The following is a 60,948-nucleotide window of genomic DNA, read 5'->3' on the forward strand; positions in this document are numbered from 1 at the left end:
ATCTACACTTATGATCTCTACATCATCTACCCCAAATATGTATTTGAATTCAAGATCACACAATTGAGCCACGGGTAGCAAATTAAAGTTCAATCTCTCTGCTAGCAACACATTGGATATGCTCTTGTCATTGGAAATTGCAATCTTACCAAGCCCCTTACCTTGCCTTTGCCATTGTCACCAAATGTGATACTATCATAACAATCATTGTCATTGGTACTGATTGAGTTGAAGATTCTTGCATCACCGATCATGTGTTTAGTGCACCTACTATCAAGAACCCAATGCATTCCTCTGGCTTTATAATTGACCTACAAAAGAAGATCAATTCTTTTTAGATATCCAAACTTGCTTGGGTCCTTAAAGGTTAGTGACCAAGCTCTTTAGCACCCAAATGGCTTTCTTCTTTGAGCCCATCCATGGTGTACCAATAAACTTAGCTTTCACACCATTTGTACCCTTAGTAAGCACATAGAAAAAAAAAATCTTAATTAAGGATACATTAGCATTCTTCCTCTTGTTCTTGCACTCATGCTCTTTATGACTAACTTGCTTGCAACTAGTGCAAAACCAACAATTGTTCTTCACAAAACTAATCTTGTGAGGAGCAAAGGCTGCCTTGCCTTTCTTGGGGGTATAGCACAACCCCTCTTTGTAGAGAGAAGCTCTTTGGCTACCCAAGCACATAAACAAGCAGTCTTCACCACCATACGTCTTAGCCAAGGTGTGAGTGAGCTCATCGACCTCCTTCTTGAGAGTTTCATTCTCAACCATTAGTGAGGCATCACAAGTGAAACCATCACTACTAGATGAGGTGGAAGTAGAAGTGCTACAAGAAGGGTTAGTAGGAGCAACAATGATAGGCTTACATAATGATTCAACAATTAAGTCACAAGTTAAGCCTACATTATATGTCTCAACATGCTTCTTATTTTGCTCATCAAGCAAAGAGAAATGAGCTTTTTCAAGCTTCTTGTGAACCTTGTCAAGCTTCTCATGGGCTTCCTCTAGCCTCTCATGAGATACATGGAGCTCATCAAAGGCTTGCTTAAGGACTTTTAGTTCCTTACGCAAGCTTTTGCATTCCCTTCTCTTAATGTCAAAGTGTTCTTTAGCATCATCTAGCATGTCAAGTAGTTCATCCTTAGTTGGTTCATCATCATCACTATCACTTTCATTTTTATTTTCATTATCATGTTCCTCATTACTTCCATCATCACAAGTTTGTACCTTAGTGGCCTTAGCCATGAAGCATGATGGAGTGTCGAAGAGAGAAGGCTTTTCATTGATAGCAATGCTTGCAAGAGCCTTCTTCTTGGTGGTCTTGTCATCATCACTATCAACATCATCACTTGAGGAAGCATTACTATCCCAAGTGACCATATATGAACCACCCTTCTTCTTCTGGATGGTTATCTTGTCCTTCTTCTCTTTCTTTTTCTTCTTGTCCTTCTTTTTGCTCTTCTTGTTGTCATCATCATTATCGCTATTGTATGGGCATTGAGCAACAAGATGATCCTTACTTTCACAATTGAAGCACTTTCTTGACTCTTCCTTGTTCTTGGATGAAGATTTCTTTATTCTAGCATGGTAGCCCTTCTTCATCATGAACTTGCCAAATCTTTTGACAAAGAGAGCCATCTTCTCATCATCTATCTCATCAAAGTTTAAATCTTCATCTTCAATTGATGATTCTTGCTTTGTTTTGCCCTTGGATGATGTGGCCTTGAATGCCACACTCTTCTTCTCATCTTTCTTCTCCTTCTTTTCTTCCTTCTCATCATCATCTCTATATGTATCATCGGTCATTATATCTCCCAACACTTGGTTTGGTGTCATGGTGTCCAAATCACTCCTCACTAGAATAGTAACCGATGTGCCAAATCTTGAAGGTAGGCATCTTAAGAACTTATGAGAGAAGTCCTTGTCCTTCACCTCTTCTCAAAGTGCTTTGAGATCATTTACAAGAACTTAAAGCCTATGGAACATCTTCGGCACACTCACGTCCTCCTTCATCTTGAAGCTTGCAAACTTCTCCTTGAGAATGCATGTCTTTGCACCCTTCATGGCTTGAGTGCCCTCAAATGATACCTCCAACTTCTTCCATGCTTCATGAGCCATCTCAATGTTCTTAATTTGCTCAAATGTGCTCTCATCAATAGCATCATGAATGGCACTAAGAGCAATGCCATTGTTTTGGAGAAGTACTTCGGTGGCAGTGGGATTCTCTGAATCTTCTATCTCAATCTTGGTCTCCACCACTCTCCAAACCTTACTATTGATTGACTTGATATATGTTGTCATCTTAGCCTTCCAATAGGAATAGTTAGAGCCATCAAATTGGGGTGGCTTCTTGGTGTTGTTGATTTAAGCCATTTTTACACCAAAGGTTGTTAAGCCTCAAATCATGGTGACCACGGCTCTGATACCACTTGAAAGGTCCTAATAGCTAGAGGGGATTGAATAGCCTATTAAAAATTTCTACAACAACACTTAGCAAACTGGTTAGAAAAATATGAGGCGAAGCGAGTGTTGCGCTAGCCTACTAAAAGTGCAAGCCATCTACCACAATTTTAGTTTCTATCTATCCACACGATGGCTATGCCAAGACACTAAGTGTGCTCTCAAAGGCTAACTAAAGAGCCACACTAACTAAACTAACAAGCTCTAACGACTAGCTACACTAAAGAGCTTGACAACTAGTTTGTGGTAATATAAAGAGAGAGAGCAAGATGGTTATACCGCTGAGTCGTGGAATGAACCAATCAATCACAAGAATGAATACCAATGAAGACCAATCACCTTGAAATCAAATGATGACGTAATGATTTTTTACCGAGGTTCACTTGCTTGCCGGCAAGCTAGTCCTCGTTGTGGCGATACATATACTTAGAGGTTCACGCGCTAATTGGCATCACATGCCAAACCCTCAATAGGGTGCCACACAACCAACACAAGATGAGGATCACGCAAGCCACGAGCAATTTACTAGACTACCTTTTGGCTCTCCGTCGAGGAAAGATCAAGAACCCCTCATAATCACACCGATCAAAGCCGGAGACAATCACCAACCTCCGCTCGATGATCCTCGCTGCTCCAAGCCATCTATGTAACGGCAACCACCAAGAGTAACAAACAAATCCCGCAGCGAAACACGAATACCAAGTGCCTCTAGATGCAAACACTCAAGCAATGCACTTAGCTTCTCTCCCAATCTCACAAAGATGATGAATCAATGATGGAGATGAGTGGGAGGGCTTTGGCTAAGCTCATAAGGTTGTTATCTCAATGCAAATAGCCAAGAGAATGAGCTAGAGCCGGCCACACGCTTTTAAATAGAGCCTCCAACGAATAGAGCCGTTGGGCTCATAGAGCAGCCCAACTCAGGGAGAATGGACGCGTCGATTAGGTTGAACGGATGTAGGACCCCAGCGTCTGGTCGCCCGATGCTCGCCACGTGTCATCGGCTTCAAACGTTGATCGCCCAATCTCAACGGTCATTGGTGCACTTAAGTTGTGACTGGACGCGCTGCAGTGTAGGACCGGACGCACCCCGCCTGGAGTCCGGTCACTTTCAGTAAGCATCTAGAGACGGAATATCACAACCGGACATGTTCGGTCATGCCCGACCAGACTCGCCCAGTGTCTGGTCAAACACCCTCTTCTCTTTGCGCCGCCACGTCAGCAGGACCGGATGCTAAACAGTGTTTAGCCAGAGTCCGGTCACTTTCTTTCTCTGAGTCCGGTCACTGTTTCACAGTGACAATCATCTCCTTCACTTCACCAACTTCTCCACCCTTGCTCAAATGTGCCAACCACCAAGTGTATCACTTTATGCACGTGTGTTAGCATATTTTTAGAAACATTTTCAAGGATGTTAGCACTCCACTAGATCATAAATGAATATGCAATGAGTTAGAACATCTAGTGGCACTTTGATAACCATATTTCAATACGAGTTTTACCCCTCTTAATAGTACGGCTATCGATCCTAAATGTGATCACACTCACTAAGTGTCTCGATCACTAAACCAAAAAGCTCCTATCAATTTCACCTTTGTCTTGAGCTTTTTTATTTTCTTTCTTCTTTTCCAAGTCCAAGCACTTGATCGTCACCATGGCATCACCATCATCATGTCATAATCTTCATTTGCTTTATCACTTGGAATGTACCACCTATCTTATAATCACTTTGATAAATTAGGTTAACACATAGGGTTTCATCAATTCAACAAAACTAAACTAGAGCTTTCAATGCTACACTAAAAGTGCATGACGCAAGAGTATGTTTTAAGTGTTGATGTTTCAGAGGTATGTTGCAAGTGTTGTATATGGATGTTGCACATGTTGTAATGGTTATACACGTATGTTTCAAGCGTATGTTCCAAATGCTTTATCTATTCCAGACGTATGTTGCAAGTGTTTTATCTGGATGTTGCAAAAGTAGATCTGAATGTTGCATATACATGAATGTTGCAAGCATGTTTCAAGTGTTTCATACGTATGTTTGCAAGTGTTTCATTTGAATGTTGCATATGTTTTACAATGGTTTCCAAGTGTTTTTAGGCGTTTTCGCAAGTGTTTCAAATGCTTGTTTCAAGTGTTTCATCTGTCTTTTTTGTATGTTGCATATGTTGCATCTGGATGTTTCAAAAGTAGATCGGGGTGTTGCACATGGGATGCGAGTGGGAAGCGACTGGCGGCAAGGGTGACGTTTGGGGTGGTGCCGGCAACATTGGGGCGTCGTGGGCAACGTCCGAGGTTGTGCGGGTCCGCTGCTAGGGCAGTCTCTCGCTCACTGTGCGTGCACCGTCCGGACGCTTGCGCCCCGGATCACACGTCCGGGCGCTAGCATGTCCCCTTAGACTCTCAAACAACCTAGTCATTACAGCACCCAAACCTAAAAAATGCATGGTTCATGTTGCTTTTGCGGCAATAAACGGGGTCCAACAGAGTAGGCAAACGCAGTACCCATTTTGGGTAGGAGGGCGGGCACAACCCAAAAATGCATGGTTCACGTTGCTTTTGCGTCTTTCGCTCGCATGGCTAGAACCGTGTCCGGCCGCATGCTGCTCCTAGCTCCGGCAGATTTGGCGTTGTTGTTGGAGAAGGCAACTTTTAGGTGCATGACCATTTTCTTTGAGTGCGACGCATAGTGTAAATAGGTCTCCTAAATAGTAAAACATTGCTTATGTTGATGCTGAAATGTTGTGAGTAAAACAATGTTCTATGGCTAAAAAAGTAACTCAAACAAACAGGGTAAATGTATTTAGAAAAAACCAAAACGACTTATAATTTAAAATAGAGGGGGTAAGATTTTGTAGGAATTCTCCCATGCCTCCGCATATACTGATAGAGATATAATAAAAGGTTTGCCCAAAACCTATTTATTTTCAGGCTTGCAAACTCACTCGGTTGCATCTCTAACTGCAAACTCCACTTCCATTTTTCATAACTAGTATAACCTGCGCGCCATAGCGCAAAGACAAGCTACCATGTTTGCGTTTATACTGGTAGGGTTCATATGTTGTAGATGCAGTTGTGACGCACACAATTACGGCAACATGATTGGTATATACTATAGGATGCATATACATTAGATTGGAAGTATGAACATCATGGTGATAAATTTGTATGTCACTTATGGTCATGCAGATATATTATACATGTTGTTCATGTGGAGTGAACGCAGTGATTGGCAAACATACTGCACATATATAGATCGTACAAGAGTCCTATAGAAATTGGCTTCTTGTTTGTTGCATTAGATTAGCTGGAGCAGTTTTCAGATATCTTCGTGTCACGACTTCGGCTCTCGATCTGGTAAACTCGCGAATGAGCCCGCAGTTTCCCAACTGGAAGAATCTGTGGTAGTAGGACTATTGATATGATCACTTCATAAAAGTGTTTTAATTGTAGAACCTGAACACAGACGAATCCATTAAGTACCTGGGAACCTGAAGTAGTAGCTCCATACCTGAATTTATACCTAAATAAACTTTTTTGAGACCCTGTCATCTCCATAGGGCAATAGACAAACCCTACATGGGCAAAAGAAATTTGTGTTTCTGCACAAATCGTGGAAATAAAAATACCATGCAACCATTAGTAGCAGGCTCATTAGAAAATAAATGCATAACAAACCAGGAGAAGGAATTGTGCAAAGCAGCTAAAACCTATTGACGGTCGAAGACAGCTGGAATCTTTTATTTTTAATACAAGCACAAAATAAACGCCAAGCCACAAACTGTGTGCTGAACTATGAACCTGTAACCAGATGAAGGCTGATGGAAAAGATAGTAATCATTGGTATGAAAACAACCAAAATTAAAAGAGGCAATGAAAAAGGAGACTGTACTACGGAAGCAAGAACACAGCCTTGCGTTATTAACAAAAACGAGGAACAAAGAACATAGAAAGATCAGAGTACTCATGCCTTACCCGAGAAAGAGCGAAAAGACGAACTCCTGGTGAGAGCAAAGATCTTATGAGAAAATAAATCCATAAGTGTCACACTAAAGTATGAAGCAGCGAAGAGCCATCAAATATTTATTTTGGACACTTTCATATGAAATATCATGAAACTTTGCACTCTTTTTATGGTTTTGTCAAATTATATTTTAAAATGTCACTTAATTTCATATAAGCGTTACAACCCCAGATGGAAAAGCGGCAACGTGATTAATTGAACTAATGAAAAATCGTTTCATGTACTAAATTAACCGGAATAGAAAGTAGATATCAAAAGGTGTTTGCCACAGATCACTTGTCATACACAGCACTGTCATGCACAGGAAGTTAAACTTGTGATTTTAATTGAAGAAAACAAAAGGCTTCAATAAGATTTCTTTGGGTGCAGCATATCAAATAAGGAGAATCATTTGTGCAGAACTAAACCCTAATGACCGCCTAAATCAGCTCAAATGTATTACTAATATGGAAGAGTGAAATAAATATGGGGGCACATAAATAAATTACACCTTGTGGGAACCAATTGGTGGGAACCAGAAAAGAAAGGCTCAGCAAGCAAATGTATAGGCATAGCTGAAAAGCACAAGCAGAGAGCAGATTTTTTTTTCTAGAAAAAAGGTACAACCGCAATCTATCTTAGCAGCACAAATACAAAGTAAATATACTGAATATGTGAATATATGTATCTTAATAAGCACAAGCAACAACAGGCAGGAAGGAAGACTCTGAGCACAAGGCAAAAAAAAGCAATGTAGAAGGGGAAAATAGGAAGCAAAGGAGTGTGTACTGCTCACTCAAACAAAAAACACATTGTCAAAAAGCACAAGGAGCGGCACACCCAGGGACATGTAGAGTAGAACAATTGTAACTTGAAGCAGAGTGACTGTAACTGAAAGCGACACTGTTTTTCCTTTTGTCCTGCTAGGATGCACACATACCTGGTTCTGAAAGAAATTGTAAGCGAAATAGATGGAAAACCAAGTCAACATGCATCCGAGAAAGAAAAAAACAACAACAAAAAAGATTATCCAGGTAAGCAACGACAAGCGAGCATGATGTTTAGGTTTATACAGGTAGGATCCGTATGTTACATACACTGGAGATGCACATAATTAGGGTACCATGATGGATACACACTTACAGGAAAATTTGGATATAATGTGATGCCCATTGATGGTGCAGCTGTGCATATATATGTACTAATGTACTAACTTTAAATCCTTTGTACTGAGTATGGATCTGTGCTTGTCAGCAATTAACACACAGACAATTGCAGGAAATTTTGGATATATTTTGAAAATAATACAAATAGCCTAAGTATCACAAAGCAAAGCGCAGGCTAAGGTCAATCGAGGCGCTAGCAATCTATATAAGAAAACAATGCAAGCTCAACTAATGTTGGTACGTCGTGAGATCCAGTAATCCTTAGTAAGCAATGACCACTCAAGTGAAATTGCTTCATAATGTTTGTCTTCATTCGTCCAACAAAAGCTGCGTGACTCCAGTTATCACAAGATCTTTTGGTTGGTCAATATAATAACTGTATTGTTACGCAACATATTGACACTAATAATTGATGTCTTTTATAACATAGGATTATCCGGTTAGTACTGATCTAACATTCCTATTGGAGTCATAAGTATCATACAGTAACAGATAAAATCAAGAAATCTCACCTAATGTTGGCATGTTGCGAGGTCCAAGTAGTAAGCTAGCACCACTCACGCGAAATCGCTTCATAATGTTTGTCTTCATTTGTCCACCAAAAGCTGACATGAATGATGAATGACTGGTCTTGTCCATGGCAACAACTTTAATTTCCATAGCCTTCACCTGCTGATCTCTACATGAAAAAAAAAGGTGACTAAAGGTTAACACTGAACTCTTGAGGCAATATGACACTGACAAATCTGAAGGTGTGTTATAATAAAGCTGGTCACATACAATCGTAAAAAAATTGGGTTGTGTAGAGTACTGAAAAGAAGGGCGGGCCTGGTACAGGTGGTAGAGTCTTACCGCCTGTGACCGGAAGGTCCCGGGTTCGAGTCGCGGTCTCCTCGCATTGCACAGGCGAGGGTAAGGCTTGCCACTGACACTCTTCCCCAGACCCTGCACAGAGCGGGAGCTCTCTGCACTGGGTACGCCCTTTTTTTTAGAGTACTGAAAAGGAAATTTTATTCCAGGTTCAGGTTAACATTGAGCACCCTGTAATTGCAGGGGAAAGGAACACTTTTAGCTTACTGTGTGCATCCTTTTTGGGTAGGCACCTGTAAAGGTGGGCAGGGATTTTAAATTTGCTTTCATCATATTCCAAGCATTTCCGCATTTATACAGATAAGCTGACCAGAACATACCATTATGCAAAAACGATCAATGAGACTAAAAACAATAAAGATTTGAGTAAGGCTACATGCCAAAGATTAGAGAAATGAGAAGCAAATCTTTGCATCGAAACATTTTTTAAGTAAGGCTATACGCCGTTTCCTATTAAGGTTTTCTTGAATATGGGCTCCTTGTTAACACAAACAAAACATGGAGCGGGTTCAAGAAACGTTGCAAAACTAACAACCGCCTAACTGTAATCTGTATGGGGAAAAAAAGGTGGAGTCATGAACATGATGAAGTATGTCACTATGATTAGCGTGGAATAAACCAAGTTGGAAGCAGGTGCAAATGAATCATTACCACTCCAGAAGTAGTTTACCAAGCGTCCAATGCATTCAGTGGAGCATACTGTTATGTTTTCCCAAATTAATTTGTAGCCTGAAAAATGGAAGACATAGCAAGCAAAGTAATGAGGAAACTACAGAAAATATGTGAAGGCACCAAATGATTGGAAGAAGCAACATATGCATGTCTCAAAGCAGTGAGTGTGAAAACAAAGTAATGGTCCAGTGAAAATCAAGTAGATCCTTCTGCGTATGAAAGATAACCACTAAAGACTTAGTTGTTACAAATAAGAAATAGTAATATGCAGAATCTTTCTGCATATGAAAGATAACCACAAAGACTTAGTTCTAAATACATAAATAATAGTAGATAGATAGAATCAAAGATCCTGTGTTCAGATAACCACAAAGAATTATTTCTATAAATAAATAAATAATAGATAGATAGATAGAATCAAAGATCCTGTGTTCAGATCTTGTCCAGAACTTATCAATAATTGTGACATTAGGATTCAAGAATTAATAGGGGAGATAGGTAGCAAATCAGCCAAAAAAATGCAACATATATGAGTCTCTAGTCATCTGCTTACCATTCAGAGGGAGGAAAAGAGAGAAGGTGGTCGCCTCTGCCTCTGTTTTCCTAACAATTAGTATGTAGGAGAGTGAAAAAAATAAAAATAAGTTGACAAAGATGGAACCAAGAGGTAACCTCAGAAATGAACACAATGGCGTCATCTGATCTTTTGCGGTGACTTAACCACAGCATGCAATTGACAAATGGGTACCCTTTGGAAGAACCTCAACGCTGGCGACACATACATATAACAACACATGTAGAGAGGAAGAGAGGGGTGCAGTTCAGAACGTGAGGGGACACGGTATTTGATAGAACACAGGTAGGGGGCGTGATATGACAACTAAGGCCCCGTTTGGTTAGCAGGGGTTCTTCAAAATCTGAATAAAATAAATCTCAGAATCCTAGAATTACATCCAAACAGGTAAAATTCTGTTGGATTTTAACACACAAACATGGAATCCAGTTAAACATGTTATTATTTTTATCCAGATTATAAAAACCCACAGGTAACCAAACAGGACCAAAGCCTGTCATCAGTATATGTATACACATGAACATGTTGTGGGTCTTTCAAGATCATCAGCCTATATTTTCAAGTTACATGATGTAATTTTCATCACAGGCTACAGAGAAGCAAAGATTTTCATCACCTGCATGGCTGTCATCTGACAGTGTGACATAGGTACATGGTGCATCAGCAAAATAATTTTTTACATGCGCCTGAACACTGAAATTGGCGTATAGCAATGTGTTTTTTGCGGCTGCAAAGAACGGTGGCCACAGGATGGAAGGACATCCTCCCTGATCGTGGAGCCGTCGGCTATTATAGAGAAGCAAAGATTTTCATCACCTGCACGGTTGTCGTCTGACAGTGTGACATCAGTACATGGTACCCAGTGCAGAGAGCTCCCGCGGGGTCTGGGGAAGGGTGTCAGTGGCAAGCCTTACCCTCGCCTGTGCAATGCGAGGAGACCGCGACTCGAACCCGGGACCTTCCGGTCACGGGCGGTAAGACTCTACCGCTTGCACCAGGCCCGCCCTTCCACATCAGTACATGGTGCATCAGCAAAATAATTTTTTACATGCGTCTGAACACTGAAATTGGCCTATAGCAATGTGTTTTTTTGGATAGATACATGCATCATGATAATAGCATATAGTTGCAAGCCAAATCAGCATATGTAAGACTCAGTAGAGGCTGAACAAAATGGGAAAAAAAACGGTCTGAGACAGCCGTGCAAAAGGTGAGGAGAGGGAAATAAAGAGAGGGATGTGTCTTTGCCTCACCTGGGAGACGCCAAGAAGCGAATGGAGCAGAGGGCGCCGTGGCCGGTGACGGGCACTGCCGGGGCCAACGGGCGGCGCCTCGCCACAGCCCAGGGGCGCCGTCGCGCCCTGCCAGCGCGTCGCGTCGTTAGCCGGCACGCCAGGACGCGAGGGTGGAGAAGGAGGGTGGCTGCAGCCAGTGCGCCGCGCTCGCGCCAGCCGCGGGCGCCCTATCCGCGTCGGGGAAAGAGAGAGCGAAGGGGAGAGAGGAGGCACCTAGGGTTTTGTCGAGAAGAGAAGCAGAAGCTCCCCGGCGGGAGGAGGCGCTGAAGATGGGGGAGAGGGAGGAGGCAGGTGAGGGAGGGCGGAGGAGGAGGAGGGCGGGCGCGGGTCGCGCGAGCCGCCATCAGAGGGAGGCGAGGGAGACAGAGAGCGAGGAGAGAGGAGGGGCCGAGAAGCGGGAAGGAGAAGAGGAAGCTGGTATATATGCTCTTCTGGATTCTGACGAGAAGCGGAGGAGAAGCAAGAGAAGCTGGAGGAAACGACGAGAAGCTGCTGAGAGCGAGAAGCAGCTCCAAAGAACGGTGGGACGAGAAGCGGAGGAGAAGCTGGAGAAAACGACGAGAAGCTGGAGGAAACGATGAGAAGCTGCTGAGAGCGAGAAGCAGCTCCAAAGAACGGTGGCCACAGGATGGAATATCGAACGGCTCTTACAATTGGAGGCGACGTGGATAGTGCTCCTGCTCGTGGAGCCTACGGCTTTTACAGGGGAGAAGAATAGGGATTTCTAACTACTAGTAGAACCTTCTGTCACCTGTGTCAACAGGCAAAAAATGAGTAGTTCTAACCTGGCTAAGGGTATTTCAAAAATCAAACTTATTTTTTAAAAAAAATATACTGCAAAAGTGGTTGCATTATATTTGTATTAAAAGAATTTCTAATGCTCACATAAATTATATATTTAACAGAAATTAGCATTCAAAGTACCAAGTGAAATCAACCCTGGTATCAGTATCCAGCTGGTCCCTTCCCGGTTACCGTTGCTTCCGATTCAACAACATTTGGACCACAGAACGATCCGGAGACCCAGGTACACTGGCCACAACTCTATAAACATATGCACGTGAAGGGAGAATACAAACTTGAGCCATGGAACAAACTTTCAAACATTCTCCTGTGAAAAATGCAGCTGCGTAGACAACAAGACACTGAAAGATGAATCTTCAGAACGTAGATTGTTAGGAATTAGGACTAAGATTGTCGATAGCTTTTCTCGGTTGATCCACTAGACCACTATGCTCATACAAGCCAAAAATAAACCATGATAGAACAGAAAGCCAGTACCCAAACGAGGTAATGGTTTTTGCCTAATGCTTACCAGTTTACCACCACGCCGTACATGAATACAGAAGAGAGGCTGGGAAGCTCAGTTAGCAGCCTTCTTAATAGGCAAAAGAGCATGTCGCAAGGAAAAAATGATTAGCCTAATGAAATTGGTATCCCCACAATGTTACAGTGTATAAATCTGAAGCTATCAAGACATTCAGAAATGCCTTTTTCACTGTGTAATCTGAGGTTGTGCTTAATGACTGAATGAATAAGAATGATAACAACAAATAATGCCTAAACTTAAACAAAGGGCTTTGGGAAAAGCATGCATCTTATGTCATTGACCACATCTCCACAAATGGGCCGAACCACATTCAATGAGAAATGCTGAGCTGTCACAATTGGTGATTGCAATTTCTGGAGGACGCCAAGGTCAGGCACAGGCACAAGCTTTTGCTATGTTCAGTTCCACAAGCCATTAAAACGGCACATGTTGTTCCCTTGGTAAGCTTCACAGGGTAGAATGGGCCTTCTGAAACAAAGCAGAGTATATGTCAACTCCAGGAAGAGTTTATTTAAGACTAAATGAAAAGCAGTACTAAACAGTGCACCATAGTTCTTTTATTTGTTGGGGGGTGGGGGGACTTTACCTAATAAGGGGTCTACTACATGTTCCTGAGGCTGCTCTTCACACCCTCAATTTGCTAGAAATCATCCCCTTCTAGGGACATGAATGGAGCAAAATTGCTGTGACCTTGAACAAATGGAAGGCCACTGTGATGGTTCTGAATGCCATCAGGCAGATTCTGTGATGTGTTTGCTTCTGATGAAGAAGGTAAGTTCCAGCGGATTGGTTCAGTTCTTGGTACACCACTGTGATGCGCAATATTGTGGTATACGTCTGGTCTACTAGGTGGCCTTGGTCTGGACAGCAAAATCCGAATGTACCGATGTATTTGTCGCCTTCCTGAAACAGTTCTTCTTCCAGTGGGAGTTGATACGCTATCAGTTGAAACTTGTGATTCAGCCGGATGTGATTCTCCAGGAAACTCTCTTGGAGATAGATTTAGATCAATCCCTTGAAAAGAATGGCGAGGGTTGATTGACGGCGGCCTTTCAAATGTGCCACTTGGTGCAGCCATGCCAAAACTTACAGAACTACTATCGACATGATTTCTGTAATTTTGTCTTTCATAAGCCACTGTACGCTGAATTCCAGTATATGATGGTCCTTCGTCACCGAGTCTACATCCTCCACAGTACCAGTTTCCTTCAGGCACTTCTCTTCCCAAGCCAACGCAATATGTATGCGCTGAGGAATCACAAATGTCACATAGTAGCATGAGACTATCATCACCACCTTGATTGCACTCAATACAAACGACATTCTCATATGGGTCTAGCCAACGCCTTATTTCTTCTTCAGTGGGCTGATAAACCTGTGCGATAAGCAAGAAGATGAGTATCTAACACCCCAAAGAAACAATAGTCGATACTAGAAGTACCAACTGACAACTTGACAATAGACAACAGGTCAACACTCAAGATGTTACAATAGGAAAACAGAAGTCTGTAGCATTAATTCTCATATCAAATGTTGGGCAGATGATCTTTTTTAGATAGTAACAAAACAACAGCTCCGTAACTTCATTATGAAGCATAACTGGTGTGCAGTGCGGGTGCCTATTTCTCCTAATGTATAATTAATACAACCTATATGCCCTCCTAGGCTGGGCTTTCTTTTTAAAAAAAAAATCGTTATAAGTGCAACAGTCATGAAATCCTTTTTAATTGACATTATAGGAATTAATAAAAGATAGAAGAACATGAAAAATTTGGAATCTTGACTTAATAATTGAGCTTCACTACTGCTATTATTGTATTACTTTTTTAAAATTTTCCAATTGTTGGCTAGCAGGGTAAGTTGAAACCTAGCAATTGAACATACAATTGACATTATATGTTCGATTGTTGGGTTTCAACTCCAACTTACCCAACTAGCTTGGTACTAGACGTTTCGTTGCTACTGTTGAACAGGACAAGAATAGAATTTTCCCTGTGAAGAACATGAGTGGGTGGGAACTAGGAGAGTTTAAAAATAACAAATTAAGAAATAAAGTACCGGAAAATTAATATGATAAGTTTGATACACATGGCTAAAGGCCACACATGCATTAACCTGTTAAACTCTAAATCAGTAAATGAGATCATCTTGCCCCAATCCATTTCTTTTCGTAATTAAACCTTCCTACACAACTTCAAAATGCTGCCTACTCTTAACAATGCCTTTCGTTTGACACATACTACCTCATTTAAATTGTACCAAACTAGTGATAAACAGATACAGCATGGATATGCAAGTTACCAATAAAATAAACAATATAAATGGTAGCCTACCCCAACTTGCTTGGGACTGAAAGGCTATGTTGTTGTTGTTGTATATATACTCTTATAAAGAAAGAAGTCTCTAACCCCAAAAGGCAATGAGGAAAGAAATTATGTAACCACCACCACGACACAAACTTTACCTGATCACGCTCTTCGACCTTGATTACAGCTTTTCTCACTCCAAGACCAAGATCTACCTTTGATGACTTGGTGATTGTAGTGAACCGCTGCTTACACAATGGGCATCTCGACTCAACCCTAGACCATTCCATGATGCACGCGAAGCAAAAGTAGTGTGAGCAACAATTGAGGACGCCCTGTATAGTAGCTCTCTGCTCCTCTGAGAGGCAGATCCCACATATTGGCTTCCCAGCTTCCTCCAGTTCCTGCTTCTCCTTTCCCTTGCCTTCTCCATGCCTTGTAATACAAATCCTTCTCAAGGGTGCAGGGAGAACTGGCGCAGCCTTTGGAGGCTCAGGCTCCCTCAATTCCTCCAATTCCTTATCTGATACAACAAATTCAGAATCCGAGGATGACTCTGACCCAGATATCCTCTTCTTCCTCCCTTTTCTGACTGTAATCTGCTCAACTACAGGTGCCTCAACATTGTTAGGTTCTTCATCAGACGTTGCGAACTCAAAGTCCGATGTGTCTGACTCAACGTCTGGCCATGTCTCTTCCTCAATGGATGCTTGAGGGTCCACCTCTGTCTCCCTCCCACTCCCTGTCCTGGCCTTCTTCCTGGGGTGCCGATTCACAATGACCTTATCATCGTCCACAATGAAGTCATCATCCCCATCCTCATCCACATCCTCATCATCATAGTCATAACGCTTTCTCCACCTCTTAACGGGTGCTGACTTCTTCACTTTAGCTGAAGCCCCCTTCCGCCTAGAAACCTTGGATCCCCTATTTTTCTTCTTCTTCTTTAGTGTTCGCCGCTTTGAATTGGACTTTCGCTTCGCCGGATTCTTTACAGTTACCTTTCTGGCACGGGTAGAAACCAGTTCCTCTTCCTCCTCGTCTTGATACTCATCCTCCTCATCACTATCCACATCGGGATCAAAATCAATGTCCTCATCTAACTCATCCTCCTCGTCATCCAAATCGGGGTCAAAGTCCATATCCTCATCGTCCCCCTCCTGCTTTCGCTTGTGAGATCGCTTTGCTGCTGGAGACAGCTTGACATTCACATCGGGATCAAAATCAATGTCCTTATCTAACTCATCCTCCTCGTCATCCAACTCGGGGTCAAAGTCAATATCCTCATCGTCCTCCTCCTGCTTTCGCTTGTGAGATCGCTTTACTGCTGGAGACAGCTTGACATTCCGGCCACGGGCACCGCATTTTGCAATGCTCTTCGGCCGTGGTGGTGCCACTTCTTCCTCCTCCTCGACCTCCTCGAGCTCATCGTGGTACTCCTCCACCTCGTCGTCTTCGTCAACCTCCTCCTCGTAGTCCTCGTCCTCCTCATACTTCCAGCGCCGAGATCGTGCGGCGGCTGGATCCACCTTTCCCTTACGCCCTCGGTCGCTGCCCTTTGCTGGTCGCTTGGGGCGCGGCGTCTCGATCTCGTCGTCGTCCTCTGCCTCCTCCTGGTATTCGGCGTCTGAATCCTCCCCCTCCTCGCCGGCGCTCGAGGCGCGGAGCTCCTCCGCACAATCCTCTTCTTCCCCCTCCTCCAGCACATACTCGTCGTCCTCCTCCTCCTCCTCTCCGTCCAGCCACCGGCGGCGGCGCCTACCGCTGATGGCCCGCCTCGCCGGCGGCGGCCCCTCTCCAGTCCCCATCCCTGCACACAAAATCCACAAAATCATAACTCAATCTCCCCGAGGCAAACCCAAATCGACGGATCCCGGCCGGAAACTCCCCGAATTCCGCCCAAATCAGCAGGAACTTACCTTTTCGCGCGAGAATTGACGCGAAACAGTGGACGACAAAAGGCAGAGCCGCGGGGCACCAAGTTCTGTCACACCCCGCTAGCCCAAAAATTCTCTCGAAATCTCTGTAGCGGCGGGCTTAAATCGGCTCGTGCGCGCGCATGGTCAGCGAAGGCGGCGGCGTTGCGAGCTGAATCGGGAAGCGGAGGAGGAAAACGGGAAAGGGGAACGGAGGAGGGTGGAGGGAGGCCGCGGATGGGGGCCGGGTGGAGGCTACGAGGAGGAGGGGTTGAGGGGAAGCATCGTCGCGTCGCGTCGCGTACGGGGGCGGGCGGGGGGTGGACGCGGTGGTTTTATCGCCTCGCCCTCTCCTTACGACTCACGAGACGAAACGCGTAGCGTGGGGGTCAGAGGGGTGGGTGTGCGCGGTGCGGTTCCGGTTGGGGGGTTGGCTGGCCGCTGGGTTGGCGTTGGACCGTTTCGGAGAACTCGCCGCCGCCCGCAGCGCGGTATTTCCAGCCGTTTTTTCGCATACTTTTGCTTGGCCACCGGGCGATTCCGATGCGTTTTCCCCGTTGGTTTTGGGTGGGTTCGGCCATGGCGTCGCCACGCGGCCGAACCGGTCGGCCCAGTGGCGTGCCCTGGTCGTGGTGTGGTGCCTTACGTGTCCGTGACTTGAGGGAAAGTCTGATCTGGTGTGGAGACGGGAAGGGACAGGAGAATTTGCCGTCTCCTCACGCTGGTCCCGCGGCTTTTGACAGCACCCGGGTTTACTCTTTTCAGTGCGTGCATCCCGAGCTTTTTTAAGCCAACGACAAAGTTCAGGTAGCAAGCAAGAATAGCCCTGTGCTCCAGTACAATTATCGCAACCATAGAACTGGAAACAAAACAGTGATAGCCTTGCCGCTGACATGTGAACTGCAGATGACAGGCCGATGTGTCCATTTAGTGCTCGTTTAGTTTCCAAAAAGTGCTACAGTAATCATCACGTCGAATCTTGCGATACGTGCATGGAGTATTAAATGTAGACGGAAAAAAAAACTAATTGCACAGTTTGATTGGAAATTACGAGACGAATGTTTTAAGTCTAATTAGTCCATATTTGAACACTAATTGCTAAATAAAAATAAAAATGCTACAGTAGTCAAATTCTCAAAATTCGTAAACTAAACACGCACTTAAAAAGGTTATCACATGCGGAGCGCAACCATAGAACTGGAAACAAAACAGTGATAGCCTTGCCACTGACATGTGAACTGCAGATGACAGGCCGATGTGTCAATTTAGGCCGCGTGTAGTTCCGAAATTTTTTGGCTTTTAGCTACTATAGCACTTTCGTTTGTATTTGGCAAAAATTGTCCAATTATGGACTATTTAGGCTTAAAAGATTCGTCTCGCCAATTACAGGCAAACTGTGCAATTAGTTATTCTTTTTACCTACATTTAATGCTCCATACATATGCTGTAAGATTTGATGTGACGGGAAATCTTGAAAATTTTTTGTTTTTAGCTTGCATCTAAACGGGGCCTTAAAAAGGTTATCACATAAGGAGTAGACTGGGAGGCTCCAAGGTCGTGGTAACGGTCTATACAAACCGGGAATTGTACAAAACATGAATGCCCCACAAAACGAACATACGTGCCCTGTTCGCTTGACCTGCTTATCAGTACAGTGTTTTTTTCTCATAATAAAATAGCATCAGTCGACTTATTAACCGTAGAAACCCTCAGCCGAACAGGGCGTGATCATAGAATAGCACACATGGATTGTACCCAACGCCTAATCTGCCAGGCAAGAAGCAGGGCAGTGTTCGGCTGGTATGAATTTTTTCACTGTTCATGCTGGAATGTTGTGAGAGAAAAACACTGTTTCGGCTGAAAAAAGAAGTCGAACAAACCGGCTTATAGCTCAGCCGAACAAGCTCAAATTTCTCCAAGAAATTGTTTCTATTTCATATTTTCTGGCAATTTTTAGTTAAAAAGATTATTTGTTTTCGCTATGCTTTTGAGAAGAGTAAATAAGTTCACTTTCTATTTAAGATTGATATTTACAAGGAACAAACAAGTTCCTTTCTATTTAATATTGGAGAATCAATACAGTAGCTAAGAACCTCAACACAACCATATAAGTTCGTAATACATCTTGTGACAGGGACATATCACTGCAGCCATGATTTGCCAAATTTGACATGCATCAACAACAACAACAACAATAAAACCTTTTAAGTCCCAAATAAACTAGGGTAGGCTAAAGTTGAAACCCAGCAGAAGCAATCAAGGTTCAGGCACGTGAATAATTGTCTTCCAAGCACTCCTATCTAAAGCTAAATCTTTGGGTATATTACATCCTTTTAAATCTCTTTTTATTGCATCTACCCAAGTCAATTTCGGTCTTCCTCTGTCTCTCTTCACGTTACTATCGTGGCTTAGAATTCTACTACGCACCGGTGTCTCTGGAGGTCTTCGTTGGACATGTCCAAACCATCTCAACCGGTGTTGGACAAGATTTCTTCAATTGGTGCTACCCCTAATCTATCACGTATATCATTGTTTCGAACTCGATCCATTCTTGTATGACCGCAAATCCAACGCAACATATGTATTTTCGCGACACTTATCTGTTGAACATGACGTCTTTTCATAGGTCGACATTCTGCACCATACAACATAGCAGGTCTAATCATCGTCCTATAAACTTGTCTTTAAGGAAATTAGGAGGGGAGGCATCAAAGGTTTTGAAAGGATCAAGATGCCCAAAAGAGGAGGTGAATTGGACTAATTCTAAATTTTCTTGCAATAATCAAATCCTACGGATGGTCCAATTAACCCTTTGTGCCTAGAAAAGTGTTTCTATCAAATTAACGCACAAAAGACTTGCAACCTATGTTCCAAACTTACTCTAGCATGGTAATTCTATGAATGTAAAGACAAGTATTGAATTGCTCAAAGTAAATACTTAAAGTAAATGCTCAAAGTAAATGGAGAGAGGAACGCGGCGATGTTTTGCCGAGGTATCGGAGAGTCGCCACTCCCCACTAGTCCTCGTTGGAGCACCCGCGCAAGGGTGTAGCTCCCCCTTGATCCGCGCAAGGATCAAGTGCTCTCTACAGGTTGATTCTTTGACACTCCGTCGCGGCGAATCACCCAAAGCAGCTCACAATTTGAGTTGGGTCACCCACAAGCTCCGCCGGGTGAACACCAAGCTCCCAATCACCACCAAGCCGTCTAGGTGATGGCGATCACCAAGAGTAACAAGCACGAACTCTCACTTGACCACGCGAAGCCTAATGAGAAGATGGATGCACACTTGTCTACTCTTGATTCACTAATGAGGTTTTACTCTTGGATTCTCAAATCACAAACACCTCATTAGGACCTTGCTCTTCTTGGCACTCACAAACGTGTTTCTCAGCTATTGGAATGAGCAAAAGTAACTCCACACACGAATAGAGTTCTATTTATAAGGCAGCCTGAAAAACGAACCATTATGAGCTTCTGCGGGGTGACCGGACGCTCCGGTCGTGTTGACCGGACGCTCCGGTCAGTTCAACCCGTGAACCAGTAAAAATGTATTGACCGGACGCTGGCAGGGTCCGGTCAGCACTGATCGGACGCGTCCGGTCGCATGAAACCCTTATTGGACCCTCACTGGACTCGACCGGACGCTGAACCCTCAGGGTCCGGTCAGTACTGACCGGACGCGTCCGGTCACAGATTCCCTTCTCTAGAACCTTACTGGAGTCGACCGGACGCTGCCTTTCAACGTCCGGTCACTTAACCGATCTAGCGTCCGGTCACACCGAACGTTGTCTGTTTGATCAAATGAACTGACCGGACCCTACGGCCAGCGTCCGATCGCACCGGGGCCAGCGTCCGGTCAGTATTTGACCCTCCATTCACTTCTAACTCTCGAACATATGTGAATGAAGTTTGCTCCAAAGGATCTTAGGCATTCATAGGAGCTACCTAGAGCTAGTTTTAACAAGTGTGCACCACACCTAACTCACTAGGCTCAACTAGGTCAAGCTACCCGTCCATACCCCCCTTAATAGTACGGCCAAAGGAAAAACAAAGTCCTAAACTACTCTAAGTGTCACTCCAACTCCAATCGACACTTAGAACTAGTCATCCTTAATCTTGTCGTCCATCCTTTGAAAACCGAAACGATTTCCATCGTAGGGGCATGATAACTTTGATTGCCCGATTGATCTCCATTACCATGACCTAACTTAATTGCATCTGCAAAACACACGTTAGTCATAGTAATCTTGTATTGTCAATAATCACCGAAACCCAACTAGGGGCCTAGATGCTTTCAATCTCCCTCTTTTTGGTGATTGATGACAATACCACCTCGAGTATGTGAAAGAGTGAGGTTTTTGACGGGCTTAGTTCATATAAGCTTTTGTCGATAAGAACAAAAGTGTTAGTCAAGCTTATATGACCCAAGCCAACACAATGTACTCAAAGAATATGAATTAAGCATGAGTACGAGTAACAAAGCTCATTTGCATCAGAGTAAAACTACGGAAGCAAAGGCAAATGAGCATAACACAAGTGATATGACACATAAATAATGTAAAGTAGAGAGCACACATGTCATATATCACAATCACATAGATAGCACTGTCACATAGATATAATAATATGCATGAAAGTAATCACACGAATGCATAAGTAATAGTGTATCTCACAAATAAAACTTCAAATGTATATAATAAGCTAATACTAGACAACTAGCTCCCCCTAGATCACGCTCCCCCTGAGTCTACATACTCGAACCCTCTCCCCCTTTGGCGTCAAACACCAAAACCTAAGGGTCGGTCGGCGGGGCTGCAGCGGATGAGTCAGGCACTGAAGTATGTGGGGCAAGCTGGAACTGGGCACCATCATCATCTGACCCTGAGCTCTGTACTGACTGACCCTCTGTGGCAGGAAGTATCGCTGAAGCGGTCTGGGTCTGAGTTGGGACAGATGCTGCCTGTGAAGCTGCTGGTACATCTGTAGGATCTGATGAGGCGACTGAGCTAGGAAGCCTCTGAGTAGTCACTGCGACTGGGGCTGCTGTAGAAGGACCGGTGGCATGCATATGAGGTGGTGTAGGCATGCCGATCAGCTCGCTGAAAGATGCTCCAAGACTCCTGGAGACTAACGTGTCAGGCACAAATAGCGAGGGTGACTGCTCTAGTGAGAAGCCCATGTGATATGGAGTGAACTGCGGGGCAACCACCGGTGAGGACAACCACTGGGACACCTGAACTATAGGTGAAGCAAACTGAGCTGGAGGCTGTCCCTGACTCTGAAGCCCGCTAGGCTGTATAGCTAGAGTCGTCGTGGTGGAGGCAGGCTGAGCAAGCTGGGGCAAAGACTGTGGCAGTGGGGCCCCAAGTGCTGTCATGACATGCTGCATGAAGCCCATAAGCTGCTGCTGCATAAGTATCTGCTGGTGATGCATCTGCTGCTGCTGCTGGAGAAGCTGCTGCTGCCTCTAGAACTCGTCCTAACGAGCCTAGAACTATGTGAAGTTGACAGTAGTCTCCTATGCCTATCGTGCCTGGTCCTGCTGCATCTGCTCAAGAATAGCCATCAATGCGGGATCCGTCTACGGTGCTGGTGGAGCTGAGCTAGAACTACCGGCCTCTGCATTATGTCTGCGTGGAGGCATCTGAGGAATTAGCAGATAGTCATCATCCGAGCTATCACTAGACTTAGGCCCTGTTTGGTTGGGCTGTGGCTGTGGGAAAAAGCTGCTGTGGGCTGTGAGCTGTGGAAAAGCTGCTGTGGGCTGTGAGCTATAGAAAAGCTGAAAGCTGTTTGGTTAAACAAGTATAAAATATACCTTTTATCTTTATCTCTCTTGAAACAACTATGGAAGAGCTTTTTATTCCACCAATTTCGAAAAGCAGAAAGCCAAAAGCCAAAAGCAGGGTCAAACCAGCTTTCAAAAATGAACTACAGAAAAGCAGCTGCTTCTAAAAAAGCACCCTCCAAAAGCAGCCCCTTTGGTTGGGCTTTTGGCTTTTGGGGCCAAAAGCCAAAGCCAAAAGCCCAACCAAACAGAGCCTTAGTCATCTCCTGCTGTGCCTCAAGCTGCTCCTCCTCTGTAGCGGCGATGCCTCTAATAATCTTGTCCTGCTGACTCGGGAACATCTAGATGATAGTTGGGCCGAGCTGGTGCCTGTGGAGTGCTGTGCCTGATCCTCTATGCCATGTTGTATGCTAGAAACTCTATAGTAGCAGCCCTGTACTCGGCAACTAACTCAGGGGTCCTGACCTGCACACTCTTAAGCATCAAGAATGTGACCCAATGTGCATAAGGAAGCTGTCGGCGACCCTTGAAACCCTCAGCAATAGTATCCTCCATCTCTGATAGAAGGAGGTCCCAAATGTCGAATACGGTCTGCTGCATCAGGGCATTAAGGAGCCAGAGCTGTAAGCGAGTCAGGCCCTCCCTGTATCCCAACCTAGAAAGCAGTGTCCTCCTGATAATGGCCTCTAGCACTCTCGCTGTAGGAGTCAAGTCACTGGGGTTCCTGCTTGACCCCTCACCAAAGGGCTCCTTGAAGCAATGTCGCACTAATCTGTAGGGGGCACCAACCCTCCATGAGGATGCCTAGGAGGCTCCTACTGTCCATAGCATACCTCATGCAGCTTGACAGGCTGATCCTATAGCCGCAGTATCTCTCGGGCCCTGGAGCTCCTCACCCGGTAATCTCTGTCGTTGAATGCAAAATGAATGAAGTTGTGATGCGGATCAACGTAGAGTGAAGCATAGAACTGCCGGACCCAAGTTGGTACATATACTCCTATCCAGCCAATCAGATCTGCAAGCCCCGATAAATATGACAAGTAGGGGCGGATGTGCTCTCCAGCTGCTGCCACAATAGACTCCAAACTGCAGACCCTCTGTGATCTGAACACTGCCCCACTATTGATATAGGCATTGTAGAAGTCCTCCTAGAGCGGTGTATAGAACCCCTCAGCTGCTCTCTCATCCCTCCTCGGAGGGAACCACACGTCGAACTCAACAAAGCACAGCTGGCGAACCTGCCTAGCTGTAGCGGCCCTCAAGTCGAGGTGAACCACTAGAGGCGGACCCTGTGGTCTAGGCGGAGGGCATGACCCTCTACGCTATGTAGCTGGCCTCAGTGGAACTGTAGCACTGGTACGACCTGAGCGGCGTAGCTAGGGTGCCGGCTCGGTCTCCTCGGGCTGCTGACTCTCCTGAGTCTCCTAGGCTGGCTGAGGCTCTGTTGGTGGGGGCTGCTGCTGTGCCTCCTGCTGGGACTCCCCCTGACGCTGAGGCTCCTCAATGGCTAGACGACGTCCTACCATCATGACAGTCCCAGGTGGACTACCATGAAGTCGCTCAATCTCCCTCAGTCTGTCCTGCGCATCTGGTGCCAGCTGATCTGCTATGACGATTCCACTGCGGGCACCACCTCTCTCAGCACGCTCTGCGGCCTCTGCAACAGCTGCTGCTCTCGCTGTCTCTACGTTGGGGTACTTACGCTTCTTGGATGTCACCTGCTTGGTTGACTTGCCCTTCGATCCTGTAGGCTGGCGAGGCGGGGGCCTCCGATCATCATCATCTGGACCACCACCAACGTTCTTGGTGCGAGCCATCTGATCTGACAAGAGGGTGAACTGCCGCTGATGAAGATCAACAGACAAACTGACACTCCCGAGGCTTGGCCTCGATCCTTACTCACGAGCTTGGCTCCGAGTTGACTGCCAACTGCCACAAGAACCACAACGGAACCGACTTGCTGCACGATAGAATAGACAGATATACGAATAAATACAATATATCTACTAGATGCGAAAACCTAGGAAGCAAGCAATGTAGGTACGAAATTGAGACGACGGGCAAGCTACCTGAAGATCCGGCGATCCGAGAAAAGGAAAGGCGACACGCGGGGGAACCCTCGAAACCGGCAGGGGCTAGGGTTATGAGGAACAGCGATGAACTGGTGGCCCTAGAATTTTTGAAATCAGCGCATTGTATTGCAATTTGATCTAAGCAAATCGAAATTGAAACAAGGAGCTAGCCTTACCGAGAGGAGGTAGGCCTAAGGCACTAGAATCGACTTTGAATGAAGCTTGGTGCCAGAGGAACCGACGGCGACGCTGTCACGGAGAGCCACACGGATTAGACACGCACACGAGCAAGGGTTGGTGCAGCATAGGGGCAAGCGCAGGCAGGGCAGGGCAGGCGTGGTGGCGTGCGAGGCGAGCGCAAGGTGGGCGGCTCAGGGCTGCGACGGCACGGCAAGTTACGGCGGCGCGGCGAGCTTGGGCGCGGAGGCTTGGGCGCGGGAGCGGCGGCGCTAGCTAGGGCTCGGGGGCTTAGTCACGGGGGGATACGGGGAAAATGATACGGCAGTTCGGTTAAATAGTTCCCCCAAACGCGACAAAAAAGGAAATGGAGAAAAGAGTCCTGAAGCCACATGAAATCCACTGACCGGACGCTCCGGTGGTAGCGACCGAACGCTACCACCCATCATCCGGTCGATTCCAGAGAGGTCCAATTCCTCTAGAATCGGGACCGGACGCGTCCGGTGGTCCATGACCGGACGTAGGCAGGGTCCGGTCAATACAGCCTATTCTTCCTTCGATCGACCGGACGCTAGATCCCCTCCTAACCGGACGCACAAACGCAGCGTCCGGTCACTCCTTCACCAGCAGTTCACCTCCTATGAACTGATCGGACGCTGGACAACAGCGTTCGGTGCAGCGTCCGGTGCATCTTTTCCAGCAAATCTTCAAACTTCCTTCGCGCTTCCTATTCCCAATCAAGTCCTAACTTGAATAAGATCCAAATAAACACCAATTGGGACTGATGTGAGTGACCTCTCTCAAACCCTCATATTTTTTCAAAATATTTTGCCTTAGGCTATAATTCTTTTTAAGAAAATAGGCAAGAAGAGGGCAAATGAAACAAAACGACAAAAACAACATTCATGCATATGCAATACTTGTAAGTAAATCTAGTTGCTTGTCAAGTTTGATCCAAGGTTAAGCTTCTTCACACGCTTTTCAGCGGTTATCTTAACCATGTTAGATAAGCCCTATATGCATTGCCACAAATTTAAACATGTTGTATATAACAATGAATGCAAGGGACAACACAAGCTCAAATTTTTGTGAAGTTGCTAAAATCAAGTACAATGAGCTCATTCCGCAATCTACAAAAAGTAGCCTCATCTAGCGGTTTAGTGAAGATATCCGCTAATTGATCTTCGGATCTTACACCTTCTAGTGATATATCATTTTTAGCAACATGATCTCTTAGAAAGTGATGGCGGATATCTATGTGCTTGGTGCGAGAGTGTTGAACTGGATTATTTGCAAGTTTTACCGCACTTTTATTGTCGCACAAAAGAGGTACCTTCTCTAGAACTACTCCATAGTCTAGCAAAGTTTGTTTCATGTATAATATTTGTGCACAACAAGCACCCACGGTAATGTATTCCGCTTCGGCGGTGGACAAAGCCACACTATTTTATTTCTTGGAGGACCAAGACACAAGTGATCTACCAAGCAAATGGCACTCTCCGGATGTGCTCTTTCTATCAACTTTGTATCCGGCGTAATCTGAATCGGAATAGCCAATTAATTCAAATAAAGCTCCTTTGGGATACCAAAGGCCAATGCTTGGTGTGTGCTTAAGGTACCTAAGGATTCTTTTTACGGCAATTAGATGTGTTTCCTTAGGACTAGCTTGAAATCTAGCACACATACACACACTAAACATGATGTCGGGCCTAGATGCGGTTAAATATAACAAGCTACCAATCATAGAACGGTAGAGAGTTTGATCAACCGGGTTACCTCCCTCATCTAGGTCGAGATGTCCATTTGTAGGCATTGGTATCTTGATTGACTTACATTCATCCATCTTGAATCTCTTGAGAAGATCTTTTGTATATTTCTCTTGAGAGATGAAGATGCCTTCTTTCATTTGCTTGACTTGAAAACCAAGAAAGAATGTAAGCTCACCAATCATTGACATCTCGAACTCCTTCGACATCAATTCACCAAATTCTTTACATGAGTCTTCATTTGATGATCCAAAGATGATATCATCAACATATACTTGACAAATGAAGATATGTCCATCAAGCTTTTTGGTGAATAGTGTGGTGTCGACCTTCCCAATGGTAAAGCCCTTCTTAATAAGGAAGTCCCGAAGGCGCTCATACCAAGCTCTTGGGGCTTGCTTAAGCCCATATAGTGCCTTGGACAATCTATAAACATGATTAGAATATCTAGGGTCTTCAAACTCGGGAGGTTGATCAACATAGACTAGTTCATTAATAAAGCCATTTAAAAATGCACTTTTCACATCCATTTGATATAGTTTCATTTCATGATGTGATGCATATGCAAGAAGGATACGGATGGCTTCTAATCTTGCAACCGGTGCAAAGGTCTCTCCAAAGTCCAAACCTTCAACTTGAGAGAACCCCTTTGCAACTAGTCTTGCCTTGTTCCTCACAACAACACCTTGATCATCTTGCTTGTTGCGAAACACCCACTTTGTTCCAATGACTCTTGCTCCTTTTGGTCGCTCTTCAAGAGTCCAAACTTCATTGCGAATGAAATTGTTCAACTCTTCATGCATGGCATTGATCCAATCTGGATCTTTAAGAGCTTCTTCAACCTTGGTAGGCTCATAGCAAGAGACAAAAGAGTGATGAGCAATAAATGAAGTAAGTTTTTGAGATCGAGTCATTACACCCTTTGATGGACTCCCTATGATGTGATCTTATGGATGATCTTGTAGGAGAGGTGTATTTTTTCTATTGACCACTTGAGGAGGAGGTTGTGGGGCATCAACATCTTGTGCTTGTACCACCATTTGCTCATGGGAGATATGAGTATCTTCATTTTCTACTCTCCTATCTTTTTCACCATCTTGTGGTACACTTGATGAAGAAGGTTGGTTAATGACTTGTACATCATCTTCATCATCTTTTGGCTTGATGTCTCCCACCAGAATATTCTTCATAGACTCTCTCAATGGTTCATCACCTACATCATCAAGATTCTTATGTGCTCCTTGGGAGCCATTAGATTCATCAAATTCTACATCATATGTTTCTTCAACCAAGCCGGTGGCATGATTAAATACTCTATATGCTTTGGACTTCAATGAGTAACCAACAAGAAAACCTATATCACAACATCTTTGAAACTTCTCTAGGTGTTGCCGCTTCTTGTAGTGTAGCATTTGCAACCAAACACCCTAAAGAATGAGACGTCCAGCTTCTTCCCATTGAGCAACTCATAAGGTGTCTTGCCAAGGAACTTTTGAAGGAATAGGCGGTTGGATGCATAACATGCGGTGTTGATTGTTTCCACCCATAGAGCTTCGGGGGTGTTGTACTCATCTAGCATTATCCTTGTAAGAGTGATCAAAGTCCAGTTCTTCCTCTCAACTACACCATTTTGTTGAGGAGTATAAGTTGTGGAGACTTCATATTTGATTCCAACTTCATCACAATAAGCTTCTATGTTTGTGTTGTCAAACTCTTTGCCGTTGTCACTTCTTATCTTCTTGAGCTTCACTTCAAATTCATTTTGAGCTCTCTTGGCAAACTTCTTGAAGCACGAGGCAACTTCAGATTTGTCATGAAGGAAGAACACCCATGTGTACCTTGAATAGGCATCCACAATCACAAGATAATAGAGATTTCCTCCCAAACTCTTGTATATTGTTGGTCCAAATAAATCCATATGTAGGAGTTCTAGCACTCTTGTGGTTGACATGAAAGCTTTGGTTGGATGAGTGTTTGCAACTTGCTTGCCGGCTTGACATGCACTACAAAGCTTGTCCTTTTCAAACTTCACATCCTTCAACCCTCTCACCAAATCATTCTTCATAAGCTTCTTGAGTGAGCTCATCCCAACATGAGCAAGTCTTCTATGCCATAGCCACCCAAGAGTTGTTTTAGTGAATAGGCAAGTCTTCAAATTTGCATCTTCGGAGGTGAAGTCAAATAGATATAAGTTGTTGTATCTAAATCCATTGAATATCACTTGATTGTCATCTACCTTGGATACAACAACCTCCTTCTCGGTGAACAAGCATTGGAAGCCAAGATCACACAATTGCCCAACGGATAGCAAGTTGAAGCTCAATGAAGCAACATATAGCACATTGGAGATGGAATGATCATTTGATATTGCCACTTTGCCCAATCCTTTAACCTTGCTCTTTGAGTTATCTCCAAATGTTATTTTCTCTTGCCCATCTACCTCTTCATCAAGTGAGGTGAACATACAAGGATCACCGGTCATATGTTGAGTGCAACCACTATCAATAACCCAATGACTTCCACCGGTCTTGTAGTTCACCTTGCGTTCACCTTTGGCCATAAGGCATAGGTGTGTAGAGGATGATGGCAATGGTGGTGGTGAAGATGCAAGATCAATAGCAATGGCGGCCACCTTTTCATCATCACTATCTTCATCGGAAGATCCACTTGATGAATCTATGTCCGTGAGCCAATCACCGACAATATAGGCCTTTCCACTCTTCTTCTTCTTGTGGAAGTCCCTCTTCTTGCCATCTCTCTTCTTGTATGGCTTGTTCTTTTTCTTCTCATCTTCATCTTCATTGCTTGAGTCATCTTTCTTGCCCTTGTTCTTGTTCTTGAACTTGTCTTTCTTGGGCTTTGTGCATTGATGAGCAAGATGGCCAAGTTCACCACAATTGTAGCAATCCATCTCGGAGATTGGCTTTCTTCTTGAGCTAGTGAAGAACTTCTTCTTCTTGCCATCAAACTTGATGCCACTCTTGTTTAGCTTCTTTAGCATCTTGGCGGTCTTCTTCACCATGAGAGCAAGACTTTCGTCATCATCTTCTTCATCACTTGAGCTCTCATACTTAAGTTTTGCTTTGCCCTTATCTTGACTCGCTTTGAATGCTAAGTCCTTCTCTTTCTTCTTTGTAGAGGATGAGCCATCTTGTGGGGTGATGTGCATGTACATCTCATGAGCATTGATCTTTCCCAAGATTTGTGTTGGTGTAGCGGTGGAAAGATCACCTTGGTGTAGCACGGTCACAATATGGCCATATTTGTCAATGGGGAGGACACTCAAGATTTTTCTCACAACGTCGGATGGCGACATTTGAGTAAGTCCAAGCCCATTGACTTCCTCTACAAAAACATTCAAACGTGAATACATCTCATTAGCATATTCTTTGGGAAGCATCTCAAATGAATTTAGATTTTTATCACAAGATGATAGCGTTCCTCACGCTCACTCTTAGTTCCCTCATGGAGCGCACAAACGTCCGACCATAGTGCATGGGCATCTTTGTGGTTCCTTACGCGGTTGAATACATCTTTGCAAAGACCTCTAAAGATGGTGTTGCAAGCCTTTGCATTCCATTTTTCATAGTTCACTTCATCGCCTTGAAGTTGTGCGGGATTCTTAGGTGTTGGGAACCCTTGAGAGGCGGCTCTAAGTATTCCAACGTCTAGAGCTTCTAGGTATGCCTCCATGCGAATTTTCCAATATGGAAAATCATCCCCCTCGAAGATAGGAGGAGGTCCATCCCCGTGAGACATCTTACTCTAAGCGGTTAAGCTTAAAAACATGAGCACAAGGCTCTGATACCAATTGAAAGGATCAAGATGCCCAAGAGGAGGGTGAATTGGGCTAATTCTAAATTTTCTTGCAATAATCAAATCCTACGGATGGCCCAATTAACCCCTTGTGCCTAGAAAAGTGTTTCTATCAAATTAACGCACAAAAGACTTGCAACCTATGTTTCAAACTTACTCTAGCATGGCAATTCTATGAATGTAAAGACAAGTATTGAATTGTTCAAAGTAAATACTTAAAGTAAATGGAGAGAGGAACGCGGCGATGTTTTGCCAAGGTATCGGAGAGTCGCCACTCCCCACTAGTCCTCATTGGAGCACCCCGCGCAAGGGTGTAGCTCCCCCTTGATCCGTGCAAGGATCAAGTGCTCTCTACGGGTTGATTCTTTGATACTCCGTCATGGCGAATCACCCGAAGCCGCTCACAACTTGAGTTGGGTCACCCACAAGCTCCGTCGGGTGAACACCAAGCTCCCAATCACCACCAAGCTGTCTAGGTGATGGCGATCACCAAGAGTAATAAGCACAAACTCTCACTTGACCACGCGAAGCCTAATGAGAAGATGGATGCACACTTGTCTACTCTTGATTCACTAATGAGGTTTCACTCTTGGATTCTCAAATCACAAACACCTCACTAGGACCTTGCTCTTCTTGGCACTCACAAACGTGTTTCTCAGCTGTTGGAATGAGCAAAAGTAACTCCACACACGAGTGGAGTTCTATTTATAAGGCAGCCTAAAAAACGAACCGTTATGAGCTTCTGCGAGGTGACCAGACGCTCCGGTCATGTTGACCGGACGCTCCGGTCAGTTCAACCCGTGAACCAGCAAAAATGTATTGACCGGACGCTAGCAGGGTCCGATCAGCACTGACCGGACGCGTCCGATCGCATGAAACCCTTACTGGACCCTCACTGGACTCGACCGGAAGCTGAACCCTCAGGGTCCGGTCAGTACTGACCGGACGCGTCCGGTCATAGATTCCCTTCTCTGGAACCTTACTAGAGTCGACCGGATGCTGCCACTTAACTGATCCAGCGTCCGGTCACACTGAACGCTGTCTGCTTGATCAAATGAACTGACCGGACCCTGCGGCCAGCGTTCGGTCGCACCGGGGCCAGCGTCCGGTCAGTATTTGACCCTCCATTCACTTCCAACTCTCGAACATATGTGAATGAAGTTTGCTCCAAAGGATCTTAGGCATTCATAGGAGCTACCTAGAGCTAGTTTTAACAAGTGTGCACCACACCTAACTCACTAGGCTCAACTAGGTCAAGCTACCCGTCCATACCCCCCTTAATAGTACGGCCAAAGGAAAAACAAAGTCCTAAACTACTCTAAGTGTCACTCGAACTCCAATCAACACTTAGAACTAGTCATCCTTAACCTTGTTGTCCATCCTTTGAAAACCGAAATGATTTCCATCATAGGGGCATGACAACTTTGATTGCCCGATTGATCTCCATTACCATGACCTAACTTAATTGCATCTGCAAAACACACGTTAGTCATAGTAATCTTGTATTGTCATTAATCACCGAAACCCAACTAGGGGCCTAGATGCTTTCAGGTCTTTAAGGAAAAGGTCATTGAAGAGGGCCCATGGAACGATAAAGGCAATGCAAATAGCATGTGGGAGAAGATGGCAACATGCGTTTGGAAGGTTGCTTTAGAGGTGCTTAGAATGACCAAAGGGAGCGGATGCGACTCGAAAGATACTTGGTGGTGGAATAAAGATGTGTAAAAGGCTATTAAGGAAAAAAAGGAATGCTATAAGCGCTTATATCATGACAGGTGTGCAAACAACTTAGAGAAGTACAAGGTGGCAAAGAAGACTACAAAACGAGCAATGAGTGAGGCAAATGGGCGGGCCTATGAGAACCTTTACCAATGTTTGAGTATGAAGAAAGGCGAGAAGGACATTTATAGGATGGCTAGGGCTTGCGATAGGAAGACAAGGGACTTTAACTAAGTCAAGTGCATAAAGGATTAGATGGAGCAGCTCTTGGTGAAGGAGGATGAGATCAGACATAGATGGCAAGAGTATTTTAATAAATTGTTCAATGGTGAGAACGAGAACACCACCGTTTAGCTGGACGACTCGTTTGATGACACTAACAGGCGCTTTGTGCGGAGGATTCAAGAATCGGAGGTCAGAGAAGCCTTAAAATTGATGAAATGGGGCAAAGCGATGGGCCCTAATGGTATCCCAATCAAGGTGTGAAGATGTCTCAGGGATATAGCTATAGTATGACTAACTAAGATGTTCAACAATATCTTTCGATCAAACAAGATGCCTGAGGAGTGGAGAAGAAGCATATTGGTACCAATCTATAAGAACAAAAAAGATATCCAAAGTTGTACTAATTATCATGGAATTAAGTTGATGAGCCACACTATGAAGTTATGGGAGAGAGTCATCGAGCAGCACCTGCGAGGAACGACGCAGATATCAACAAACCAATTTGGTTTCATGCCCGGAAGGTCAACCACAAAAGCAATCTTCTTAATAAGACAGGTTATGAAGCGGTTTAGAGAGCAGAAGAAGGACCTCCACTTTGTTGTTTATTGACTTGGAGAAGGCTTATGACAAGATACCAAGAAATGTTATGTGGTGGTCTTTGGACAAACATAAAGCCACATCAAAGTACATGACCCTCATCAAGGATATGTACAACAATGTTGTGACTAGTATTTGAACAAACAATGGTAACACAAATTACTTTCCGATTAAAATTGGACTTCATCAAGTGTCAGCCTTAAGCCCGTATCTTTTGCCTTGGTAATGGATGAGGTTACTAGGAACATACAAGGGGATATCCCTTGGTATATGTTGTTCACTGATGATGTAGTGTTAGTGGATGAAAGTCGGGCGGAAGTAAATAGGAAACTAGAGTTATGACAGCAGAACCTTGAGTCTAAAGGTTTTAGATTGAGCAGAACTAAAACCGAATACATGAGATGCGACTTTGGCGGAGTTGTACAAGAGGAGGAAGATGTGAGTTTAGAAGGTCAAGTAGTGCCTAAGAAGGATACCTTTCGGTATCTGGGATCAATACTACAGAGGGATGGAGATATTGATGCGGACGTTAGTCATAGAATCAAAGCAGGGTGGATCAAGTGACGACAAGCTTCTAGCATTCTCTGTGACAAGAGGATACCACAAAAGTTAAAAGCCAAGTTCTATAGAACGACGATTAGACCGGCTATGTTGTATGGAACAGAATGTTGGCCTACAAAGATTCGACATGTTCAACAACTGAGTGTTGCAGAAATACGTATGTTGTGATGGTTTTGCGGTCACACAAGAATGGACCGAGTTCGGAACAATGATATACGTGATCGCCTAGATGTAGCATCAATTGAAGAAAAGCTTGTCCAACATCGGTTGAGGTGGTTTGGCCATGTCCAAAGGAGACCTACGGATGCACCGGTGCATTGTGGAGTCCTAAGCAAAGCTAATAATATAAGGAGAGGTAGAGGAAGACCGAAATTGACATGGGGAGGCAATAAAAAGATATTTGAAAGGTTGAGATATACCTAGAGATCTATGTTTGAATATGAGTACTTGGAAAGCAGCTATTGAAGTGTCTGAATCGTGACTTGGGGCTCTTGGTGGGTTTCAACTATAGCCTACCTCAACTTGCTTGGGACTGAAAGACTATGTTATTGTTGATGCTGCTGGAGCATAGGATATGTTTTAATATGTAGTACAGCAAAGCCATCATGAGAGAAATTAATTCTCCTACCTCCTCAATATATATGCATAAGCAATAAGTGGGCTGCTTGGCAAACAGTAAATACAAAGTATAGAATTCAACAAAAACAGCAATACATTACTTGCTAATTAAACCTTTCATGAATGCCATCCTCTTTATTGTTTCAGTTGTTAAGTACACCAATAACACCAAAAATGTAGACATATATATATAGCACGAACAGCATTAAGCTGAACCTACTCAGCCATTGCTGGAAACGAAACACGCTAATATGACCTTACCCATACCACTATTCACATGAATAATAAGCACAAACAAGGATACAAATTTTCTTAGGCACCCAATCAAACATGGCTGCAGCATTCTCACTAAAACATGGTGAACAGAGGTAAATGTGCTAAATCATCCCTGCACCATTTAAGTGGAAAATGTGCTTTACAATAATAGAAAAAAAATGCACAGCAGTACCTTGAGGCACTTACAGCTCACTAGTCACCACCACTGCAACCTGACCTTAGCAGCAGATCATCTTAACAGCAGAGTCAAAATTGAGCAAACTTCATAGTGCATACTACTATATATATTGTAAAGTAATGATATTGCCAGCCACACAACCACAGAGAAACATATAATCAAGTGAAATTTGACACACTACCATACTTTATGCCATACATATTTGCATGAATCAATGCCTAACGAATAAATGAAGAGAGCTAATTCGCATCTATTGGTTGCAGCTTGTAACACCCTCGGTGCTACACTGTAAATCATTTGTTAAAACATGTCATGAGCATCATGTCTATGTGTTGATGCATGAAATATAGAGTGTAGATCAAGTTTCGTAACTCAAAACGGTCAACGGAAACGTATACGAAAGTTAATTTAATAATCATGTTATATCATTTAGGGTTTAAAACCAATTTTTAGTAAGCAAAAATGCTATGGAACATATATGTGATGCTTGAATAAAGTTCGAAGTACAAACTTTGTAGATGATGATGAAATGCATGCGGTCGAGAAATGGTATCACTAGCTAACGTATCTAATAGATTGGAAATCGAATTTGACGCAAATCCAACTCGAGACTTAGTCGATTTCTTAAGTTTCAAAACTGATTGACAAAGCTATGTTTGGTAATTTTTGTAGAAGAATTGGGTTAAGTAGTGGTACTGTATTATGACTTGTTTTAGTAGCCTAATATGCCCTCTTAAGGATAGCAAAGGTAGTTTGGCGATTGGATCAAAGGTTTAGATTTTTAGAACGCTTTAAAAACAATGCACGACATGCCCTCGGCCGGTTTTCCTTGGGGGCACGGCGTCGCAGCATCAGCTTGCTCGATGCACGCACACACACCGCCGCACTCGGTGGGACGCTGCGGGCTGGTTGGCCTGGCCGCTCTGCCCACCGTGTCGCTGCCATCGCCGTCGCGGGCCCGACATCGTGGGCGATCTGCTGTCGTCTGGCCGCTCTGCCTCATCGTGTCGCTGCTGCTGCCATCGCATCGCGTCTGCACGCCTGCGCTGCGCTGTGTTGCCTCTTCCTGGTGGGGTGGATGCCTTTCGCCCATGGCCGTGCACGCCGTCGCTACGCCATAAATGGCGCCGCAGCGCGCGGGCCATGACCTGTCGTCGACGCACTCGCTCATCCACCGTGCTGGGGACAAGGGTCCCTCGGCCATGGCAACCGCACCCCGCCAAGACGTGCACTAGTCAAATCTTGGTCGAGCCCGCTATCGTCCCGTCCGCTCGCGTGCCCCTACTTTTCTCTCTGCCGCCGCCGTCGCCTTGTGCCACGAGTGTGCAAGAAATAAGTCACCGCTATTCAATTCGCTTCATCCGTACCTGCGCTCTCTTGTCCCCTCATCGCCTGTGCCACCCACAGCCTTGATGGCGGTCGGCCGGGCACCAATTTGGTGTTTCCGCCCCGGTGAGCCGTTAATGCCGTGCTTGGCCGTGGACGCTGACAGCTCACTCGCCCGTCACCCACTGCCCAATTCATTGTACATCTAACTTCACCTAGATCCTTCCTTCACCCCGCGCACCTCAGCCTAGTCGCTACTGGCTCGCCTTGGTCACTGACGCGACCATGTCATCGTAGTGTGCCACCACATTCCACCGCCGCACGTGCCAGCCCGGTTTTGGGGGATTCCCGGCCAAACCATCACCACAGACGCAACCAAGGTACGATAGGGATGCTTTAGCGTTAGCTAGCTCTCCCCGCGGTGGCTATGGCTGGCCGGCGTGGTCGTGCCACTGTCGCGCATGGCCGTACGTTGTGGTCACCACTTCCGCGAGCTTCGTCGCTCCTATAACCTCGGCTCGTGTCGGCTGTAGGGTTGGGGGTGCTGATCGGCCCGCTATCTAGGTCGAGGCAGGTCTCGGTTGGCCGGTGTGGCTGCCCAGTGCCATCGTCGCCGCGTTGGTGCGCGTGGGGGTGGCCCGAGGACCTAGCTATTGCAAAGAACAGATGTTCCAAGGGTTCCCTTGCATAAGTGTTGTCTCGGGAAATAGTGTTGTGGACTGCGGGTTGATTCGGTCTTAGTGCGGGGTCGTTTTCACAAAAGTGCCATAGCACGTGGGCCTCCCTGTCGCGGGCCATTTCTGCGTGGATGGGCCATGCCAGTGGGTCATGTAGGCGCGCACGTTGCGCATAGTGGGCCACGCCACTCGCTATTGGGTCGCGCGGGTTGAATTCGCTTTTCATTTTTATAGAAGATAGATGTCGGTGCAGAAAGTGACCAACTAGTAAATATTTGTAGTTTTGTTGTACATTATGATCGGAGATGGCCTAGCACACAATGACACAGGATTTATACTGGTTCAGGCAACGTGCCCTACGTCCAGTCGGGGTCGGTCGATGACTTTATTCCTGAGCCCAGGTGCTCAAAGTCTATAGTGGGGGTACAAACGAGAAGGAGGAAGAAGGTGGGATACAAGAGGTTCGGTTGGCTCCGATCAGAAGGGTTGCAGTTGGAACTAGGTGGTCCTGTGGTTGAGAGTGTTGATGTCGATCTAGTGAGTCTGAGCTTCAAGAAGTCGATCTCCTCTGGTTGGAGGGAGCGCATCCCCTTTTATAGATGAAGGGGATGGCTTTTTATAGGCGAGAGGGAGAGAGTATAGATATTTCTAAGCCTTGCTGCCTACGGTGATGAAAACTGGATAATGGTTGAAGCCTCCCAATACTGTCGATGTCGCTGTAGGATGTCAGATGTGTACGGAAGGTGGAGCTATCTTCCTCAGGAAGGATGGACGTCGGTACCTACAGAATACTTCTGGATGCCTAGTGGCATGTGAGGAGCTATGCTATGTTCACCCGGTATGGCAAATCCTAGAGCCCATACCACAATCGGTGTCTAGAGACACGCGGTGGGGGCTTACCATATGGGAGTTTCTAGCGGCCCCTATAATACTTTGTGTTAGGGTGGCTGCAGAAGCACTGCTTCGTGCAAGGTATGGTCCCTAGTATAGTGGTGTTGACTTGCAAGCCATGCCTTGCCTTTCTCCGCACGCCTTCTGATTCTTTCCGAGTGGGCGTCCCTGGTCGGATGGTCTCCAGTTGGTTCTGGCGTGCCAGTCGGAGAAGAGCGGTGAGCTGGCTTCCTGCGAGCCCCGGTCACGGGGTCGGAGTCCAAGGCGGTCCTCGGGTCAGGCTTTACAAGTGGAGGTCGTGCGGAGGCAGCCGGGGCCTGACGCTAGTGCTCCGATCGAAGAGGCCATTCGAAGCTGGCCTGAGCCTGAGCTAGTGTTCCGATCGGAGAGATGGGCCGAAGGCGCCCTGGGCCTAAAGCGAGTGCTCCGGTCTATTGGTTTTAGACTTTCGGGTCAGTCCAGGAGAAAGAAAGGCCGCTTTCCTGGGCCGAGCCCTGGCGTGGAAGCCGGTCCCCGAGGGACCCCAGGTTTATGAACCCGACAGGAGCCCCTAAGCCCTCTGGCGATTCGGACAGAATCATCTGGGGGATTTTTATCTTGCCGGCGGGTGCGCACGAGCGCACCCGCGGGTGTAGCCCCCGAGCCCTAGGTGGTTCAGGCTGAACCGGTTGGGGTGTTGTCTCAGCAGGCGTTTATGCATGTTTTTTAGTTTAAGACGGAATTTTGTTTAACCATGGCGTCGTTGTGCGCCGAGGTGTTTTTAAGCGTGGGGATTGGATTGAGACAGAACTTAACGATCTCGGCGTCGGTGTGCGTCGGGGATCAGACGAGGAAGTTTTTAGTTTTTGAAACAAGCCCCGGCGTCGATGCGCGCCATGAATGGAAATAACTTAGTTTCAGATGCAACAGAGTTCGATCTTTGGCGTCGGTGGGCGCCATGGGATCGGGTAAGGTGGAGCCGCGAGTAGACCCAGGCGTCGGTGCTCATCGTGGATCAAAAGAGTTAGTTTTAGTTAGTGAAGCCGTCTGAAGCCGTTACGCGAGTTAAGGAGTCGCGGTCCCAAGCCGTAGCCAGATGTCGCCTATCCCATCGACGCGAATTAAGGAGTCGTGGACCCAAGCCATAGCCAGATGTCGCCTATCCCATCAACACGAGTTAAGGAGTCATAGTCCCAAGCCATAGCCGGATGTCGCCATCCCGTCGACGCGAATTCGGAGTCGCGGTCCCATGGCGTTTAAACCCCCGAGCCTTTTTGGGCCTTCGTGGGGGTATGAGTCGTTTTTGCGCTACCCCATCCGGTTCCTCACAATCGGAGGGGCTGAGTTTCGTCGCCTGTCCTGATCGCTCGGGCTCAAAGACTAGCTTGGTGAGCTCACTAACGGGTGTGATCGAGTGGAATCCGGGTCCGTCATTCGTGACGGGGTCGACATAGCCCTCTTGTGACATTCCACTACTCCTTTACCTACAGCCCGACAGATACCTAGATCGTTCCATAGACCGACCTATGTGGCCTGACGGCCTCCCCTCGATGGAGATTCTGTGGGCTTGCTGGGTTCAGGATCGAACGAGAAGGTTGAGACGACCCGGTTTGCCAGACCGGGCGAAGGCCGCACGGGGCTCATCTACGGTTTTCTCCCTTGGCTCTATTTGGTTGCTCATGTCGAATGAGGCAAGCCACCACTTTGTGGTGCAACACGGAGCGTTTTGGTGCATTTCGTTGCACGTGCGATGCTTAGTTCCCGAGCCCCTAGGCGGTTCATGCCCTAACCGTCCGAGGGGTTCAGGCATATGAGATGAATGTGCGTATGGATGTATGAATGATTTGTAATGAAATAGAGGGGCTTTGATGGTGTTTTACCTTGAAGACTGGAGCGACAGGGTTCAAAGAGCTCCAATCGGAAACGCCCATCCGAGACCTGCGCTTGTCAATCGTGGGTTAGCTCTCATGTGAACAGTTTTGTATTTAATGAACACATGCTTACCTTGATGACCTGAGAGACGGGGTTCGGAGAGCTTCAGTCAGAAATGTCTGACCAGGACTCGGGCTCATCATTCGAGATGGAGTCGGCATGGCCCACATGGGGCGCCCCTTCACTTCCTACCTATATCTCAGGTGCTTATCCTGAGTGAATCGATCAACTCAGGAAGCCGGTTGATCTCTCCTGGGTGACTCGATTGACTTAGGGAGGTCTGGTGGTCTCTTCTAGCAGAGATTCCTCGCTCTTCCTTCCTTCTTCTTTCTCACCGAGAGTGCCTGTACGTTGCGGCGGTTCCTAAGTGAGAGGAAGAGTGAGCGAGGGGAGGACTTACGGATCCTTTTGCAAACCATCTTGGCCAAGCCGGATGCCGTGTCATCGGGAAGTGAGCAGCTCGAGCCTTCGTCGGTTGCACCGTCGTCGTATGTCGCCAGGCCGCTCTAGTCGCATGTAAAAATAATAGTAGTTTAGTACATGTAGGAAGTTTTAATTTTGTGGGGAAGCCCCCGTGTAAGACGTTTCGTGGTGTGTTTTAATGACTGTAATTGGTTTTTGTTCTTGTGATGGAGTCGCTCCATTCGGGGAAGCTTGTTCCCTTTCATTCTTTAGTTTTCCCTTAGCATAATTTTGTTTTAAATTTCCTGTTTGTTCCGTAGGTCACAACTTTGTGAGCCCGGGCGTGGCCCGCGAGGCTTGGCCGGTCGTAGCTGTAGGAAAAGGTGAGGTGCGATCAGTCGGAACGTTCTAAAGCAAAGTTACGTAAGGTAAAACAAAGGAACGAACTACCCCCTCGTTAGGGTAGGAAGGAATTTCTCCATACAAAAGCAAGAGTACTTAAGGTAAAAACAACAATAAAGGGGTAGTAGAGCCCCCGAGCGCCTCGAGCCGAAAAGTGTTCGGGTCGGGTGTCGATGTTTTACCACCGGCAACCCATCACGGGGTACCTAGGACGGTGATTTGTTCGGAGGGGTATCAGCGTTTGCAGGAACTCGATGGTAAACGCAGGGAGACAACGATTTATACTAGTTCGGCACGTCGAAAAGTCACGGCGCCCTACATCCAGTCTGGTGTGGATAGTATATTGCGCCCTGCGCTATTTGTTGTGTTGCGAGGTATGTTGTGGTTGTGAGTTCTGTCGGTTATGTGTGTGTCGATCTCGGGACCCCTGCCCTCCTTTATATAGTCCAGGAGAGGCGGGAGTCCTAGTCGGTTACAAAGTAGAGATCCTAGTAGGATTACGTGTAACTAGTCCTAGTAGGATTACATGTAGGGAATCCTAGTTGGACTGGGTCTTCTTCTCTCTTCTCCGTGCGAAACCCCATGGGTCCCGCATCGACAAGCCCCCGAGCATTTCATGGATGAGCTTCAGAAGCCTTCTTGTTCTTCTTGGTCTTCGTTGAGTTGTTGTAAATCCGTTCCAGGTTCTTCTGAAATGAAACCTTGAGATGGTCTTCTTTGTCTTTTCTTCGGTTGATGTGCACTTTTGGACAAAAGTGTACTCAGTGAGTGTAGCCCCTGAGCCTCTTGCTTGTTGGGACAAGAAGCCAAAGGGTCCCTTTAGTCTTCTTGGTTGCTCCGAGTTCTTTTTCGGTGGGTGCAATTTTTTGTAAAAATTGCACTCACTGAGTGTAGCCCCCGAGCCTCTTGCTTTTGCTTACAAAAGTTGGAGGGTCTAGATTCTTGTCTTCAAAAAAATTTTGGGGTTATGTATCCCGCAGCCCCCGAGCCTTCTCCAAGTACTTTTCTTTAGAATAGAAATCGGATGAAGGGTCTTGATGTGTTGTCTTTGTTGTAGTCTTGAGTACTTGTATTCTTGGTCTTTCATCCTTGAATTCGAGCCCCCGGGCGTAGTTGAAGCGAATGTCGAGCCCCCGAGCTTAGTGTTTGACTAAGCCATGATGCTCTTCCGAGTTGTTTTTATTCATCCAGGTCGTTTCTAGACTTCTCTGGCTCTTGATGTACCTCTTCCAGGTTGTTTGCACTTCATCCAGGTTCTTTCTGAACTTGTATGTACCTTATCCAGGTTGTTTTCTAATCAATCCGAGTTCATTCTGAATTTGTCTTGGTACTTGCAGCACCTCTTCGGGGTTGTTTTCTGATCTATCTGGGTTCTTTCTAAGCGTTTGTCTTGGTTCTTGCCGCACCTTGTCGGGGTTCTTTTTTGATCAAACCAGGTTGTTTCTAGGCTAGCTCTCAGGAGCGTGTTTTTCCTGATCTCATGGTACAGATGTAGCTCCCCTTATCCGGGTTGTTTTCTGATCAATCCGGGTTCTTTCTGAATTTGTCTTGGTACTTGCAGCACCTCTTTGGGGTTGTTTTCTGATCGATCCGGGTTCTTTCTGAATTTGTCTGGGTACTTGCCGCACCTTGTCGGGGTTCTTTTTTTATCAAACCAGGTTGTTTCTGGACTAGCTCTCAGGAGCGTGTTTTTCCTGATCTCATGGTACAGATGTAGCTCCCCTGCATGTTAAACATAAAAATATATTGTAAATGACATTCTAGATATGAAGTCGGGAGCATGTCCCGTATTTGAATAATTAATCAGGGGCGGGCCCCGGCATCATAAAATGCATATAAACTTTTTTCGCGTCTTGCTCTTGCTAGGCCATGCAAATTCCTCAGGTAGTGTCCTGTTACGTTTAAGCACTTGAATCTCTGGCGTATGGTTCAGAGGTTCATTGATGTGACCATCTATGTGAGTAGACAAGCTTCACGGATTAAGGCATGTTCTACCTGAGGACTTTAGCGACCGTTAAGAGAAGACTTAGAGCACTATGTTTGCTCGCATGATGATTGTAGAGCACTATGTTTGCTCACATGATGATTTTTTGTGTCTTCCCTTGCTAGGTCGATTAATTTCCTAGGTAGTAGCCTATTACATTTAAGCACTTGAATCTCGCGTATGGTTTAGAGGTCCATTGACGTGACCACCCATATGGTTCAGAGGTTCTTTGACGTGACCATCCGTATGGTTCAGAGGTTCATTGACGTGACCATCCATTCGAGAAAACAAGCTTCACGAATTAAGGCTTACTATCCGAGGAAATTAACAACCGTTAAGGGAAGATGATATGGCCACAGAGGCATACGAATAATATACGGAATGTAAAAAATTAAAGCGTCACTTAGCTTGGTTCATGGTAGAGTTGTTGACCACCGCAGCCGGGTAGTCGATCGGTGCGCCGTTCAGCCTAGTAGCTGGTCACTGTAGTTGGATATCGTATCCGAGTTGTTTGCGGAGGTCGTGTGTTCCTTTCGCTTAAATTGTTTCCGAGTACTCGGACTCCTCGGCCGAGTAGTCGGTCTTGGCTTGCTTGCTATCTGGCTTGGATGACTTGTTTCTTGATTCGGCTTGCTTCTGTGTTGTGGTAGCAATCGGTCAGACGCTTGGTACTTGGCTGCTTGTGACTTGACAGCTTGCTTGTTGATGTAGTTGATTCAAGTACAAGATGATTCTCCCGTACGACCATATGTTGGCATAGTGACGGATCCAGACGTGATGCATGCATGGGCACTCGCATGTCTCTTGTATCTTGTATGTATATGTGTATATATGCCTCAATATTTAATTGGCTTGCATGCTCGTCTCTGATTAATGGTGTGGACTTCTTTCTTGCGTCATCAACATGTCATGGAGCTTGTAGAGCATGAATAATTTGCTTGCTTTTTTGCTGGCTGGATCCGTATTGTAGTCGGCTTGCTTGCTAGTTTGCTCGGTGCAATCGGACATGGTGCTTCTGGATCAAACTTTGGATATTGATGTGGCTGGATGTCACAAACTGACGTGGGGTCTGAATTTAAGAGTCTGAGTTATCATCATGACTGCTTGATCTTGTCTCTTGTGTATGAGTATATACACATATATGTTGGCCTTGCTTGCTTCCTCATCCTTGTCGTGCTCCTCCGTTTGATTGGACTAGTGAAAATTTTCGTGTACTTGTCGTATCAGAGTAGAATTAGTATCCGAATTCGAGTAGACATCACCATAACTTCTTGTCGTAGTTGATGCTGACCGATCCTTCTTTGGCTTTGAGATGTATTGGACTTAGATGAATTGCGGTGCTGATTGACTTGTTCTAGGGAAAGCTCTGACTTGCATGTTGCTTGATCGCTTGTAGTCTTCAGTGGCAGTGCTTGTTGACCAGCTGCTGGAGTTGGGATCCTATGCGGATGTTATCGTCCATGTCGACGAGAGTTGTAGCGAGTTGTCGACAAAAACCGCAGTGAGTTGTCGACAAGGCCGACAAGAACCACGACAAATCTTGATCTTAAGGTCCACCGAGCTCTCAAACGCAAAGCGCCAAGAGCCCCTACCTGGCGCGCCAGCTGTTGATGTTTTATCACCGGTAACCTGTCACGGGGTACCCGGGACGGTGATTTGTTCGAAGGGGTATCGGCGTTTGCAGGAACTCGATGGTAAACGCAGGGAGACAACGATTTATACTAGTTTGGCACGCTGGAAAGTCACGGCACCCTACGTCCAGTCTGGTGTGGATAGTATATTGCGCCCTATGCTATTTGTTGTGTTGCGAGGTATGTTGTGGTTGTGAGTTCTGTCGGTTATGTGTGTCGATCTCGGGACCCCTACCCTCCTTTATATAGTCCAGGAGAGGTGGGAGTCCTAGTCGGTTACAAAGTAGAGATCCTAGTAGGATTACATGTAACTAGTCCTAGTAGGATTACATGTATGAAATCCTAGTTGGACTAGGTCTTCTTCTCTCTTCTCCATGCAAAACCCCATGGGTCCCGCATCGACATCGAGGTGCTCTTATAGGAGCGTTCACTTTAATCAAAGGTGTTTAGATCGGTTTCTAAGGGAAAAAATGCCGTAGCGCTGTTCAATGTTCCAAGTGTTGTTGAGAACATTGTTGTCATTGTCCTCCAGTCGGTAGGTGCCCGGTCAGATTACTTTGGTTACCGTATAGGGTCCTTCCCAGGGTGGAGAGAGATTGTGTTTTTCCTTTGTTGATTGGGTCCTTCGTAGCACGAGATCACCAACTTCAAGAATCCTTCCTCTAATCTTCCTTTTGTGGTAACTGCGGAGGGTCTGTTGATAGCGAGCAGAGCGGATGATAGTTGTCTCACGGGCCTCTTCGAGCAGGTCGACTGCATCTTGTTGAGCTGCCGCGGCTCGGTCGCGGTCGAAAGCTTTTACTCTTGGTGTGCCATGGTCGAGGTCAGAGGGCAACACAGCTTCCGCTCCGTAGGCTAGGAAGAAAGGTGTGCATCCCGTGGATCAGTTTGGGGTCGTTCTTAGGCTCCAGAGGATTGATGGGACCTCTACAACCCATCGCCCGACGTGTTTGTTGAGTCGGTCGAAGATGCGTGTTTTGAGTCCTTGGAGGACCATGCCGTTGGCGCGTTCGACCTGACCGTTAGTTCATGGATGTCCGACCGAAGCCCAATCGATTCTGATGTCGTATCCATTGTTGAAGTCTTGGAACTTCTTCCTGGTGAAGTTAGTCCCATGGTCAGTGATAATACAGTTAGGAACGCCGAATTGGTAGATGATGTCAAGGAAGAATTTGACTGCCTCTTCTGAGCGGAGATTGGTGATGGGCTTGGCCTCTATCTATTTGGTAAACTTGTCGACTGCTACGAGTAGGTGAGTAAAACTGCCTGGACCTTTCTTGAGAGGTCCTACCGTGTCGAGGCCCCAGACCGCGAATGGCCAGGTGATTGGGATGGTTTGGAGCTCTTGTGCTGGCAAATGGGTTTGCCGAGCGTAGAACTGGCATCCTTCACACCTACGGACGACATCCTCTGCATCTCGTAGTGTGGTGGGCCAGTAAAAACCTTGGCGAAAGGTTTTTCCGACCAGGGATCTTGGGGCCGCATGATGCCCGTAGATCCCGGAATGGACCTCGAGGAGGATCTATTTTCCCCGGCTAGCGGGGACGCACTTCATGAGCACTCCTGATGGACTCCGTTTGTAGAGCTCGTTACCGAGCACGATGAAGGTCTTGGCGTGTCGAGCAATTTGTTGGGCTTCGGTTCTTTCAGGTGGGAGAACCTCCTCGAGGAGGTAGGCAAGTAGCGGTGCTCGCCAATCGGTTTGATCGAGTGCCAATACAGCGACGTCCGTAGGTGACGTCGTTATAGAGGTACTGGGGTCAGAGCCCCTAGACGTTGGCTGGCTGTCGGGGTGTGTCTGGGTCGTACCTTCCAGGATGCGGGCGAACGGCTCGTGGGCGTCATTGATGAAGACTCCGCTCAGGGACGGATCTCACCTGGCGGCAAGTTTTGCAAGGAAAACGGCAGCGTCGTTGTCCCTTCAAGGGACGTGATGCAGTTCGATTCCCTAGAATTTGTCCTCGAGCTTACGCACCTCTTGGCAGTATGCTATCATGAGGGGACTTTTGTAGGAGGATTCCTTCATGACCTGATCAATGACTAGTTCCGAGTTGCCATGGACGTAGAGTCACGTAGCGTCGAGCTCGATGGCGATGTGTAGTCCGTTGATAAGGGCCTCATATTCTACGGCGTTGTTTGAAGCTGGAAAGTGGAGGCGGATGGCGTAGCGGAGCCTACTTCCATCTGGGGAGATCAGAACCACTCCAACCCCCGAGCCAGGCGCCATTATGGACCCGTCGAAGTACATTGTCCAATACTCGTGGGAGACGTCCTGGGCCGGTAGCTGGACCTCCATCCATTCGGTGATAAAGTCCGCGAGAGCCTGAGACTTAATCATGGTGCGAGGGGTATACCTGATGTCATGGCCCATGAGTTCAAGGGCCCACTTAGAGATTCGTCCCGCGGCGTCATGATTGCGGATGATGTCTCCGAGTGGGTATGAAGTGATGACTGTGACTTCGTGGTTGATGAAGTAGTGTAGGAGCTTCCTGGCGGCCATTAACACGGTGTATAGGAGTTTCTACACCTGGGGGTACCAGACCTTAGGGTCGGTAAGCACTTCTCCAACGAAGTATATGGGTCGCTGCACTTTGAGCTGGTGTCCCGGTTCCTCCCTCTCTATGACCAGGGCAGCGCTCACCACATGGTTACTTGCCACGACGTAAGGGAGGAGGGGGTTCTCCCTGCTAGGGAGCGACGAGGATTGGGGCCAACGTTAGGAATGTTTTGAGGCTTTCGAGAGCCTACTGGGCTTCCTTAGTCTAGACGAAGGCGTCCGTCTTTTTGAGGAGCTTGTCGAGCGGCATCCCTCGTTCACTGAGCTAGGAGATGAAGCGGCTTAAGGCAGCCAGGCAACCGGTGAGTCTCTGCACGCCCTTAACATTGCGTATGGGGCCCATGTTGGAGATGGCCGTGATCTTTTCGGGGTTGGCTTTGATGCCACACTCAGATACAATGTATCCCAGCAGTTTCCCCTTTGGAACCTCGAAAACACACTTTTCGGGATTTAGCTTGATGTTGAACCTTCGAAGGTTCACGAACGTCGCAGCCAAGTTTGCGATCAGGTCACAAGCTTGAGCCGTTTTGACCACTATATCATCAACATAGACGGCGATCGTTGGTTTTGGCCGCTCGGCCTGATCGGGCTAGTTGAGCAGGTTGATTTGGTCGGCGAAGCATTGCTGCATGCACCTTTGGTAGGTGGCACCAGCGTTCTTCATGCCAAAAGGCATGGTTACGTAGCAGTATGAACCATACGGGGTGATGAACGAGGTTGCGAGTTGATCGCACTCTTTCATCGCGATCTGGTGATAGCCTAAGTAGGCATCTAGAAAGGAGAGGATTTCGCAACCCGAGGTGGAGTCAATTATCTTGTCTATGCGCGGTAATGGCAAATGATCCTTTGGGCACGCTTTGTTGAGTCCAGTATAATCGACGCATATTCTCCACTTCCCGGTCTTTTTTCTGACCAGGACGGGATTGGCAAGCCAGTCGGAATGGAAGACCTCCCTGATGAACCTGGCTGCCAAGAGTTTGGTGATTTCCTCGCCTATGGCCCTGCGCCTTTCATCGTCGAAGCGACGCAGGCGTTGTTTGGTGAGTTTAGAGCCCGGGGTAAGGCATAGTGCATGCTCGGCGACCTCCTAGGGTATCCCTAGCATGTCAGACGGCTTCCATGCGAAGACATCATGGTTGTCGCGCAGGAAGTCGACGAGCTCGCGTTCCTATTTGGCCAGAAGCTAGGTCCTGACCCGGACTGTCTTGGTTGGGTTAGTGGGATCGACACCCACCGCCTTGGTTTCCTCGAGTGGGTGGAAGGCCATTGAGGAGGTTGGTTTGTTGCAGTCTGGGACTGTAGGGGATGACGACTCCCCGAGCTGTAGGAGCTTGGACGAGTTGACGACCGTGGTGGCGAGGTCGTAGTGCTCGCGGTCACACTCGAAGGCGTGTGAAAAGGTGCTACTCACTGTGATGATACCGTTTGGTCCCGGCATCTTCAGCTTGAGGTAGGTGTAGTTGGGGATCGCCATGAATCTTGCGTAGCATGGCCACCCCAAAATGGCATGGTAGGACCCCAGAAAGTCTACCACTTCGAAAGTGAGGACCTTCGAGCGGAAGTTGGCTCGGCTGCTGAATGTGACGGGCAGATCGATCTGTCCGAGCGGGTATGCCTGCACTCTTGGGATTACCCCATGGAAGGGGGAGCCTGCCAGGTGGAGCTCTGATCGGGGGATGCGCATGGCATCGAGGGTGTCGACGTACAGGATGTTGAGACCACTGCCCCCGTCCATTAGCACCTTGGTGAGGCGCTTCTTGTGGACGATGGGGTCGACGACGAGTGGATAGCGTCCTGGTCTTGCGACGTGGGAGGGATGGTCCCTTTGATCATAGGTGATCGGAGATTCCGACCAGCTGAGGAAGGAGGGGACGACCGTTTCGGCGGCGCATGCCTCCCTGTAGCGTACCTTATGCTAGCGTTTGGACCAGACGGCGTCAGACCCACCGAAGATCATGATGCACTCATCAGGTTCAAGGAAACTGTCCCCGTCCTTGCCTGCCGTGCCACCCCTCCTGACTGCCGACTCCTTGCCGTCCCCCTCCTTTGGCGCGCTGGCCTGTCAGAGGAAACGTTTGAGGAGCTCACACTCCTTGATGAGGTGTTTGATAGGATAGGCGTGATTGGGGCACGGACCATCCATGAGTTTGTTGAAGTGGTCAGGCAGTCCCTGTTGGGGCAGCCTGGGCGCGCGTTCAGCTACGGCGATCAACGCGGTGTCGTTCGACCGGCGTCGATCCTTCCTGTTCTTGCTTGCCCCTTCTGAGTGGAGGGGCCTTCATCTGGGTCCACACGCTTGGGCTTGCCTTTGTCCCGGCCTCCGCTAAAGACTGCTCCGACTGCCTCCTCGCTAGAGGCATGGTTGGTGGCGACGTCGAGCAGATTGCGGGTGGTGCGGGGTTTTAAGCAGCTAAGCTTGTGGATTAGGGACTTGTAGTTTGTCCTAGAGAGGAAAGCACTGATGACGTCTACGTTGACGACATCAGGGAGGGAGTTACAACATTGGGAAAACCTACGGAAGTAATCCCGCAGGGATTCGCTGGGTTCTTGCTGGCAGCTCTTGAGGTCCTAGGAGTTTCCCGGACGGACGTACGTCCCCTGGAAATTCCCGACGAAGACCCTCTTGAGGTCTGTCCAGTCGCGGATACTGTCGTGTGGAAGGAATTCGAGCCATGCCCGAACATGCTCCCCTACGCAAATGGAAAGATACTGGATGATGAAAAAGTCATCATCCACTCCTCTAGCTCGATAGGCGAGCCAGAAGTCTTCAAGCCAAATGCCTGGGTTTGTCTCCCCGGTGTATTTGGTGATGTTGGTGGGAGGCCAGAAACGCTGCGGAAATGGCGCTCTCCGGATGCGCCGGCTGAAGGCCCATGGCCCCGGGCCCTCAGGGCTAGGACTCCGATCATCTGGCCGGCGATCGCGCCTGGGGCCCGTTTCTCCGCTTCCCTCGATGATTCGGTCAGGGTCCATGTCGCCTGCTGCCGTATGGCGGTCATCGTTACCGTGTCGAGCTCAACGACGGTTGCTAGCGATGCTACGAGCGTCCTGGTGCGGTCAATGTGGAGCAGGCGCCCGGCTGGACCGTGGCGCGGCTGCCACTCCCCGAGCTGAGCCTGCCGGCTGCGGCGGCGAGCAAACGGACTGATCCGATTGGTGCGTCCCCGTCCCCCTGGTGGGGAGAGAGGGCGAGGGTCAGAGTCACGACGTGGAGCTTTCCGCCTGTTGGATGGCGGTGGCCTCTACTAGAACCCAGAGGTTCCGGTAGACTACCCGCTCCTGAGGGTCAACGGGCTCAGGAACATCACGGAGAAGCATTGCTACAGCAGCGATATTCTGGCCGGCCCGGGCAAATTGTGGGACATCATTCCCTTCGCTCATGATGTCGTGCTGAACCTGACGAGCGCGACCCCAGGCGCCACCCGCCAGGCCAGGCGCATGGGGCGCAACATGCTTGTACCGATGACGCCGGTGCAGACGACGGCTGACTCTACCATCGTTGTCGTAATTCCTCAGCGTGTGCTTGTGCAGACACGAGGGCTCCCACATGTGGGTCTAGAGGGGTGTGGGTCTGCATAGACTCCGCAACAACCGGCGGTTGTCGCGGAGCGTCTGCCATAGCGCACTCCCGGGACGGACAGTGATGGGGTGCCACATCATCGATGCTTGAACCGTCGCTCTCGCCATCATCATTCAGAAGTTTGTGAGGAATGGCAGAGGAACAAAGCCCACTACTCCCACGAACTCGGACATGAGGGGGGATGGTGCCAGCATCCCTCGGAGCCCCCGAGCGTAGGCGTCCACGGAGGACGTAGGACCGTAGGGGAACCGATCGTATGGCGTTTGTGGCGTGGGCGGTACATTTCCTCCGGGTGACTAGTGAGAGATAGTAAATAAAGAGTGAGTAGCACGCATATTACTTACAGTGGGGTTTGAGCAGAGAGTTTGCTCGAAATGAAGCGTAGATGCCGCGCCGTCGAAGTTGCGTGTCCTGGAGTCGATGGAGGACATCCCCCCGACGGGTGCCGGGTCACGAGCCTCCTCGCGGAGGTGGAGCACGCTGAGCCGGTCGGTGACGAAGTCCAGGCTCCCAAAGCGGAAGGCCTGGAATGGCTCGAAGACGGGTGGAACCCGCATCCCGACGGGCGAGACTGTAGGGAACTCCAGCGAGCCGAAATGAATCGTATCGTCGGAGCCCGCCACGGCGGGAGTGGCGGAAAAATGGGCCATCCAATGACCAAAAGGTGTTGAACGTACATCGTCTTCCCCACGGACGGCGCTAACTATCGGTGTAGAAAGTGACCAACTAGTAAATATTTGTAGTTTTGCTGTACGTTATGATCGGAGATGGCCTAGCACACAATGACATAGGATTTATACTAGTTCAGGCAACGTGCCCTACATCCAGTCGGGGTCGGTCGACGACTTTATTCCTGAGCCCAGGTGCTCAAAGTCTGTAGTGGGGGTACAAATGAGAAGGAGGAAGGTGGGATACAAGAGGTTCGGTTAGCTCAGATCGAAAGGGTTGCGGTCGGAACTGGGTGATCCTATGGTTGAGAGTGTTGATGTCGATCTAGTGAGTCTGAGCTTCAAGAAGTCGATCTCCTCTGGTTGGAGGGAGCGCATCCCCTTTTATAGATGAAGGGGATGGCTTTTTACAGGCGAGAGGGAGAGAGTACAAATATTTCTAAGCCTTGCTGCCTACGGTGATGAAAACTGGATAATGGTTGAAGCCTCCCAATACTGTCGATGTCGCTATAGGATGTCAGATGTGTACGAAAGGTGGAGCTATCTTCCTCAGGAAGGATGGACGTCGGTACCTGCAGAATACTTCTGGATGCCTAGTGGCATGTGAGGAGCTGTGCTATGTTCACCCGGTATGGCAAATCCTAGAGCCCATACCGCAATCGGTGTCCAGAGACACGCGGAGGGGGCTTACCATATGGGAGTTTCTAGCGGCCCCTACAATACTTTGTGTCAGGGTGGCTGCAGAAGCACTGCTTCGTGCAGGGTATGGTCCCTGGTACAGTGGTGTTGACTTGCAAGCCACGCCTTGCCTTTCTCCGCACGCCTTCTGGTTCTTTCCGAACGGGCGTCCCCGGTTGGATGGTCCCCAGTCAGTTCTGGCCCGCCAGTCGGAGAAGAGCGGTGAGCTGGCTTCCCGCGAGCCCCGGTCGTGGGGTCGGAGTCGCGGGGTCGGAGTCCGAGGCGGTCCTCGGGTCAGGCTTTCTGAGTGGAGGCCATGCGGAGGTAGTCGGGGCCTAACGCTAGCGCTTCGATCGGAGAGGCCATTCGGAGCTGGCCTGAGCCTTAGCTAGTGTTCTGGTCGGAGAGATGGGCCGAAGGCAGCCTAGGCCTGAAGCGAGTGCTCCGGTCTGTTGGTTTTAGACTTTCGAACCGGTCTAGAAAAAAGAAAGGCCATTTTCCTAGGCCGAGCCCTGGCGTGGAAGCCGGTCCCCGAGGGACCCTGGGTTTATGAACCCGACAATAGAAATAGCTTAATATTTTACATTCTAAGTTGAACTTTGAAAATTAATATCAATTCACATAAGTATCCAAAAATTATGAAATAAATTATGTTGAGTTCCTAAAAATGTTATCTACCTGATAGTATGGTTAGTTTATATATATCTGTGTTGATGCTAAGGTCTATTAAATCATTTAGAAGTGTTAATGTTATTTAGATTAATAATTATAGGAATTTTGTGGTAAATTGGTAATAGCTTTAGCCATGAATTTTTTTACAGTAGATTTGTTAGATTATTATGTGCTCACTGTAATTTTTGTAGCCTTAGAATAGGTTGAGAAATATGGTGGCTAAGTACTCCTTGTTGTAGTATATATATTAAATCGATAATAAGAATAAGGATGCCTTTAGTTGCTGAGATAATACGTGAAATATTCTATACCTGTTAGTAGGAATAATAGGTAGCTTAGTATCGTAGTCATTAGAGTTAACTTGGTAGATGTATTTTTATTTTAAGAGTTGCGGTTGCCGTATTACTAAGTGTTGCATCATCATTTTATGTATGTAGATAACGAGTTGGTAGAGTTCGTGACTGCGAGCGAGCAGGAGTACGAGGAGATAATCGAGGAGTACTACGAGGAGATTCTCGTCTAGGAGGGAGCCCGGAGCCATCAGTTGCTGACTTTGCTAACACCCCGCCTGCCCAAGGCAAGCCCCGGTGCATAACCCTTATTTTGAATGATCACTGGATATATATATATATATATATATATAAATATATATATATATATATATTATTTTGAATGATCACTGGATATATATATATATATATATATATATATATATATATATATATATATATATATATATATATATATATATATATATGAGTGCTACTAGCATAGGTCGAGTAGCTGCTAGCTTAGGTTTTTCGGTAGCGTGAGTAACCTGCCATTACTCATAACAGGTGATTATTATTATCACTCTCATAATAAAATGGTGAAAGGAAAAATGGAGATCGGGCAGGGATGTATGGGTATTGATGGGTGTAAGAGGTTGTATCCTGCGACCAATGGGACATAGCTTGATTATACTGTTTTTCTTGTCCGTGTCGATTAAGGACCGGCCATTGCATTGGGTTCTAGGCAAGTCACAGACTTATTATCCTGAACACATACTTGTGTATAGGCGTGGGAAGGCTCATTGTTCTCTTGTCATGGGTTCCGGCTCTTTCCGGATCGACTGATTGAAGACGGGGATGGTGGAGGTCTAAGCACCGTACTGAGTCCGGGACTCAGGAGCGGGGGCTTGGAGTCCAAGTTTGGATGGAAACCTGGACCCCATGATAGGAGAATGTGGGTTGATCCTGCTTGTGCCGGGGGTACAAACGGGACGTGTGTTTCATGGTACCCAGCTGGACACATTAATTCGCGAATCGTCGACGATCCGGTATAGCTTGTCTACAGTCTAGCACCGTAGTAAGAACTAGAAGATGAGAGGTGGTGAAATGGAACTGTTTGTTCAACTCTCGCTTGAAAGTAGAACATATGCTTACATAGAATGGTTAGATAATGAACTAATCATGACCGCTAATAATAAACATACACAAGGATTCACTATTGGTATTGCTTTCCGTAAAAGAAAACTCAACAAACCAAAAAGCTTATCATACCCTTTGGAGTCGGGAAATTTATTCCCACTTGTCGGGTAAGTCTTGCGATTACATTATGTACTCAGGGTTTATTTACCCCTGTTGTAGGTGCAGCTTGAAGAGTAGCTATTGTGTGGAGGATTCTTCTGGTGAGCACAGACGAATCCTTGTATATTATCGATAGATGTTTATTTTCATTCCGCTGTTCAAATTCCGCACTCTAAACTCTCGTTTTGTAATAATGTATTTCTAAGAACTCTGGTTGTATGAAATGGAATAAGTATTGTAAACTCGTTCTCATTATTGGATCCTGGAGGTAAAATGTGGATTATTCGAGTTCTCCCTTGGGGTGTGCTCGACGGAATCCGCCCAATGTAGCTTGCCTTCGGGGTGTTTAGTGTCTGATGGAAAACGAGCGCCTCGGAAGGTGTGTTATTTCGGGCAGTTCTACCGCACAGCTTTTCGCTTATAACAGCATAAAAGACAAGTCCAGCAACGATTTTGGAGGTAATGAACAAATACTGCCCTACATTAATTGATTGCAATTAGACAGCTCCGGAGGTTCTATTTTGCTCTGATCACTGTTCTTTCCAGGATCATTGAATTAGCCTAACTTAATAGATGGTAATCGATCATACAAACAAAATCTAATTTTTATTTGGCCTGAAAAATAAGAGCCAGTAACTGAATAATGTTTCAATTTATTCAAGCTTGGACCTCCTGCCATTGTCAAGTTTATGTCATTGATTTAGTTTTTAGCAATCCTTCATCATTTTTATACCTTGCGCTTGGGGATATGGACATTTTATTACATGATGTGCCAGGCTTTTGATAACATAAGCTCCAGAGTTTTGTTACCCAAATTGCAAACTATTCGTTATTAAGATTAGGAATATGAATGTACTGTGTATTACTTCTTTTTATTCATGAGAAGCAGATTATGTTGGCTAAGATAGCTCAAGGTTGCAGGTGAGCCTCAACCACAATGCTTTTGATTCGAGAACCATGAAGATGAAGCCAAACAGTGTGCTGTTAAATTTAGTGGAGAAAAGCAAGATCATCTTATCTGAACTCAATCATACACAGCAGAAGCAGATATACTTTTATTTAAGAACAAAAAAATATTGAATGATCAAGATGGTTAAGAACCCCTAAAATTCTTTGGTCCAGCCAAATGAACCAGAATAAATTCTTTGGTCCACCAAATGAATCAGAATAAACTTCATTCATTCCCCAGAGGACCAGTATCAGTTTTAGGAGCATCCAGATTTCCAGAGGAAACGCTTGGTTTGCTTCTAATCAGAGCTTTATTTCATATGATGTGCTATCTATAACATATACCTTCAGGCTTCAACAAGAATTCCAGTTCTTATGCGTGCTGATCAACGCCGAGAGCAGGCCAGCTGATGCCATCAGCGTGGAGCTCCCGAGCAAACCCTTGCCATCGGTGACGTCTCCCAGCGCCATGACGGCATCCGCCACGTCCTGCACCACTGACATCCGCTTCAGCAGCAGCTTACCCTGCATCGTCTTCACCGCCTCGCTCTCCTTATCACAGTCCTCCGCGAGCCGCTTCTTTATCGAAGATTCGATCTTGGCCACCTCCTCCAGCTTAATCGCAACGGAGCCGACGTAGCCCAGCAGCTCAGCCCAGGCACTGAGGCGCTGGAGGCGCGGGAGAAGGTGCGCAGGCAGGAGCCCGGCCTTGGCGAGCCAGACGAACTGCTCGACGAAGTAGTAGACGCCCTCGCCGCCGTAGGCGAGTAGCGCGAGCGCCGGGGGAGGGTGCGGGTGGGCGCGGAGGGCGTTGAGGGACTGCACGAACTTGCCGAGACGAAAAGCCTTGCGGCTGAGGCCGACGCTGGACTCGAAGGACTTGAGGCGGGCGGAGGCGCCGGGGGGCAGCGGCGGCCCAGCGGCGAGCGCGAGGCGCGCGGCGTAGCGGGAGATCTTGAGGAGCTTGTCGACGCCGTCGCGGCGGCCGAGATAGGCCTCGAGGTGGGCGAGGAAGTCGCGGGCTGGTTGGCGCGCGTCGGCCGCGGCCGCGGCCGCGGCCGCAGGCGTGGGAGTGGGGGACTCGGAGGAGGCCATGGCGGCCGGCGTGCGATTGCGGGACTCGGAGGAGGCCACGGCGGCCAGCGTTCGCGTTGACGTGGAAGCGGTGGGACACCGGTGCGGGGTCGTAGACCGAGCTGGCGGCGATTGCGTGTTCGATGCGGCCGACAGTCGTGTAGGGGATTGGGGATTTCGTCCCGGTTCGAAACCGTCTGGGAGAGGGCGACGACGAATCATTTGGAGTGACGAAGCGGGGCCACATGCCAGACAAAGAGCTCGATTGGTCAAATCGACAGAACGAGACGTGTCAAAAACGTGGACAAATTTTCGTTTCAAAAAAAATGTGGAGAAAATTAGGAACTGCTTTGCCTGGGTGCACTCTCCCGCCCGGTCCCCGGTGGGTGGCGGCTGCGGGGAGGGGAGATCGGCGAGTTCGGGCCTTCGGGGCGAGCCAGCGCCCGATCGCGGAGGAAGGAACAGAGGACTGGGCCGGCCTCTGGCGACGATTTAAGCTGGAAGGAAGGACGGCGAGGGAGGTGGAGTACGACCGATGGCAATTCAGAAACGAGCCCAAGGTCGACCGGCATGCCGCATAGCCCAGTGAGGTCTGGCCCTCTCCTTTTCCTATCGCCAGCGAGCTGATTTTTTAATTTTAATTCAAAAAATACTATATTAAAAAAGTGTACATAAACTAAATTTTTAGAAACTATAGTCTTTTCAGTTAGGTCATAGACATGGTGCAATCGTTACAGACACGCCACATGCATTTACATGACTAACTAGACGTGCTGACACGTACAAGAAACACTTTTCATGTAGACCATCGACACGTGGCAGAATAAAGTCATGTCATCGCGAATGGCGTATTGGAACAACTGAGTCATGCCAAGATGAATGTGTGCAGATCTTCAACAGTTAAGTCTTAGCCCGATAAATCAAAGCTAACTAAAATAAAGGCAATTAACTCTGAACATGAAAAATAGATTCATTACTTTGGTTAAAGTTTACTAAAATAGATTCTATGAAGTAGGGAATTTGGGAGTTAAGTTATCGGGTTCATAAACCCAGGGTCCCTCATGTACCGGCTTCTCAACAAAGGTTCGGCCTTGCAGACGACGTTGCGGACGACGCGCAACTCAAGGGCTGGCCCAAATACCTAAACGACAAGCCAGAGGGCTGATCCAATCGCCGACCTGAAGGCCTGGCCGAGAAGGAACGATGCCCGCTTCTGACTCCGGCCCACCTCTCCAATCGGAAGGCCTCGCTAAGGAGGAACAACGCTCGCTTCTGACCCCGGCCCGCCTCCGGACGGCCTCTCCGACCAGAAGGCCTGGCCAAACACCACTTCCGACTCCAACCCGTGTCTCCGACAGGGGATACGCCGAGCCCCTACTTACAGCCCCTCTTCGACTGACGCAATCAGAGCCGACTGGGACCAACCAACCGGGGACGCCCGCTTGGTGAGGACCAGAAAATGAACGGAGAAAAGTAGGCAGGGCACACAAGTCAACCGCAATACCGAGGACCGTACCATATACACATGCAGGACAGTATCAACAGGGCATGTCAGAAGGGTACCCTGCAACCTTCCTAGCGTGACAGAACCCAAGCAGTGTTGTGGGCGCCGACATTTACTCTACAGTGTTGTGGGCGCCATCAACTCCCATACTAGACAAACACGGTAAGGCTCCCCCCACATGCCTCCAGGCATCAACAATGTTGTGGGCATCGGCATTTACCATACCAGGCGAACATGGTAAAACCCCCTACATGCCTCTGGACATCAACAGTATGATAGGCACCGATGGCTGCCATACCGGAAGAAGACGACGCCATCTCCCACATGCATATGACATTTAACAGTGTTATGGGCGTCTACAATCATCTTGTACCCGACGGCGTGGGCGACATGACTTAGTAACATGCGTACTCTCTCTCTCGCTTGTAAGGCCGTCCCCTTCACCTATAAAAGGGGATGCGCTCTCTCCCAACAGATATAGCCCTCAGTTCACCCAGGCACCACAACAGAACCACCAGGTTCAAACCTTGAGCACACGCTCGAACACTCAGCACATAGCGGAGCTCCCGTCACTCTTGGCCCTTCAAGACAAGAGTCCGACCGGACCTCTTGTACCCCCCATCTTTCTGCCTTCCGTTTGTAACCCCACAACAAACTTCGAGCACCTAGGCTCAGAAATAAAGTCACCGACCAACTCAAACTGGACGTATGGCACGTTGCCTGAACCAGTATAAACCCTATATCATTGAGTGCTGGGCCACCTTCGATCACAAGGTACAGCAAAACTATAAATATTTATGTGTTGGTCACTTTCTGCACCGACAGTTGGCGTCGTCCGTGGAAAAGACGTTGTACGTTCACACTTTTGGTCATCGGATGGCCCACTTTTCTGCCATCTCCGCCATGGTGGGCTCAAGCGATATGACTCACTTTGGCTCGTTGGAGTTTCCCGTACTCCCACCTGTTTGGACGTGGGTTCCACCCGTCTTCGAGCCGTCCTAGGCCTTCCTCTTTGAAAACCTAGACTTTATCACCGACCAGCTCAGCGTACTACACCTCCGCGAGGAGACACCCATCCCGGCGCCCGTCAGAGGGATGCCCTCCGTCGGCTCTAGGACACACAACAACTTCAACGACGAGGCGACTGCGCTTCATTCCGAGCAAACGCTCTACTCAAACCCCACTGTGAGTAACGTACGCTTTGTTATTTACTCGCTATTTACTATCTTTCGCCGATTCTCCGAAGGGACCCCGTTGTCCGCATCGCGACCGCCATGCGATTGGTTCTCCTATGGCCTCGCGTCCCCCATGGACGTGTATGCCTAGGGGCTCCAAAAAATGTTGATGCCTCCTCTCACATCCGAATTCATGGAGATGGCGAGCTATGCTCCCACCTGTTTTCTCGACCTCATAGATGACGATGTCAAGAGCGACAGCTCCAGCATCGGTGATGTGGCACCTAGCCATCGTCTATCTCAGGAGTGCGCTATGGCGGATGCTTTAGGACGGCCGCCGGTGGTAGCGGAGTCCTTGCAAACTCACACCCCTCCAGACCCTCGTGCGGGGCCCTCACGCTCACACAAAGGCACGATGAGGAGCTATGACAACGGTGGCAAAACTAGCCGCCACCTACGCTGGCGTGCTCGGCGCACCACGCTATGCCCCGTGCACGTAACCCAGCAAGCGGCGCCTAGGGTCACGCTCGCTAGGTCTAGTGCAACATCATGGATGGGGGGAACGATCCCCCATAGTTCGCTCAGGCTGGCCAGAACATCATAGCCGCAACAATGCTTCTACGTGGCCTTCCTGTGCAGAACGATCCCCAGGAACAGGCGATCCACCAAAACCTCCAGGCACTGGTGGAAACCACCGCCATTCAATAGGCAGAGAGCTTCGCATCGTGACACCAACTCACAGTCTCTCTCCCCACCAGTGGAGTGGGGATGCACCAGACGATTCGCTCCATCCGCTCACCGCTACGACCACCGAGCACGGCGCAGGAGGCCGCAGCTGTGCCATGGTCTGACCTAGCGTCTACTCCACATCGGCCCCCTGTGCGCGAGTGGCTCAGGCCAAACCAGGATGCTCATAGTGTCATCAGCAACCAGCATCGGGCTTAGCATGATGATGACGTCCATTGAGCGGTAGTGAGGGTAGGCGACACAGACCCCGGCTAGACCATAACAAGGAGTGGTGAAACGCACCCCAGGCGTGGTCCCCGGCTGGACGACCGGAGTCCCAGCCTAGGTGGCCTACAACCATAGGCCTTTGGTCAATGTATCTAGAGAGTATCGTTCCCACAACACTTTCAACCACCTACCAACATCACCAAGTATACCAGGGAGACAAACCCTGGTATATGGCTTGAAGACTTCTGGCTCACCTACCAAACCGGTAGAGTAGATGACGACCACTTCATCATTCAGTACCTCCCTATCTACGTAGGGGAACATGTTCAAGCTTGGCTCAAATTCCTCCCGCACAACAGCATCCATGACTGGGCGAACCTCAAGAGGGTCTTCATCGAGAACTTCCAGGGGACGTATGTCCGCCCTAGGAACTTCTGGAACCTCAAGAGCCCAGCAAGCCCCTACGGGATTACATCCGTAGGTTCTCCAAAAGTTGCAAATCCCTCCCTGATGTTGTTGATGTGGACATCATCTGCGCATTCCTCTCCAGGACAACCTATGAGTCTTTGATCCACAAGCTTGGCTACCTGAAGCCCTGTACCACCCACGACCTACTCGACGTCGCCACAAACCATGCCTCCAGCGAGGAGGCAGTTAGAGTGGTCTTCAACAGAGGCTAGGACAAAGGCAAGGCCAAGCACGAGGATTAGGATGAGGGCCCCTCCATGCAGAAGGGCAAAAAGAACAAGGAAGATCGATGCCGACCGGCCAACTCCGTGTTGGTCGCCATGGCTAATCACACGGGCAAGCAGCCCCAGCAGGGCCTCCTAGACCACTTCAATGAGCTCAAGGAGAGCCCATGCACTAACCATGCCTACCCCGTCAAACACCTCTACAAGGACTGTGAGCTCCTCAAGCACTTTCTACAATAGGCCGGCGGGCCGAAGGAAGGAAAAGGCAAGGAGGCAGCAGCCAAGAAAGGGGGCGTGGCGGGCAAGGATCCAGATGATTGAAGGTCCCTATATGGCTACTGAGGTAATCTGACTAGGTGCCTACTGACTAAAGGACGACAACAATGACGTTCTCACCAACACTTGGAACAGCGAATGACTACGTCATTTCTTCCCCTAAAATTCAGTCTTACCATTGTTTATTTAACGTTTGCTCCTATAAAAGCACCTCGACCCGAACACTTTTGGCCCGGGTCGCTTGAGGGCTCCATGGGGGTGCAATACCACCTCTCTTTTTTTACTATCATATAGTATTACCATTTTACCCAAAAAGGGTAGTCTGCTCCTTTAATTACTGTACGTAACTTTGCTTTAAATATTCTAACCGATCACACCACACCTCTACCTACAGTTACGAGCGGCTGAGCCTCGAGGGCCATGCCCTAGGCTCTTAAGGTTGCAGCCTATGGTGCCAACGGGCAGGTACAAAAAAGAAAAGAATAAAAACAAAGTTATGCTAAGGTAAAAATAAGAAATGGACGGGACAAACTTCCTCGAACGAAGTAGTTCCATCACAAAAACAAAGTTACTGTATTCATGAATACACAAAAACACTTTATATAGGGGTCTCCCCCATGATATTATCTTTTACATTTACTAAAGTATTTCTACTTTAAAACTTCTATTGCGGCTCCCCGGCGGCATCGGCTACCGGCTTAGCCGGTGAGGGTAGGGGCTGCTCGTCCTCCGACTGGGCAACGTTCGGCTTGGTCGGAGGCGGGGCGATGTCTGCTTCTAACCTAGGCTACACGCCATCCACAGGCTTGGTGATGTCCTCCTAAAGCGCGCCTTTGGCCATGTCCACATGGTGAGCCTCCATCACCCACTACGCGGAGACTTGCTCGGCCACCAGCTTTGTGTGTGGCAGCAAGCTCTCCCTAAGCGAGTGGATGTCCTCCATGCTCTAGCCATCGGCATACCCACTGTAGATGACAGTAAAGT

At 47.4% G+C, this 60,948-nt stretch overlaps 3 protein-coding genes across 7 annotated transcripts; all 3 read right to left on the bottom strand.

Moving 5' to 3' along the window:
• Positions 1-5,186: 5,186 nt before the first annotated feature.
• LOC136542755 (uncharacterized) lies at positions 5,187-10,539 on the bottom strand. Of its 4 annotated transcripts, XM_066535356.1 has the most exons (7): positions 9,731-10,115; positions 9,157-9,234; positions 8,739-8,810; positions 8,488-8,631; positions 8,148-8,314; positions 5,950-7,415; positions 5,187-5,865 (listed from the first exon to the last, which is right to left on the bottom strand). In XM_066535356.1, the coding sequence occupies exons 3-6, from the start codon at positions 8,795-8,797 to the stop codon at positions 7,393-7,395; spliced, it is 393 nt and encodes a 130-aa protein (XP_066391453.1). In that variant the 5' UTR covers positions 8,798-8,810; positions 9,157-9,234; positions 9,731-10,115; the 3' UTR covers positions 5,187-5,865; positions 5,950-7,392. The 4 variants fall into 4 exon arrangements, with proteins under 4 accessions (XP_066391453.1, XP_066391437.1, XP_066391459.1 ...); XM_066535340.1 differs by having other exon boundaries at positions 5,950-8,314; positions 8,713-8,810; positions 9,731-10,539; XM_066535362.1 differs by having other exon boundaries at positions 5,950-7,409; positions 8,739-10,539.
• Positions 10,540-12,308: 1,769 nt separating this feature from the next.
• On the bottom strand, positions 12,309-16,897 carry LOC136542742 (uncharacterized). 2 transcript variants are annotated; one of them, XM_066535327.1, is made up of 4 exons: positions 16,602-16,897; positions 14,841-16,492; positions 12,963-13,751; positions 12,309-12,841 (listed from the first exon to the last, which is right to left on the bottom strand). In XM_066535327.1, the coding sequence occupies exons 2-3, from the start codon at positions 16,488-16,490 to the stop codon at positions 13,017-13,019; spliced, it is 2,385 nt and encodes a 794-aa protein (XP_066391424.1). In that variant the 5' UTR covers positions 16,491-16,492; positions 16,602-16,897; the 3' UTR covers positions 12,309-12,841; positions 12,963-13,016. The 2 variants fall into 2 exon arrangements, with proteins under 2 accessions (XP_066391424.1, XP_066391417.1); XM_066535320.1 differs by having other exon boundaries at positions 12,309-12,844.
• A 37,492-nt stretch (positions 16,898-54,389) lies between these two features.
• Positions 54,390-55,553, bottom strand: LOC136496076 (peroxisomal membrane protein 11-3-like). Its single transcript, XM_066491800.1, has one exon. The coding sequence runs from the start codon at positions 55,382-55,384 to the stop codon at positions 54,644-54,646; it is 741 nt and encodes a 246-aa protein (XP_066347897.1). The 5' UTR covers positions 55,385-55,553; the 3' UTR covers positions 54,390-54,643.
• Between the last annotated feature and the right edge of the window lie 5,395 nt (positions 55,554-60,948).

This window comes from Miscanthus floridulus, chromosome 1, assembly GCF_019320115.1.
Source record: "Miscanthus floridulus cultivar M001 chromosome 1, ASM1932011v1, whole genome shotgun sequence".
NCBI classification, from domain to species: domain Eukaryota; kingdom Viridiplantae; phylum Streptophyta; class Magnoliopsida; order Poales; family Poaceae; genus Miscanthus; species Miscanthus floridulus.

What these genes read in the sequence shown, in the direction of transcription:
- LOC136542755 (XM_066535340.1), bottom strand. Translation starts at nt 9,875, where the DNA reads ATGACGCCATTGTGTTCATTTCTGAGGTTACCTCTTGGTTCCATCTTT. An exon ending in TCTTTTCCTCCCTCTGAATG is followed by an intron (nt 9,235 to 9,730) that starts GTAAGCAGATGA and finishes TCCATTTTTCAG; the next exon opens with GCTACAAATTAATTTGGGAA. An exon ending in GGTAAACTACTTCTGGAGTG is followed by an intron (nt 8,811 to 9,156) that starts GTAATGATTCAT and finishes TGTTCTGGTCAG; the next exon opens with CTTATCTGTATAAATGCGGA.
- LOC136542742 (XM_066535327.1), bottom strand. Translation starts at nt 16,490, where the DNA reads ATGGGGACTGGAGAGGGGCCGCCGCCGGCGAGGCGGGCCATCAGCGGT. An exon ending in AGGTCGAAGAGCGTGATCAG is followed by an intron (nt 13,752 to 14,840) that starts GTAAAGTTTGTG and finishes CTTATCGCACAG; the next exon opens with GTTTATCAGCCCACTGAAGA.
- LOC136496076 (XM_066491800.1), bottom strand. Translation starts at nt 55,384, where the DNA reads ATGGCCTCCTCCGAGTCCCCCACTCCCACGCCTGCGGCCGCGGCCGCG.